At 49.5% G+C, this 70099-nt stretch overlaps 3 protein-coding genes and 1 non-coding gene across 5 annotated transcripts; 1 reads left to right on the plus strand and 3 right to left on the minus strand.

Moving 5' to 3' along the window:
- Positions 1-15924: 15924 nt before the first annotated feature.
- On the minus strand, positions 15925-37775 carry TEX33 (testis expressed 33). Its single transcript, XM_036867209.1, has 7 exons — positions 37664-37775; positions 37504-37590; positions 32506-32565; positions 27753-28204; positions 25765-25909; positions 16273-16383; positions 15925-16077 (listed from the first exon to the last, which is right to left on the minus strand). Exons 3-7 carry the CDS (start codon positions 32525-32527, stop codon positions 15986-15988), a joined length of 822 nt encoding a protein of 273 aa, XP_036723104.1. The 5' UTR covers positions 32528-32565; positions 37504-37590; positions 37664-37775; the 3' UTR covers positions 15925-15985.
- Positions 37776-41433: 3658 nt separating this feature from the next.
- On the minus strand, positions 41434-48962 carry TST (thiosulfate sulfurtransferase). The gene is given in 5 exon segments (XM_036865815.1): positions 41434-41793; positions 41795-41904; positions 47705-47828; positions 47831-48322; positions 48754-48962. Coding segments are annotated over 4 exon segments (894 nt in total). The 5' UTR covers positions 48302-48322; positions 48754-48962; the 3' UTR covers positions 41434-41604.
- A 79-nt stretch (positions 48963-49041) lies between these two features.
- Positions 49042-56525, plus strand: MPST (mercaptopyruvate sulfurtransferase). Of its 2 annotated transcripts, none has more exons than XM_036865813.1 (3): positions 49042-49447; positions 53051-53672; positions 55924-56525. In XM_036865813.1, exons 1-3 carry the CDS (start codon positions 49412-49414, stop codon positions 56220-56222), a joined length of 957 nt encoding a protein of 318 aa, XP_036721708.1. In that variant the 5' UTR covers positions 49042-49411; the 3' UTR covers positions 56223-56525. The 2 variants fall into 2 exon arrangements, with proteins under 2 accessions (XP_036721708.1, XP_036721709.1); XM_036865814.1 differs by having other exon boundaries at positions 49044-49351.
- An 8195-nt stretch (positions 56526-64720) lies between these two features.
- TRNAD-AUC lies at positions 64721-64792 on the minus strand. Its single transcript has one exon. It is a non-coding gene; the product is annotated as a tRNA-Asp (tRNA).
- Between the last annotated feature and the right edge of the window lie 5307 nt (positions 64793-70099).

The raw sequence follows: 70099 nt of genomic DNA on the forward strand, positions 1-70099 counted from the left end.
TGAGCCCTGGACCGGGAAGATCCCACATGCCACGGAGCAACTAGCCCATGCGCCACAACTACTGAGCCCACGTGCCACAATTACTGAAGCCCACATGCCACAACTACTGAAGCCCACATGCCTAGTGCCCGTGCACTGCAACGAAGAGTAGCCCCCGCTCGCCACAACTAGAGAAAGCCCGCACACAGCAACGAAGACCCAACACACCCAAAAATAAATAAATAAATAAATTTATGAAAAATAAATAAAACAATAGAATACCATAAAAATAGTAGAAGAAAATACAGGCAACTGTTTTTATGATCTGCAGATAGGAATGTCCTCTAAACCTGATTAGTGGGAACAATTCATGAGAGAAGGAAGTTCCCTAGCATTGTTATGATTGTTGTATTCCCAGGACGAGAAACTGTACCTGGCATGTTACAAATGCTTAAGTAATACTTGAAAAATGACTGAAGGAATGAAACCCAAAAGCCCTAACAGAAAATACTGACAGATTTGACTATATACAATTTTTAAAGGTGTATGTGGTGGTGAACACTAAAAGTAAAGTTAAAAACAAAACCATATGCAGTCACTATGGAAAGCAGTATGGAAGTTCCTTGAAAAACTAAAAATAGAGATGCCATATGGTCCAGCAATCCCACTGCTGGGCATATATCTGAAGAAGACTATAATTCAAAAAGATACATGCACCCCAACGTTCATTGCAGCACTATTTACAATAGCCAAGACATGGAAGCAACGTAAATGTCCACTGACAGATGAATGGGTAAGGAAGCTGTGGTATATATATATATATAATGGAATATTACTCAGCCATAAAAAAGAATGAAATAATGTCACTTGCAGCAACATGGATGGACCTAGAGATTGTCATAGTAAGTGAAGTAAGTCGGACAGAGGAAGACACACATCATGTGATATTGCTTATATGCAGAATCTAAAAAATGATGCGTATGAACTTACTGAATGTATTCCAAACCAAAGATGTCTCTGAGGAATTTCTTAAAAGACATTTATATCAATCAAGTGTCAGAGCACAGATAAAACTGACTTTAGTTTGTGGATGTTGAAGCTTCAGGGTACACTTAGCAATTCAATCACTAAATAATAAAATGAAGTATAGAGTTTTTTCTTTAAAAAAAAAAGAGGAGAAAAAACTGAATAGCACTTAACAGTGCTCATTTCTGCAACTGGCCACGTGGACATAACTAGTGTTAATAACTTTCCTTTCACCACCCATTCTGTGTTTTCCTTGCCCTCAACCAGCACTTCCAGACTCCTGGTTCTTTACCTGCTGGGGCAACTCACACCATCCTTGAAGGTGGTTCTGCCTCTCTTGGGTTGCTGTAGCTTTGTTCTAACTTTTACCATTGAGCATGTAATATTAAGAGGCATTGCAAAAAGGCCCTGGGTTCCAGAGGCGCTCTTCCTTCTGCATTGTGTAATAACAATCCTCTTCTCCCTTGAGAGTCACAACTAATCACCCCTACAGGACAGTGACGCCCTTCTTGCCTGTTGGTTTAGTGATGTGAGAAACCCCAACTGGCCAGGTGGCAGCCTCAGCTTCCAGAACAGCAGAACCCTTGTTTGATGTCCCCTGTTAGAAGCATTTCTCCCTTGGGAACTAAGCTCTCTAAACCACTAAAACCCAACGTTGCAGAGACAGGAACAAAATTTTTGCCAGTGGGCCATTAAGAAAGGCCAGTCCCAGTTCTGGCCCTTGTTCCTGGACCAGTATTTTCCAAAAGTCTGGATCTTTTCCTTTCCCTGATGCACAATCCCTTTGGAGAAGGCTAGAAGAAACATTTACTATATACATACTTGGCAGTGTAGCAGGGTCCTTCCTTGAGGGAACCCACCCTTCCCTTCAATCAAGGGGCTCCGGGTCTGTGAACTGGCCGAGTTCTAGGAACTGGACGAGGGGGTAAATCTCCCTAGTGTGGTGATTCAAATCACATCTCTGTCCATTAAGAGTGTTTTCACTTGTACAGATTAAAACTTTCATAGGCTGCCCCACTACATCAGTCCTAAGTACCCCGTGACCAATTAACTTCTGCTAAAGCCCTCTCAGGTCATACTATCCTTTGACTATTTCAGCTCTGCTTCCCATGAGGCCAAGCACACCCACCTTTCAAGTACTTCCTCCTAGGCTCCACTACACCTGGATCCCATCAAGCCCCACTGAATTCAGGGAACCCATTGCAAAGGTGGCATCTCCCACCATCGTCCCTGGTCTGCAAAGAAAAACCACTGCAGAGCCTTTTAAGAAGGCTTGTGTTCCTCTCACCACTGAAGCAGGGATTATCACACTTCCAAAGGTCTCTAGGAGCATGTGGTTTGTTTGATAGAAAGTGAAGCAAAGAGACTAAAGAGAAGAAGGTGTTATGGCGTTGCTAACAGTCCCTCAGTCAAGCATTTGGTTTCTCCTATCTTCCAACAGTAAATTCCACCTTCCCTTAGTGTCGCTACATAGGTTGCAGGGAGTGGGGAGATCACACCTGAAAGATCCAGCTAGTTTGATCAGTTGCCAAGTGCTTGCACATCACGAATTATGTCCTGCTATGAACTTGTCCTAACAACGAAGCATTCTGAGCAGACACTCTACACGCTCATTGGATATTTTTGTCTCGTGCAGCTGAACATCTGCACTGCGGTGCAGCTCCGTGTCCCTGGATGACTGACGGGAATGAGGCTTCCCCATCCTCAATAGGCTTTGCCACATCTTACCACCCCAAAGTGTTTTCCCCCAGCTTTATTGAAGTATGATTGACAAATAAAAGTTGTACATATTTAGGTGGTACAGTGTGCTTTTCTCATACAACGTGATGATTTAATATACGTACACATTGGGAAATGATCACCACAATCAAGTTAATTAATACATCCATCAGCTCACATGGTAACCATTTTTTGAGATCTACTCTCTTAGCAAGTTTCAAGCATACAATAAAGTATTAGTCACTACAGTCACCATGCTGTACATTACACCTCAGAACCTATTCATCTTAAAACTGAAAATTTGTACCCTTTGACCAGCCTCTCCCCATTTCCCCCACCCCTAGTTCCTGGCAACCCCTACTCTACTCTTCATTTCTATCAGTCCTACTTTTTAGATCCCACATATAAGTGAGATCATACATTATTTGTCTTTCTGTGTCTGGTTTATTTCACTTAGCATAACGTCCTCCAGATTCATCCATGTTGCCACTAATAGCAGGATTTCTTTCTTTTTATAGCTGAGTAATATTCCACTATGTATATATACTACATTTTCTTTATCCATTCATCCACTGATGGATGCTTGGGTTGTTTCCATATCTTTGCTATTGTGAATAATGCTACATTGAACATGGAAGGGCAATTACCTCTTCAAAATACTGATTTCGTTTCCTTTGGATATATACCCAGAAGTGGGCTTGCTAGATCATATGGTACCTCTACTTTTAATTTGAGGAAACTCCATACTATTTTCCATAGTGGCTGCAGCAATTTACATTCTCACCAACAGTGCACAAGGGGTCCCTTTAGCCCATACCTTCATTAACCCTTGTTAGCTCTTGTCCTTTTGAGAAAAGTTATCCTAACAAGTGTGAAGTAATATCTCACTGTGGTTTTGATTTGCATTCCTCTGATGATTAGTGATGTTGAGCACCTTTTTAGGTACTTGTTGGCCATTTGTATGTCTTCTTTGGAAAAATGTCTGTTCAGGTCCTTTGCCCTCTTTTTAATCAGGCTATTTGTTTTTTTGCTATTGAATTGTAAGATTCCCTTATATATTTCAGATACTAACCCCTCATCAGATATATGGTTTGCAAATATTTTCTCCGATTTGTAGGTGGCCTTTTCATACCTAATTTATGCAAAAACCAGAATTAGGAATATTAGATTCTGAATGTTTAAAAGCTGAGGCAGATCTATCTATACATGATGACTTGAAAACAGGACGAAGTCATATTATGTGAAAAAGTAAGTTGGAGAATGTGTATAGAATATGAGTGTATTTGGGGGGGTGGTGGAATAAAACACTTGTATGTGTGTTTACATGTGTACAGAAGAAATTGTGTTGAAGTAGAGAAAAATGTCTGGCAGAGTATGTCATTGGGGGAGGGGAGATACTGTCACTTTCTTTTACAGCCTTAAAAAAAATGCCAAGGACTTCCCTGGCGGTCCAGTGTTTAAGACTCTGTGCTTCCATTGCAGGGGGCACAGGTTCCATCCCTGGTTGGGGAATTAAGATCTTGCATGCCTCGCAGCGCGGCCAAAAAAAAAAAGTGTCAAGTTATGGATGATTTTTACTTCCTTTTGCGTGTGATTTTCTATAATAAAATGTGTTGAATTTGTAATCAGAAAATTTTAAGAAACAAAAAAAGAAAAATATTAAAAGTGAACGGGAGGGCTTCCCTGGTGGTACAGTGATTAAGAAACTCTCTGCCAATTCAGGAGACATGGGTTCGAGCCCTGGTCTGGGAAGATCCCACATGCCATGGAGCAACTAAGCCCATGCACTACAACTACCGAGCCCGCGCTCTAGAGCCCGCAAGCCACAACTACTGAGCCCGCGTGCCACAACTACTGAAGCCCACGCGCCTAGAGCCCGTGCTCCGCACCAAGAGAAGCCACTGCAATGAAAAGCCCGCGCACCCAACGAAGAGTAGCCCCCGCTCGAGGCAACTAAAGAAAGCCGGCGTGCAGCAACGAAGACCCAACGCAACCTAAATAAATAAATAAATATTTTTTAAAAAAATCTCTTTATTAAAAAAAAAAGTGAACAGGAAAAAATGAATTGGATGAAAATATAGGCACAGAAGAATGGAATGGATAAACCCTTGGAAGATCTGTTGCTTTGGGAAATCTCCAAACTTTCTGGAATAGGGTAGATGCCTGGTGGCTCTCGGGTCACCCACGTCCTCCGTCTGCCCCGCCCTTCTTCCTTCCCGGCCTGAGCTGAGGCTTGGCTCGGCTTACTGCTGCCACCTGGAGGTCAGCGTCAGACATAACTTCAACCGCTATCTGTAGGGGGGCAGCCCCTCCAGCGGGCAGTTTACAGTTTTCATTCTAAGTCCTTAGGTTTCAGAGCTGAAGATGGAGATATGTGGGAACTTCCAGTGTGAAGAGAAGACGGGAGGAAAGAGCAAGGCAGAATGAGATAGAGAACACCTGTGTGTGCGCATGTGTTCAAAAATTATTAAGCATTTCAAAAGCACGACAGTAGATCATTAAACCGAGCGTGGGGTCCCTGTGAGCGTGACGCCCTGTGCGACTGCATGAAGCCATCCCTGCTTGCACACTTGAGTCTGGATGTGTGCGTGTTTGCGATGCTTTTCTATGCCTCGTATATGTGTATGTGTGTACAAACACGTGTATTTGTGTGTAAGCGTCATGACCACGTTCAGCCATCCGTGAATACACATTTGCTCCGGTGACTGTGTATGTCCACGATGGTGTATTTGTGTGTGTTTGTGTGTGAGAGAGAGCAGGTTTCTGTATTGCAGGACACGAGAGCCTCAGGTCTCTGACTCGGGCTGCTGGGGAATGGTAAACGGGCTGGTTGGCTTCCTGGGTACCACATACAACAGGGCCAGCCGGGCTGCCGCTCAAAACTGCAGAACTCTTAGCGCATAAAGACTCGTGCAAACCCCTGCACTAAGAGAGCTGACCAAACTCTACCATGGCTTCTGGCAGAGTAAGGCTGTGCCCCTAGGATGACCCCAGGCCTCCCACTGAAAGGCCTGCCTGAGAAGTTTCACGCTGCCCGGAGAATGTACTGTCCTTTGCAGCCAACACCCAACCGTAGGTCCCTGTCCTCTGTTTCTTAGAGAGGTTGCCGGAAAGCACTCACCATGGCAAATCCCTCCTCTGTCCCTTTGAGATGTCTCTTTCTCCTACACCCCAGGAGTATCTTCCTCAAGGACCGGAATGAAAACCATCCCTTTGAAAAGCAATCACCAGGGAGGCCAGTCCTGTCTCCCAGTATCTGTGGGAGGACAGAATCTCAGCCTGTACGACTGCCCACCTCCAGGCACCCCCTGTCTCATTGCATTTACCTGATCCAAACCTTTGGAACTTTTCCCTTGAGCCCCATTTCCCCCCTCCGCACCCCCTCATTCTCCCTTTAAAACGCCCAGTTGCCTCTGCAGAAATCAGAAGGGACTCAGCTCTTTCCCTACTGTCAGTAGTCACTGCGTAAAATCTGTTTTCACCTCTTTAACTAATGTCAGGCTCTGTTTATCTTTGACGCCCCCCCCTCCCCTGCAACAGCTGCCCTAGGAGGTTTGTTTTCTGACTTTCCTGTTACAGATGAGGACCCCAGGGCTCAGAGCAGCCTTAAGTAACCTGCCCAGGGGCTCACACCTGTTTGGCGGCTGAGCTGGGCATCCCGAGGGAGAATCCTGAGACCCAAGTCCCAGCTCTGCCCGCCACCATGAGTTGAGTTAGCAAAGGTAAGGAAGGTCACTGAGAGGTCATCGAGAGGAGAAGTGAATCAAATTCACTTGATTTTGTGTGCCTCAGTTTCCCCATCTGTTAATTAAGGGGGTACAAGTGTTACCTAAAGTCCCTCCAGCCTGTGCCCTCATGCTCCTTTTTAGGGATGGAGCACATGGTCTGATGACCTCAGGCCACAGTCCAAGATGCCCTGCCTGCCTGGTAGCCTGTAAACATAACCCAGGTTAATTTTCTTTGTGGATGTTGTCTGGCTATCATTCAGATCAAATACGTTGTAGCTCTCCTCCTCCTTCACCCAGCTTTAAAAGATCACTGATCATTATCAGGAAGAATTTAAGGACTAGCAGCAAACACGATAATCTCTGTGTGAACTTCCTCCTCTGGACTCTGATACAAACATTCTAGAAGCCTCACTCCTGTCCACACTAATTCCTGAGAAAACCACCGTTTACATTTCCTCAGAGCAATGTAACCTGTGGTTAAGCATGAGGACTTCAGAGTTGGACCCTCGGAATTCAAATCCCAGCTCCATCACTTACTGGCTGTGTGACCTTGGACAAGTCACTGGACCTCTCTGTGCCTCCACTTCCAGATCTGTAAAATGGGGACAATAAGGAACCTACCTGGTAGGGGTGTTGTGATTGACTTGATGCACGTAAAGTTCTCAGTGCTATTTTCTAAATGGGGTCACCCTGGGTTTCTAGTCCCTTAAGTTTGAGGACATACAGGCTCTCCACAGTGACTCACCTTTTCTGTGGTAGACTTTTCCAAGGAGGTTGAGGAGTGGGGAGTTACCCTGGGCAAAGGGGTAAATAGAACTGAAAGGAAAGCAAAAACCTAGGGAATGAATATCTCTTAGGGGTCATGGGTTAAGATCTGTGAATGAAAAATGTTGCCTGCCGTATCAGTAAACAAAGGGTGTTGCAGCCATCACGCCACTACAGCCCCCCCACCCATGGTGAGCCCTGAGGGGACTCGGGATGGGAGAGAACGGGATACTGGCCCTAGATATCCAAGGTGCATATCAAAGGAATGATTTCAGTGAGCCCAGACTCTTGCATCTTCTCATACATAGAAAAATGCTAAATTCCTTAACTTGAGATGTCTTGTTTTCTTTCATTAATGCTAATCTTTCGATGTTCCGACTACCTGGTCTTCGTTGCAGAAACCCCTATGTATTCTGGCTCCTCCCTTACCTCTGGGGAGAAGTTCCTCAGAGCGATCTGAGAGTCTGTCCCCCCCCCACCCCCCCACCCCGGGCTTGAAGTCATCAGAAAATCTACCAAATAAAACACAACTCTCAACTTCTAGGTTGTGCTTTTTTTTTTTCCCAGTCAACAGGTCAACTGAAGGAAGAACCTTCTAATCACAGGGCTTGAGGGCTTAGAGACAGCCGAGGGGAAGGGCTGTGGAGACCAGTTGGGGAGCAAATAAGCAGCTGTGGAAGTCTTCACTTCTGACCTCCAAAAGATCTCACAGATTTCCTTCCCCCAGATCTGGAATGATCTACCCCACCGAGTCTCTACCAGGACCCTGGCCGGCTCCATCAGCATTCACCCTAAGTCTCCTGGGGCCGGGGCAGGGCTTCATGGCTCGTAATGCTCACCCTGGAGGCCCTAGGCAGTGAGCTTCCAGCCCCAGCGCCCTGCTGCACCATCTCCTGACCCTCTCACTCTGTTCTGTGCTGGTCTCAGCCAATCAGTAACCAGTACCGTGGTTGGACCCACCATTGTGGTTCTTATTATGTGATTCTTATTATGATTGCAAGATGCCCCTCAGCAATAACCATCAGGAAATGTTGAAGAAATAAAGATTTATTCCTTACAAGACCAGAAAATTACACAGTACACTGGGGCCATACAGCGAAGTCCTGGGGAGGAAGAGAGAGAGAAAACAGGAGGGCCTGGGGTCCTGCTTTTATTGGGGTCGAAAGTGGGGGCCTAAGGTTCGAGGACTCACTCTTTATTGGTGAATTTAAAATGCAAGAAGGGAAATTTTTTGTTTTAATTTTTTGGCCACACGGCATGTGGGATCTTAGTTCTCTGACCAGGGATCGAACCCATGCCCCCTGCATTAGAAGTGCAGAGACCCAACCACTGTATTGCCAGGGAAGTCCCCAAGAGGGGAAATTTAAAGCACGGGAACAAGTGACCCAAATGGTCAGTGATTGAAATCAATCAAGATCTCTAAGACCAGGAGCCTCAGTGGGGGAGGTGACCTCGCTCTTTATTTAGTTGTATGGCTGGCAATGTGTTTATTTGTTATCATCTTTGAAGTTGATGCCTCTGCAATCAAAGCTTAAATCAAGCCCTTGCATTACAAAGAATAAAAAACAGGGGCTTCCCTGGTGGCGCAGTGGTTGAGAATCCACCTGCCAATGAAGGGGACACGGGTTCCATCCCTCGTCCGGGAAGATCCCACATGCCACAGAGCAGCTAAGCCCGTGAGCCACAACTACTGAGCCCGCGTGCCGCAACTACTGAAGCCCGCACGCCTAGAGCCTGTGCTCCACAATGAGAGAAGCCACCGCAATGAGAAGCCCGCTCACTGCAACGAAGAGTAGCCCCGCTCTCCCCAACTAGAGAAAACCTGCGCGCAGCAATGAAGACCCAACGCAGCCAAAAATAAATAAATTAAATAAATAAATTAAAAAAAACAAACAACCTTCAGGGCTTACCCTCTACACTCCCTAGCATTCTGCTCACCTATGTCCTCCGTTATTATCACCCCAGCCTGGAAGCCCTCTGAGAACAAGGACTACTCATCCCTGTCTCCACCCACGGTGCCAAACACCAGCACATACTAGGTGCTCAGTAAATGCAAGCCCACTGGAGAGAGGTTAGAAATAGGAGAGACACAGGCCTGCCTCCTGGCCACTGCCTGGATCATGTCACCCTCTAGCTTGTAAACCAGGGAAGCCAGAGGTACAGGACTGGGAGCAGGAGGTTGGGCTAGCCCTCACTCAGCCTGATTCACATGGGACCAACATCAAACTCACCACCTTGTCCTGAGGACAGGCTCACACGCCTTCTCTTATTACTTATCTGCTCCCTAGGTGGAATGCCTGCAGGCTTGGCCAGAGGGAGGGGGCCAGGCCCTTAGGCTTTGATAATGAGCACCTTGGTTGACACATCAGTCCACCCACCACCCCCCAAAAAACAAGGCTCCTCTCCCCCAGATGACTTCCCAGGTTTCTGAACGTGCAATTTTAACAAAATCATTTTTATTGTCACAGCTCTTGGTGGCTTGCTCTGTCTGTACCAGCATAGTGGGGGACAGTGAACACTAGGCAATAATTTGGGGTGACACAACGAATCTTAGCATATTCCAGGTCCTAAGAAGTCTTGTACCAAAGAAAACTGTTCAGTGTTATTTAAATCAGCATCATCCATTTGACAATGGAACAATTTTTTACATCATACCCATTAACATGTCGCAGTGTTTCTTGAAACATAGTTGGGAAACCTAGGCCTGAAAGAAAAGAATAAGCACTTGTTACATGCCTGGAAGAGGGCTACACACTGTGCCTTGTCCTGGATGTGCATTTTCTCAGGCAAACCTGAGATTGATATTATTACCCCTGCTGTAAATGAGAATGAGCCTCTGACAAGCAAGTTGGTCTTCCCAGTGACTCGAGTCCAGGTAGAGAGTAACTTAGGGCTGCAGAGTCTCTGGTTGCCTCTTGGAGTTCCTCTGGACTTGCTGCAGCTCCTGCTAGCTCCCATTTACCACAGAGACCATGATTCCTGGAGGGAGAAGGGGGAAAGTCTCTGCCAGCCACACTGGACCATCACTGACAGATTGGATTTGCAAAGCTGACCACGTGGACTGTTCACTTCCAAATTAAACATAAATTCACTCAATTGGGCTTTAGTTTCCTCATCTGTAAAATGGAGATATGAGTGGGGAGCAGGAAAGGCATGGTTAGAAAGATGTAACTAAATGGTTTCTGGGTCCCCTCCTTAGCATGTACGTCCTGGATCTCTAAGGCCTAACTACTTTGCCTGCAATTTAGAGACACTGCCACCAGGGGGCAAGCTGGACCAGGATAACTGCCAGGTAAAGCAGGTCACCTGAAAACAATAAAAGTTGCTTTTTTTTCTTTTTTTCTTTTTTTGGCCGCGTTGGGTCTTTGTTGCGCACAGACTTTTCTCTAGTTTTGGCGAGCGGGGGCTACTCTTTGCTGTGGTGCATGGGCTTCTCATTGCGGTGGCTTGTTGTGGAGCGCAGGCTCTAGGCACACAGGCTTAAGTAGTTGCAGTGTGTAGGCCCTGGAGCACGAGGGCTGCAGTAATTGAAGTATGTGGGCTCCATAGTTGCAGCATGCAGGCCCTAGAGCGTGTGGGCTTCAGTAGTTGCAGTATGTGGGCTCAATAGTTGTGGTGCACAGGCTGTAAGGCACGCAGGCTTCAGTAGTTGTGGTGCCCGGACTCAGTAGTTGTGGCTCATGGGCTCTAGAGCGCAGGCTCAGTATGGCACACGGGCTTTGTTGCTCCACAGCACATGGGATCTTCCCGGACCAGGGCTTGAACCCGTGTCCCCTGCATTGGCAGGCAAATTCTTAACCACTGCACCACCAGGGAAGTTCCAGATCCGACTTCACATTTTCTATGATATCCAAGTACCACCTGAGGGAGGAACCTATAAAAGCAACTTCCGGGACTTCCCTAGTGGTGCCATGGTTAAGAATCTGCCTGCCAATGCAGGGGGACACGGGTTCAACCCCTGGTCCGGGAAGATCCCACATGCCACGGAGCAACTAAGCCCATGTGCCACAACTACTGAGCTCACGTGCCACAACTACTGAAGCCCACATACCTAGAGCCTGTGCTCCGCAACAAGAGAAGCCACCACAATGAGAAACCCGCGCACTGCAACAAAGAGTAACCCCCGCTCAAGACAACTAGAGAAAGCCCGTGCACAGCAACGAAGACCCAACGCAGCAAAAATAAAAAGAAAGAAAAGAAAATATGAAGACAGATCTGAATCACTATGAGTAAATGAGGCCCTGCATGAACTGAAGGATGAATAACTTTTCCACTATATGTGTTAATGCTGCTTAAAACCTGGTCCCTGTACCTCCTTGAAACTTAAGAATCACCATGAATTCTACCATCCAGTGACCTCAGGAACACAAAGAACAAGGAATGCTGCTGGAAACAGCACCAGTGAAATAAAGGTCTTATTTAAGTTTTAAAATCTATGCATGTTTTATTTTGCCAAGATTACAGCTTCTCTCTCTCCAAAATATTCAATGTTTAATTAAGAAGGGCTTCTTTTAATGTCCAGAGAGAGAATCTTTAACTGAGGCAAAGTCATAAAACGTACCACATTTGTTCATTTTGTCCAAATTGAAATTGCTCGTTTAACTTAAAATCAGTTCCCCTGCATTCTGTTACTCGGTCGCTCTTTCTAGCATCTGAGTTCTCTTGGAGGGCATTTTGCCAGCTCTCTCGTGCAGTTATAGGAAGCAAAGCTGTGTCTGAAAAGGGCTAAACTAAATATAATGTGAAGTTGAATTTCTGCAGTGTCCTTCCAACCCACCTTCCATACTCTGATGAGCGATGGAGAGGTTGGGTGTATGCTTTTTGAAGGTTACTTAAATGGCACGTTTCATACCGTAGGGCTCATTCTGCAGACTGTCATTTCCACCCACTATGATATATTGGGAGATCCTTCCATGCTGGTGTATGTAGATGTGGTATGGCCCTTTCCACTCATAAATTACTCCCCTTGTCCATTCTTCTCCTAACAGATGTGTGTGTTGTTTTGCTGTTGCAAAGAACGCTGCAATGACTATCTTTGCGTGAGGTTCCTTGTGTGCATGTTTCAGAGTTTCTCTAGGCTACGCAGCAGTGGAAGTGCTAGCTTGTAAAATTTAATTTCAGCGTTGCTAAATTCTTCCTTGCTGTTCTGTACTCCATGATTCATGGAGTGTATGAGAGTTCTCATTTCTCTCCTCACCTACACTTGCATTTTAATGTTTGCCAACCCGATGAATTTATTGTTTTAATTTGCATAATGATCTCTCTGATTATTGGGGATATTGAGCATCTTTTCAACTCGGCTGTGTGGTTTCTTCTGTCATTATTAACTCTTTGTGTTCCATCCAGTTCTCAGTTCCTGGAGGGAGGGCTGGGTCTCACATCCAAAACACAGCCCCATCCAGGTATAGTTTCTCTTTCTGTGAACCTTTCCCACCTGACCTATGTGCCCCACCTTGGAGCCCTACCCTCCAAGTTTAACAAGCCTCTTGCAGCTCCGCCACGCTGGGTTTGTGCTCACACAGCGCCTTCTGTCTGGAATGCTGTACCTCTTCCAGGCCACCTGAACGTACCTACTCACGTCCCAAGATTCATCTCCAGAGCTTCCTCCTCTATGAGGTCTTCTATGACCCCCAGCCCTCCCTCCCATCTCAGCATCACCTCTGTGCTTCCACTGGCCCCGTACGAACTTCTCACTGCATGTGTAAAACTTCTGAGCATCTAATGACTCATCTGTCTCCCCAGCAGACTCTGGACTCCTTGAGAACAGGTGCCATGTCTTAACCATCTCTGAACTCCTGGTTCATTGGTCAGGGCTGGACAGAGGGTAGATGCACAGTACATGTTCGTCGGATGGGTGGATGAGCCTTGAGGTCAGCTCCTTCCACATCAGTTCTCTGCAGACTGTGAAGTCCTTAAGGACAAGGACTGTATTGAATTCATACCACTGTCCCCCATGGTGGCTAATAGGGCCAAGTGTTTGTGGCACTCAGTACCTATTTGTTGACATGACAGTATGATTTCCTGGTAGATCAGAAAATGACTTTGGTCAGAAATTCCTGGACTTTCCATCCCAGCTTCCTGTTGGTAAAACCCAGGGCAATTTCTTTGGCCTCTCCAAGCCCCAGTTTCCTCATCTTCATGAAGAGGATGATAATAGCTTTGAGGACTGGCATAAGGATGAAATAAGGCTGTGCATGTAAAGCATTTGACACATAATCGTATGCATGTGGCATATTATAATTTCTACATCAGAACAGGGTGGGGTCTGCTTTAGCTACAATTCTCTAGATGGCTCATTTTTTTTTCAGTTGCCACATATGATGAGTAAATAATAGCTACTCAATAAAGATGGGACTTCCCTGGTGGCGCAGTGTATAAGACTCCACGCTCCCAATGCAGGGAGCCCAGGTTCGATCCCTGGTCAGGGAACTAGATCCCACATGCATGCCGCAACTAAGACTTTGCATGTCACAACTAGGGAGCCCGTGTGCCACAACTAAGGAGCCGGTGAGCCACAACTAAGGAGCCCGCCTGCCGCAACTAACACCCAACAACCAAATAAATAAATAAATATTTTTAAAATAAATAAATAAATAAAGATGAAGTCTGGTTTTTCCAGACAAGAACAGTGTCTTGCAGAAATCAGATACTCAATATTAAGAAGTGGAGCTGAGGGACTTCCCTGGTGGCACAATGGTTAGAAATCCGCCTGACAACGCAGGGGACACAGGTTCGATCTCTGGTCCGGGAAGATCTCACATGCCACAGAGCAACTAAGCCTGTGTGCCTGCTCACAGGCACAATTACTGAGCCTGCGCTCTAGAGCTTGCGAGCCACAACTACTAAGCCCATGTGCCACAACTACTGAAGCCCACGCACCTAGAGCCCGTGCTCCGCAACAGGAGAAGCCACCTCAATGAGAAGCCCACGCACCGCAGCAAAGAGTAGCTCCCCCGCTAGCAGCAACTAGAGAAAGCCCGCGCGCAGCTACGAAAACGCAACGCAGCCAAAAATAAATAAATTAAATATAAATAAATTTTTTAAAAATAGAAGTGGAGCTGAACTCAATGCTTTACACAGTTAGGTACTCAATAAATATTAAATCAAGCCAAATTCATCTCCCTGTACTGCATCCTGCTCCAATCCTACCTTAAAGAAGTCATTCCCTTTTGTGGGAGGAGGGGCAGTCCCCCTTTTTTCTGGCAGAGATGTGCTTTTGATTTTTCCGTAGAATGATGGTCGCTGTGGCGGACTGTTAGTGTGGTGAGTCCCCAGTGAACCACTCCTGCTGATAGGAATGCTCTGTGCAACCACCTCCCACCATGAGCCCGGTTTGACCCTGTGTCTCTTTGACCACAGGGAACTTAACAAGCCAGTGTTAAGACATGATAAGGTCTTACACATTGAGTCTTGTCTCCTTGAGAAGCTCCTTCTTGGAACGCAGTCACCATGCCAGGAAGAAGTCCAAGCTAGCCACAAGGAGAGGCGAGACCCGACGAAGACAAAGTGATGTCCAACCAGCCCCAAGCTGAGGCACCAGGCATGTGAGAAAAGCAGCCATCTTCACAGCAGGTGCCACATGGGGCAGAAATGAGCCATACCCACCGAGCCCTGCTCAAACTGCACAATCATAAGTAGGTAAATGATTATGCTCATTTTAAGCTACTAGGTTTTGGGTTGGTTTGGAACACAGCAAATGGTAAATAACCCACAAGCAGAGCATGTTCTGAGAGTGCAAGTCAGTGATCCGGGGGTGGGGTGTGCTGTGGCTTGGAGACCCACCAGGTAATAAGCTTCAGGTTCAGATGGTAGGCATGACTGTCTAACCTGGAACCCCTTCTCTGGGGGATTCTTCCTTGGGGCCCCAATTCCCAGATCCCTCCCCTGTTGTTACCAGGGGCCCTTATCGGTTCAAGGTAAGTTTGTCTTAAACAGTAGGAAGATGCCCAGGTGCACATTATAAGAAGTCCAGGGTGGGCGGTGGTGGGCACTTCTGGCCAGGAGGGTGGAGCAGTTCAGTGAGGTCACGGGGGACCCAGATTGTGCTGCAGTGTCTGCAGTTCCTCCAGTCACAGGGTGTCTGCCAGGAGCAGTCTGCACTGCACGGTTCTTCACTCACTACAACAGCAGCAGGGAAGGCTCCCAAGCTTTCCCAGTAGAGAAAAGAGTTTCCCAGAACGCTTCATATGCGCGCACCTTTCCTTGCATCTTACTGGTCCAAGCTGCGTCATATGCCCCTTTCTGAACCAATCACTTTGTGTGTAGGGGGAAGGGTTAGAATTCCCTGAGACCAATCAAAACTACTCCTGGATTGGAGGGGGCGTGGCTAGTTCTTCTGAAGTCCATTGGGTCTTGGGGAAGGAATGGATGTCTGGAAATGATTGGGGTTCTGCTAGGGAGGTCATGCAGGGTTAAGATCCAGCAGTGTCCACTATAGGAGCCCTCCACACAGGGCAAGGCACCCTGGGCTTGAGCAAAGTTCTACTCAGGTCTCACATCCTTTCCTGGAATTACGGGGGAAAGGTGTGTGTGTGTGTGTGTGTGTGTGTGTGTATGTATGTGTGTGTGTGTGTGTGTGTCCCCAGGAGGGAGAGCTAGGGGGTAGTTTGGGTTAGAGCGTCTATCCTTCCTCAGTAGGTCTCTCCAGCACTGCACATTGCCCCCTCTCCCAGCCTGAAGAGCGGCGCCAAGCAGAGACGAAGGTTCAGATGTGTGCTTTTCTTTATTAGCACTTTCTCTGAGTGGAGAGCACCTCTTCTGGGTTGTATCTAGAACTTCGAGTTCTTGCTTTTGCTCTTTTCTTTCTCATCCAGTGCTTTCTGCAAGTTCATGTTCACCGCATTCTTCTGGTGCCACCGTCCTGCAGAGAGCAGGGAAGGAACCAGCACAAATCACCCAGAGGACCTCTGGAGTGTCCAGGCCCCAGTGGTAACCCATATGTCTTCTGGACCCACCCCAGAGTTCTAGCTGCTGCTGTGGTTTCTCTCTGGACCTTGGGGCCAACACACCCTGCCCAGGGAGTGCCCCCCTCCCACGCCCCCAGCTCCCCACCTACCCAGATCATCCGTCTTCCTGCCATGCCAGTGCTCTAAGTCCCTCATTGATTTCTCAGTCACCTCAGGGGTGTAGGAGGCCTTCATCAGGCTCTTCATCTCCTGTGGGGCCCCTGTGGAACCCCATGAAGAAAGCCCCAGAAGCCCCAAGTCAACAGAGTTCAGGTACTCCAGGGTTCATATGTCAGTTTCCCCTATGGATGGTGGATTGCGGAAGGGCGGGGTGTGGGGAGAGTTAGGCAAGGGGAGGCCGGCCTAGGCTCAAATGCCAGCTCCATCATTTATGAACAGTGTGGCCTCAGACAAGATTTTAACGTCTCAGAGCTTTGGTCTCTTAATCTATTCAAAGGAATAAAATGTTCTCACAAGATTGGGAAGATTACATTCATTGGAGCAGCTGGCATGTGGCAGTTGATACCTGTATTTTCAGAAAATGTTTATGTCTGTGTGTAAAGTTAAAACACACACACAAGAAAATAAGTTACCATGATCAAAAGTCAGAAAAATCATCAAACAGAGAACCAAATTCCAAAAGATAACAAGGATTTGAATGATCCATTACAGAATATAAAATAAGTATCATTTAATGTGTGAAGTTGTGAAAAAGAGAATAAAAGTATAAACAAAGAATAAGAAACTAACACAACATTGTAAAGCAACTATACTCCAATAAAAAAAAATTAACACAATATTGTAAAGCAACTATACTCCAATAAAAATTAATTTTAATTAAATAAATAAATAAAAGTGTGAGAAAAGAATAAGAAACTACCCAGAAAGAACAGACAGATTAGTAAAAGAAGCAAATGGAATTTCAGAAATGAAACATAATAGTTGAAAGGTAATGGATGGTAAGAGGCCTGGGATTTGCTTCAAATTAAACGGGTGGGAATGAATGGGTGGGTGGGAAAAAAGATGAAACAAGATTAGTCATATATTGATAATTGTTGAAGCTGTATGATAAGTGCACCATGTATTTATTAAACTATTCTAAGTTTGAAAATTGACATCATAATGTTTAAAAACAAATTCAATGAACAGGTAAAAGAGCTGATTAGATACAGCTGAGAAAAAATGGTAAACTGGTAGATATATCTAAAGAAATTAACTAGAATGCAGCACAGAGTGGGGAAATAATGATGTGGAAAATATGAAAAAGCTGTTAAATGAAGATTAAATGAGAAGGCCTAACATTTGTCTAATTGTAATTCTGAAGGAGAGAGAGTGGAGAAAACAGGGAGGGGCAATATTTGGAAAGCTAGTGGCTGGAATTTTTCCAGAATTGATGAAATATATGAATCCTTAGATTCAAGAATAAAAATTCCCCAGTGAGTGTAAATGAAAAGAATTCCTTACCTAGGTACAACCAAGTAAAATTTAGAACACCAGAGACAAAGAAATCTTAGAAGTAGCCATAGAGAAAAGACAGATTAGTTACAAAGGATAACAATGAGTTTGATTAACCATCAAAGCCAGAGGAAATGAATTAACATCATCAAAGTGCTTACAAAAAGAAATCAACAATCTAGAACTGTTTACAATAACTGTCTTCCAAGAATAGGATGAAATAAAACTTTTCTGAGCTTAAAATTTACCAACAACAGAATCTCACCCCAAATATCTTCTAAACAACATACTTCAGAAAGAAAAAAATAATCCCAGAAGGAAAATCTGAGATAAAAGAAGGAATAGTAGGCAAAGAAAGTGGAAACCTTGAATAAATCTAAATACACATCAATTATGATAACAGTACCAATGTTGAATATATGGGGTAAAATGACTGTGATAGATAAGATAGATGTTTGAAGATTTAACATATGCTAAGCACAGTTTTCATTCAAAACTTTACAGAACTTACTCACTGAATCAGCCCTAAGGAGATGGGGGTGATTACTACCCCCATCTTGCTGTTGAAGTCACTGAAGCACAGAAAGGCTAAATCACTTGTCTAACGTGACACAGCTGGTAAGTGAAAGATGGAGGACTCAAACCGGACCTGTGGCTCCAGAATCCACAGTTTAAACTACTTTGCTTATGTATAGTAAAAAAAAAACCTGTAAAATAATATGTTAGCTGATATGGGGGGTGGAGAGAATAAATGTGAAGCTGTCTAACATCCTTATATTGTTCAGAAAAGCTGAAATACCTCGATTAACTTTAGGATTTGCTAACTATGCATGTAAAAATGTCAAAGATAGGGAATTCCCTGGCAGTCCAGTGGTTAGGAGTCCACGCTTCCATGGTAGGGGAACTAAGATCCTGCAAGCCACACGGCGTGGCCAAAAAAAAAAAAAAAAAAAAGTCGGGGCTTCCCTGGTGGCGCAGTGGTTGAGAGTCTGCCTGCCTATACAGGGGACACGGGTTCGAGCCCTGGTCTGGGACGATCCCACATGCCGCGGGGCAACTAGGCCCGTGAGCCACAACTACTGAGCCTGCGCGTCTGGAGCCTGTGCTCCGCAACAAGAGAGGCCACGACAGTGAGAGGCCCGCGCACTGCGATGAAGAGTGGCCCCCGCTCACCGCAACTAGAGAAAGCCCTCGCACAGAAACGAAGACCCAACACAGCCAAAAATAAAAAAATAATAATTAATAAATAAAATAAAATAAAAATAAAGAAAAAAAAGATAGGCCTAAAAAAACAAACAAACAAACAAACAAAAAAGTCAAAGATAACCACTGAGAGAATAGGAAAAGTAAGGACAAAAATTGGATTGGGGAAAAAGGGAAGCTCACTCAAATCCAAAACAAGGGAAGGAGAAAGAAAGCAGCATAGAAAAATTAGGACAAATGGAAGATACAAAATAAGATCATAAAAATAAATCCGAATATATCAGTAATTAAAATAAATATAAATGGAGTAGGCCAACTGATCAAAAAACAGATGCTCAGGCTACAGAAAATATTTTCCAGATATATATTATTTAAAGCATATTTAAAGCAAAAGGACAGAAAGAGGATAAACGTAGAAATACAGAAAAAGATTAATACCACAAAAATACAAATCAAAGCAATCTGGTCATACTATACTAATATCAGACAAAATAGACTGTAAAGCAAAAGCACTATAAGAAATAAAAACAACTCCAGTTCATTCAGGTGATATAATAATTCTAAACTAGCTGCACTGGAATAATCTTAAAATAGGTAAAGCAAAATTGACAGAGAAATCGACAAGTCTGCTATCATAGGGAAAGACTTAAAGGTACATCTTTTAGTAATTAATAGATCAAGCAAAGAATATTAACAAGGAATTAAAAGATTTGTATAGAAATAATTAGCAAGCCTGCTCTATTGGACAAATACAGAATCCTGAACTCAAGAGAGAATTTTCAAATGCATATTGATTATCTATCTATAAAAATTGACCACCTGCTGTGTTATAAAGCTCCACAATTTCAAAGGACTGAAATCATTACAGGTCGTGTTCTCTAAAGATGATGCTATCAAGAAAGAAATCCCCTTTTTTTAAAGCAATTTTTATGGTGTTTCGTATTTATGGCTTTAAATGCTTACATAACAGAATGTTAAGTTAAAAACTTGGACTGAAGCCCTAAGGATGGTAGAGATCAGATATTAAAGTGAGCTGTGAATCAGACTCCTTCAGTGGGGTCACTTGGGGAGCTTGATACATAGCTCGAGAGTTTGGGGGACACCAAGGCTTGGAACAAGAGGCATTGGCCTGAGAGAGTGGGACAGAGAGAGCACCAGGGCCAGGCATACTTCCTCAAGTGCAAGGATGTACAACTGTTTCCGTGGACCAGCTGTGGGCTAGTGGAGAGAAGACCAGCCTGGAGCCATTTTCTTTTCTTTTTTTTTCCTGGCTTTTTTTTTTTTTTTAACTTTTTTTTTTTAAATTTTATTTATTTTTGGCTGTGGTGGGTCTTTGTTGCTGCACGCAGGCTTTCTCTAGTTGCAGCGAGCGGGGGCTACTCTTCATTGCAGTGCACGGGCTTCTCATTGCGGTGGCTTCTCTTGTTGCGGAGCACGGGCTCTAGGCGCGCGGGCTTCAGTAGTTGCGGCACGCGGGCTCGGTAGTTGTGGTTCAGGGGCTTCTAGAGCACAGGCTCAGTAGTTGTGGTGCACAAGCTTAGTTGCTCCGCGGCATGTGGGATCTTCCCAGACCAGGGCTTGAACCCGTGTCCCCTGCATTGGCAGGCGGAGTCTTAACCACTGCGCCACCAGGGAAGCCCTGGAGCCATTTTCAGTCCTACCCCTGATCTGATCCTCCTCAGTGGTCCCCCTGATTCTACTCCTGCCCCACTGGCAGTTCTGTCCTGTCTCAACACAGCAGCCAGATGGATCGTTGGAAACATAAGTCACTCCTCAGTACAAAATCCTACAATGGTTCCCAATAAAAAGGCCAGGAAGAGCCTACATCCTCAACATGGTACTTGTGCCCGACTACTCTTCCCCAGCAAGCCACAGGCTGAGCCCCCATCCTTCTGGTCTGTTCTCAAAGGTCACCTGCCCACAGAGGTCTGACACTATAAAGAAAAGCAAAGGGATCATGAACAAGAGTCAAACAAAAGTCAGGTGACACAGCTGGGAGAAATACAGGAGAGGCTTCTGAGGTCCCTGTAACACCCTCTGTTGACCTGGGAGGTGGCACATGGCTATTTATTATTATTCTTTATACTGCACACAGAGGTTTTATACACTCTTCTCCATGGCAGTTTTCACAATTAAAAAAGATAATGCATCTACACTGGTTTAAATGCAGGAATACAAGTTTGGTTTAATATTTAAAAATCAGTTACTATAATTTACCACATCAACAGATCAAAGGAAAAATCATATGATCATCTAAATTACAGCTATATGAATAGTTAATACAACTCAACACTCATTCATGATTTTTTTAAAAACTAAAGTGGTAACTAGAAATAAAGGGGGCCCTCAATCTGATAAACGGTGTCTTCAAATTCTTTTTAAAATATTACATTTATTGGTAAAATGTTAGAATCAAGAAGGAGAGGAGGACTTCCCTGGTGGTCCAGTGGTTAAGACTCTGTGATTCCAATGCAGGGGGCCCAGGTTTGATCTCTGGTTGGGGAACTAAGATCCTGCATGCTGCATGGCTTGGACCAAAAAAAAGTATTCTATCGTACTTTCCTGGTGGTCCAGTGTTTAAGACTCTTAGTGTGGCAATAACATCCTGCATGCAAAAAAAAAAAAAAATTGGAGAGGAGGATGCCTGCTTCCCCTGCTTATTTGCACCATTGTCCTTGACAAGCCAACCAGAACAGATGGTATAAAGGTGGCGAGAAGCCTCCTGGTGGGCTTCCCTGGTGGGGCAGTGGCTAAGAATCTGCTTGCCAATGCAGGGCACATGGGCTCGATCCCTTGTCTGGGAAGATCCCACATGCCGTGGAGCAACTAAGCCCGTGCGCCACAACTACTGAGCCTGCGCTCTAGAGCCTGCGAGCCACAACTACTGAAGCCCACGCGCCTAGAGCCTGTGCTCTGCAACAAGAGAAGCCCCTGCTCGCCACAACTAGAGAAAGCCTGCGCGCAGCAACAAAGACCCAACACACCCCAAAATAAATAAATTTATTTAAAAAAAAAATGCCTCCTGGTAATAATGTGAACTCTGGCCCCAGACTGCCAGAGTTCAAATCCCAGTCCCAACTCTGACTATTCCTAGCTGTGTGCCCTTAAGGGCAAGTTATTTAACCTTTCCATGCCTCATTTTTTCTTTCTTTAAAAAAAAGTGGGGGGGGGGTAATTATACCACTATAGCGTTCACTGTATAAGATTCTTGTGAGAATTAAAATGTACATGAAGTACTTAGAGCAGGGCTTGGTGAATGTTACATGCAATGCATAAATGTAGCCATTATTATTATTTAAAAATAGCTCCAAAGAATCTACAAACAAATTACTGGAATTAATAGGTGAGCTGAGTCAGGCTTCTGGATATAAGATTAAAGAACAAAAATTAAAATTGCCTCCATGTATACAAGCAGCAAAGTTAGAAATGGATTTTAAAAAGATACTATTTGCAATAAGCAGCAAAAAAAATAGATAAATAAGAGATTCTTCAAAACAAGTCTAAAAAAAGCTGTGTAATCTTTATAGGAAAAAATTACAAAATGTTATTGATGGATATTGAAGGAAGATTTAAATTAATGGAGTTGTAGACCATACTCATCGATTGGAAAATTCATTATCATAAAGCTGACAACTGCCCCTAAACTGAGCTGCAGGTTCAATGTTCTTCCAATCAAAATACCAACAGGGTTTTTCATGGAAATTGACAAGCTGATTCTAGAATTTATATGGAAGAGCAAAGAACCTAGAATAGCTAAGACATTAGATGCTCCTGCTGCTGGTGATGGAGGGGTGGGGAGTGGGGACAGCCCAACCAGATATCAGACTACTTATAATACCTTGATAATTAAAAGGGTAATATTAAACCAGTGGGCAGAATAGAGAGCCTGGAAACTGATCCATGCACATAGGGAAACTTGATGGGTACCAGCGGTACCACTGCAGGTCACTGGGGGGAAAGATGAGATTATTCAATAGAAGGTACTGAGACAATTGCTAATCCACATAAAGGAGGAATTAACAATGAATCCCTGCTTCACACTGAAAAGAGAAATCAACTCCAGATGGATTAAAGACTTAAATGTGAAAAGCAAAACTAAATATTTTAGAAGACTATGTAAAAGATTATCTTTATGACTCAGCATGGCATAGGATTTCTTCAACCCACTCCTCCTGGAACCTTCTCTATCTCAGTAAATAACAATTCCATCCTTTCACTTGCTCAGGTCAAAAACCTTGACATCTGGACTTCCCCGGTGGCACAGTGGTTAAGAATCCGCCCACCAATGCAGGGGACACGGGTTCGAGCCCTGGTCTGGGAAGATCCCACATGCCGCGGAGCAACTAAACCTGTGCACCACAACTACTGAGCCTGCGCTCTAGAGCCCGCGAGCCACAACTACGGAGCCCGCGTGCAGCAACTACTGAAGCCCACGCGCCTAGAGCCCATGCTCCACAATGAGAAGCCCACGCACCACAAGGAAAAGTAGCCCCCACTCGCCGCAACTAGAGAAAGCCCATGCGCAGCAACGAAGACCCAACGCAGCCAAAAAAATAAGTTAATTAATTAATGAAAAAAAAGAAAAACCTTGACATCAACCTTAATTCCTCTCTCACACACCCCAAATCCACTGATTAGCCCATTCTGTTTGCTCTGCCTTACACACATAGCCAGACTCCTCCTGCATCAGGTCACCTTTACCATTATCTCCCTGTGCCACCATATTGCACAACAGTATCCACTAGAGTCGTGCAACGCACCAACCCTGCTCTCGAGACCAAGCCTCCATCATTAACCCCACCTGGATTTTTGCAATCACCTCCTCACTGGTTTCCCTGTTTCTGCCCAGCTCCCTTACTTTTCTTCTCAGCATATCAACAGTAGTGATCCTTTAACCTAAGTCAAACAATGCCCTTCTCTGCTTAAGACCTTCCTGTGGCCTTCCCCACCTAGCCCGTTTCCTCTCTGATTTCCCCTCCCTCACTCCTGTCTAGCCACAAGTGCCTCCCCAACCCGGAGCAGCAAATGCCAAGATCAGCCTGGGCGGATGGAAACGGAGGGGGACACATGGGTGAGGCACACTGGCAGTTGGGTGCAGAAAGCAACGCCCTAATTTGTAGCACTCGCCAATTTGTGGAGTGTCAATGCAGTTGACCCTTGAACCACATGGGTTTGAACTGCTCGGGTCCACCTATGTGTGTATTTTTTTTCAATAAATATAGTACCTGTATTTTCCTTTTACAGATCTTTAAAAATTAACTAGGCATGGGGAAAGTTTGTGTTTGGTAGGAAGTCACAATACATGGGATCAAAAGAACTAGGGTTTGAGTCCTGATTCTATCCAAACTATCTCAGCTTCCTGGCCTTGGATGAGTCATTTATCAGTTCTTTTGTTTTTGAGTCAGAGATATCAGTACTTGGATTTTTGGCTGTGGGGCAGTGGAGGCGGGGATAGCTGGCACCCCTGACTCTCCCGTTGTTCAAAGGTCCATTTCACGACCACGGTCAATTTTAAGATCTCTCATGATGCCAACAGTTCAGTAAAATTTAACAATTGACTCTTAGAAGCTGGAGCAAGCTGGTTTGCACTGGTTCCAAGGGTTTGCCCCCTTGACACAGCTGTGCTTCTCAGGCTGGGTGAGGGGTACACAGACGCTTTCTATATCATTCTTTTAAATGTATGTAGACATCACCATATAAAGGCCTACGTAAGAACTACTGAGTGATCATTGTTAAAGACAAGTGGAAGGCCGACTCCTGAGGCCCAGAACAGGACAATCTGAGCTGTATTCTCTCTTCTCTCCCCAAGCACCACCCCTTCTTCAAGCTCAAAGAAAAACCCAGAAAGGCTTCCAGTGGCTGTCTGGTTCCTCGGGTGATGGGGATCTGAGCCAGGTAGGAGGTTTAACAGGCCCTGGGGACACTGGAGAAGGCATGGAGTAAGGATGGAGGAAAGAAGCGGGCCAGAAAGACTTGACCTTTTGCAATGAGGTCAAACTAGAACGTGGGGCCGGAGAGAAGCCACCCCTTGCTGACCGAGGACCGGCATCCAAGTAATCGGTTAAACGCTTGGAAACAGGGTCCTAGCTCGGGAGGTGACCCAGTGCCGGGAAAAGACTCTGGGACTTTGGAGGCAGAAGAAAAACCTGGATTTGAGTTTCAGATCCACCTCCTACTACTCTGGGCAAATTGTTTCCCATCTGCCTGTGATATGGAGCTAGAAGCACTCCCCTGACAAACAGGACCGAGGGGGACCCACAAGACACATTGCAGATGTCCGGGCCTCTGACCCACACTTTGGCCCAGAGGTGCCACCAGTGGGATCCGAGAAAGAAAAGTGCTGGCCTGTCAGCTACTAAGCACTCACTGTGGGAATTCCCTGGCGATCCAGTGGAATTCCATTGCAGGGAGCACAGGTTTGATCCCAAGCCTCAAGGCACAGCCAAAAAAAAAAAAAGAGGACTCACTGGGGGCTGCAGGCCAAGCTCCTCCATAGAGTCCTGCCATGTTATTAGCCCCATTGTACCAAGAAGATTGGCTGAGACTCAGAGGTTAAGGATCCTGCCCGAGGCCACACCCATCGGCTGAGCTGACCTTTGAACACAGGAAGCCTGATACTGTCACTGTAACCAAAGGTGGCCAGCCCAGGGGTGCCCCAGCCTCCTCTTGGCAGATTAAGACACCAGAGGTACAGGGAGAGTAAGGGCTGACTGCCAATTGGGAGGGACCATCTGTACAGTGAGGACAGACTCGCCAGGGGACTGGACATTCCCAGCACTCGGCACAGAGCCTGGCACAGAGGAGGCCCTTGGTGGCCGTGAAATGAGTGTCCCTGGAGATGTATCCTGGGGTCTTAGATTCCTTTGCAGGTCCAAGTCCTTCCTTGCCCAGTGCCTTGGGGACTATGGGTGTTCACAGCCCCCACTCTTGCCCTTCAGCCTGACCTTGAAACAAGTTTGACCGCATGTTGTAGCCCAGATCATAGTAGTCTGAAAAGATGGAGGTGATTTCAGCGGGCCTCTGGATCCTGCTGGGCCATGAGCTTGCCCTTTTCTGGCCCTCCAAGGCTTCACCAATGGCCCTTCGAGCCTGAGTAGGGAGGGAGGGAGGGAGGAGAGACAAGGGGTAGAGAAGCAGAGTCAAGTCCCGTATCTCCCCTCTAATTTCTCCTCCCTCTGAACCTGCCTCCACCACCCTCACCCCACCCTTAGCCTGCAGCCTTCAACCAACTCCCAGGCCTGGGAGCTGGCATAGCTGAAGTCCTTCCACCCTCCCACACCACCCCACCTCCCACATGGGCCTCGGGCATCAAGGATGAGAATGATCATGAAAGCTTCTCCCTACATTGGGTACATACTGTAGAACATCACCAGGGGACATCTTTATAAGATGATATTATTCCTACATTTTATAAACAAGGAAACTGTGCCTCAGGGCAGGGACTTGCCCATCACACAGCTGGTGAACGAAGCCCTGGCTTGCCTGCTACAATGGAAGCATCACACAAGTCAACTCTAGGTGGCTCCTTATATTTCACCAGGGGCAGCTCCTTCCTTGTACCAATGGGGAAACTGAGGCCCGGAGTGGTTGAGCTCAGGTCTAGGAGCAATTAAACCTGGGTTTGGGTCCTAACTCTGCTATATACCAGCTGCTGATTTGGGCAAGTCTTTGCTCCCCTCTGGGCCTCAGTTCCCCTACTCATAAAATGAGGGTGGGGGCAGAACTGGGTGGCCTTTGAAGTAGCTTCCAGTTCTGATATTTGCTGGCCTGATGACACTTGTGATTTGGGTCACAGCTGGATTAAAAAAAAAAAAAACAGATCTCTTGATTTAAGCCCAGGACCACGATGGCCAGAGAGAGAAATGGCACCTTCCCAAAGCCAGGAGGTGCAGTGAGAGATAGTGACCATACAGCCAACCTCAAGTTGGGACAAGATCCTCCAAGTGGGGCAGGGAATTTAGGATTGTGACCTCCCAGACTAGCAGGTTGGTGTGGGGGGGGGGGGAGTATCCCCACCTTAAGATGACAAAATGGAAAGGGGTCCCACCCATAGCCTTTGTGACCCTGGCTCTCCTGCTTGCTCAGTGTGACCCTGGGCAGATCATATCATCTCTCTGAGCCTCAGATTTACCATCTGTTAAAAAACGAAACAATGACTCCTGCCTGGCCTGCTGCTCAATGTAGTCACCATGAGGGTTGAGACGGTGGCTTTGAAAATATGACTCAAGATGCCAGAGCAGGTGACCATTTGACCAGAAATGGCAGATAAGTTTCATCTCAACTTTCAGTGGATCAGCATTGAGTTCCTAGAATGATGTACCAAGTAGGAAAAAGTGCCAGAATCGATTAGTGATGTCTGCCATGAATGCAGGCTAGGACAGTTATGGAATGCATGCTGTGTATTTGCCAGCCTGATCTAGTCTAACTGCCTCACTTTACAGATGTAGAGACTAGAGCCCAGAGAGGAGAAGTAACTTATCCAAAGTCTTTCAGTATTCTGGGGCAGAGCCAGGATTCAAACCCAAGTCTTCTGATTCCCAATCAATCCTGTCCCCTTTAGGAGACGAGTTAAAAGCATCTAATTCAAACACAAGACTTCTAACTGCAAAGTCATTATGGGCCAAGGCTCCAGAATCTGCTAGCCAGTTTGGATCCTGTTTAAGTTTGGTTAATTTACTTAAGCCTTGGGCTTCTGATCTGTAAAATGAGGATAATTATAGTACCTCCCTCACTGGGAAGATTGAACGGTTAGATGGGAAGACTAAACAGTGCACAGGAGCTGGCACAGAGCAAGTGCTCAGTAAACACTACTTTCTGATGATATTGTTACAAGGACTCTGTACTCAAGAGCAGCTTCCTTAGGGCTTCTCACTGTCAGTCTCCATGCTTGACCCTCCTGCCGCCCTTAGCCTCCTGTGCCCCATTCTGACACCTGCTCTTCGGAGATCAGCTGGTCCACCACGTTGCTCCCAAACTTGTGACGAATGTTATTGGGAATACTGCTGTTACTCTGGCCCTGTGCCCCCAAGTTGGGGTCTTCCTCCAGCCCCTGGCACGGCTGAGCCCCCTCTTGGAAGGAGGCCCTGCTCTCCCTCGACGAGGGTCTGTAGCTCTCCTTCTTCAGGGACCCCGGCTGTGAGTTCCTCTGGGGAGAGTCCCGGCTGACAGCCTTCAGGGGTGGAGGCTGGATCTCCTCCAGGGAGGCCTGCCCGAGGGAGCTGCCTCGGGGGCTGTCTCCTCGGTACATGGACGGCTGAGGGGAGACTGGGAGCTGGTACTTGAACTTGGAGGTATCCAGTGGGCTACGGGCAGTTCTCCAGGGGTCCGTGTCCTGCTGGCCTTCCTTGCTGTTGTTCAGATGGGCCCTGGTCAAAGTGGTTGTACCTAAAAAGGGAGGAGAGAGGGAAGGAAGCAGAGGAGACAGACAGATGCAGAGAGTGGAGGGCAGGAAGGAAGACGGGGATGGGGGTGGGGAGGGAGAACAGACAGACACGGAGCCCCAGAGATCCAGAGCAGGAAAAAAGACAGGGACAGAAAGAAGTCACGGGGGCCAGAAGCATGGGTGAGAAATCAGGAGAGAGACCGAGGGAGAGGGTAGTTCAGCCTGCCAAGCCTCCCACTGGACAGGGCAGCCCTCATTGTTTCTGCCAATAGGGACTGCAGCCCAAGCCTGACCAGCCTTGAGGCTAACTGTGTGACCTTCAGCAAGGGCTGTGACCTCTCTGTGCTTTAGTGAACCTGGCTCCATTTGGTTAGTTCCCTTCCCCACCTTGAATCCCCCCAGCAATCCAGTCAGGAAAACCAGCAGCTGTGGAAGCTGGCAGAGGGCATCCCTCAGCTTGGCCAAGTCGCACGGCTGGAAAAGTACTAGAGCTGGATTGAGCTGGCCTTTGCTCCCCACTTAGAGCTGCTCCCCAACCCCACTTGCCTCCTCTGTTCTCCAGCTAATGGAGCAGTGTCACCGCAGCTGCTTCCGGCCTCTCACACCTCGACCGCTCCCCTCCCCTCCCCCCACCCCACTCCTGCCCTGACTCCCAGTTCCGAGGATCTCCTGCTCCCAGCTTCCAGGTCTCTTCCTCATACTCTTCCCCCATCCCCGGCTCCAGCCAAAGAGACCGCCACTTCTTCCCCACCACACCCTGCGATGTCCAACCTCCCAGGGTCTCCTCAGCCTAGTTCGCTGCCTGGAAGGCCCGCCCCTCTTTTTCCCTAAGTCAAAATCCTACTGCTTCCTTCCAATGCAGTCCCACCAGGAAGTCCTCCCTGACACCCACCCCAAGCTGCCAGGGCCATCGCCTCCTCTCAGCTCCACAACTCTGTCCCCAGCACGCTCCACTCTCTGGATTTTCCCATTCTCCATCCTTGTGAACTACAAACCCTCTCATTTTCTCTCCTCCATGCAGGAGGGGAGTCACTGAGGCAGGTGCACAGGTGAGTCAGTCCTGGGCCTCCCTCAACACCCCCCAGAGCCCTGTGTACCGGAGATGTTGGTGACACCCATCAGTGAGCGAGTGAATCAATAGATGGCTGCAGGGGTGTCACACCCAGGGTCACCCTGCACCCCATCAGTTCTAAAATGTCCTTTCTTCTCATGTTAGCATCGCTGACATCAGGCTGTGTCTGACAATCGATGGACCCTGGTCTAACCTGCGATGTTTTCTTTCTTAGTGACAGGTAAGTAATGGTGCATCTTACAACCCACTGGATGGAGACTTAAAATACACATTTTGAATAATATTTTACACGTTATAATACCCAAGTAATATGTAAACTCTTTCTTACTGGGCAAAATATAGAAAACGAGTCAGTCCCCACCCTCTCCCCACTTCCAGCTGTCCCCACAATCCTCAATCCCAGGTTGTAACTGTAAGCTTGTCTGATGAGCTTCCCTCCAAAACGTTCTAGATGGGTCCTAGCGCTCTTGAAAGATGCATAGTTTGATTTCACTTTGGTTTATAAATGCGATCAGATTCCATGTATTGCTTTGTAACTTGCTGTTTAAAAATTTAACACTGTGCCTTGGGGATCTATTCTTGGCCACAAACACAGACCTAACTTTCCTTTCAAACCGTGCAGGCTTTAGCCACTGCCCTGCGGGTGGATGTTCAGATGTTTCCAGGTTTCTTTTTCAGAGAAAGCTGCTGGAAATGGCAGGTTTTGCCGGCCACTGAGGTTTCTATTTCAAGCCCCCCTTGCCCACCCGTGGGGGCTGCAGACCCTTCCCCAGGGCAGTAGAGACAGAGAAAGCTGAGGTCCAGGCCTGCCCGCTTCCTCCTTGCCCTTCTCCTCCCCACCATCCTCACCCCACGGAGCTGAAGTCAGAGTATCCTGTTCCTGCCCTTTCGTCATCTACACAAAAGAGGAAAAACCTGTTCCCCAGAGACCAGACTGCCTACCCTCCCTCCCGTCCTGGGTTCTGCCCCAACAAGCAGAGAGCCAAGCAAAGGGGCGCTTCTGGGGACAACTAAGGCTTCCAGGATGCGGACAGTGACCCTTCTCAAAAGAATGGAGACAGAGAGCCTTAAGAGCACTCAGCACCAGCCTGATCAACCACGGCCCCTCCCTGTACTCGTGGGGAGACTGAAGCCCAGCGCAAGGCTGGGCTCCTGAGCCCATAGGTCTCAGGTCTCAGGGCTCAGGTCTCCAGGATCTGTGCTCCCGTTTCTCCCAGGCTGTGCTCCTGCCCGCCTCTAAACACAGTGTATGTAATTGTCGGCTCACCTTCCACCTGGCCTTTGGGCTTAGGAGCGCTGTAATGGCCAGGACCGTGTCTTGTGTCCCCTGGCTCAGAGAGCCAATACCTTCACCAATTCAGCCATCAGGCGAGCACCTACTGTGTGTCAGTGCTGTGCTAGGCACTGGGGCCCCAACAGTGAGCTAAGTGGGTCAACCCCCGTCCTCTTGGGCTTACATGTCTGTTGAATGAATGAATGAATGTCTGTAGCTGGCATTCCAAGAATCTCAGTGCAATTCCATGCTTCCTCCACTCCCTTCCCCTGTACAACGGGCAGAGTTCATCCTACTTTACTTGCTGTTGTGAGGATCAAGCGATCAGTCATCAGAGGTCTCCAAGCTGGGTCATTTATCAGAATCCCCTGCAGGCACTCATTAGAAATACAGATTCCTGGGCCCCTCCTAGAGCTGCTGCATCAGAATCTTCTTGGGAGAGGCTGGGATCTGAGTGTTTAACTAGGCCTCCAGGTCATTCGGGTCTTTGGAGAGAGCTTCCAGCAGGAGCCCTGCCCCAGCGTCCCTGGATGAGCCTCTCTCCACATCCCACCCGCCAGCCCCAGACGCCAGCCCCTCACCGGTGCGGACCTTTCTCAGAGCTGACCTGACCCAGTCATTCCTACATGGAAACCCTTCCCCTCATCCTCAGGGCAGAGGCCCTGCCCTTGGGATCGGTCCCAGGACCCCAGCCCAGCCTCCTCACCCACCTCCCTTCTCCAGCCTTCAATCCATATTGAATTTCATTCAGCTTCACCAAAGCACCAGCCCACTCTCACTTCCAGACCTTTGCCCGCACTATTCCCCAGGCCTGGGACATGCTTTTCTCCCTTCCTTGGGCCATACCACTCCCTGCGTTTGGCTCCCTTCCTTGGGCCATACCACTCCCTGCGTTTGGTTCACTCAGGACCTACATGGACCTTCCACTCCTAGAGACCAGGCCCCTGCTGTGTTCTCCCATATCCTGCCTTTCTGGTGCACAAAGCGTTGCTGCTTTGCCTCTGAGCCTTGAGAGTGAAGCCGAGCAGGACCCTGTAGGGCCTTCCTGGGCATAAAAGCCTTTCCGGTTTCCCCATTTCTTATTTGCAAGTTAAAGGCTTCAGTCTCCCTAGACCTTCCCTGAGTTCCTAAGGGCAGATTCAAACAGCTGCTACTCAGGGACAGGAAGGAATGCAGAAACAAAAGAGGAACAATCAAGAAACAATAGTGCAGGGAATTCCCTAGCGGTCCAGTGGTTAGGACTCTGCACCCTTGCACGGGTTCAATCCCTGGTCCGGAAATAAAATCCCACAAGCCACGTGGTGCGGCCAAAAAAAAGAAAAAAGCAATAGTGCAGTGATTAAAGCAGGGTCCTGGTTCCTTCTCAAGGGATATACATAACAATATCTTCCAGTTCTTCTTCAGGAACTAAGGTGCCCACGCAGGTGGAGGACGGTAATTTCAGGCCAAGCACAAGACTCCTGGAGCACTGCCCTGTTACCTCACCACCAACCAATCAGAAGGAAGCCACACACCCTGCAGCCCTCACCCTAAATTATGCCTATAAAAACTTCTCCCCAAAAACCATCAATGAATTTGGGGGTTTTGAACATGAGCCACCCATTCTCCTTGCTTGGCCCTGCAATAAAACTTTCTCTGCTCCAAACTCCGATGTTTCGGTTTGTTTGGCCTCACTGTGCCTCAGGCACATGAACTTGTGTTCAGTTACAAGAGGGGACACTGCAGTGGGGTCATAATCCCCAGGCCTGGCAGATGGGAGAGGCTCAGCAATACTCCATACCCTCCCTTTTCCTTCTGTCTTCAAACAGAAGCCCCGAGGAAGTTAGGGCCACATAGTGGGTCTGGAGGCCAAAGCAAGACTGAGGGAGAGGGGGAGGGGGCTAGTCTCTGCTGTCCCCAAGGGGTCCCTCCAGAAGTCCTGCATGTGCATTCAGCATGTCCCTGGTCACCTGTCCTACCTGCTCGGTGGTCCAGCTCCATCCGCTCTTGCTCCGGGACAGGTAATTCCAAGCTTAGTTCTGCAGACAAAGAAATACACACGGTCATCTCAAATGACAGAGAGGGCTGAACAGGGCGGTCAGTGACCATCTGCCCAGCCCCTGACCAGAGGTCCCTCCGTGCTGCTTCCAGTGCTCTCAGGAACCAAGGAGCCCCCACCCCATCCACCCACCACCCCTGGCACTGGGCCTGCTTCCTGGACCCTTGCAGGCTGTGCTGTCTGTGGAAAGCCCTGGTCACCCCCATCACCTGTGCCTCAAAGGCCCTTCTCAAACAGACTGGGGGCCTGGGACTCCTCTTCTTCCTTTGCAATCCTTTTCTTCTATAATATTTTCTTCTCCATCTGTACCACCCAACACTCCCCTAGGAGCCCCCAGCAGACCCCTTGCTGGGAGGGGCATTGCCCCAAGCCCCCCATCCTGGTGACTGTTTGCCTCTCTGCAAATAGGATTTTGCCCATTCTTTTACCAGCTGGTCATTCAAGGAAAGGAACCAGCTTGGCCAATGTGGAGGAGAGCCAACAGCAGGAACCGACTCTGGGATAATCTCAGTCTTTCCTCCGAAGAACAGGCCTTTGGGGCAAATTAGAATGTCAGCTCTGGCATCTTCAAAAGCCTCTGCAGCTTTCAAGTTTGGGTTCCTTTTTCCTAGGTGATCTTTTTCTTATCCATATTCTCTTATTTTGTTGCATGTGTTTTTTAAAGGCTTCTGTGAATTTTGTAATACAACTAGGATAAAACAATTTATTGTATAATTGGATAAGGAAAGCATAGAAGCAGCAAGTCAGAGCTGGAAGGGATCTTTGAGATTAGCTAATCCAGTCCCTTCGTTTTATTTATTTATTTATTTATTTTTAAAATTTATTTATCTATTTTATTTTTGGCTGCGTTCGGTCTTTGCTGCTGTGCAAGGGCTTTCTCTAGTTGCAGCAAGCGGGGGCTACTCTTCGTTGCAGTGCGTGGGCTTCTCATTATGGTGGCTTCTCTTGTTGCAGAGCAAGGGCTCTAGGCACGTGGGCTTCAGTAGTTGTGGCGCGTGGGCTTAGTTGCTCAGCAGCATGTGTGATCTTCCTGGACCAGGGCTCGAACCCGTGTCCCCTGCATTGGCAGGCAGATTCTTAACCACTGCGCCACCAGGGAAGCCCCAGTCCCTTCATTTTACAGGTAAAGAAACTGAGGTCCCAGGGAGAAGGAGTGACTTGCCTGAGGTCACCCAGCAAGTTGGTCTGCTGGTAAACTCAGAGCAGGTTAAGAATCAGATGAATTTTGAAAAATCACCAGGCAAAACACCCTATTAATTCTGACTTGTTTGGTGATTGTGCAGCTTCTGATATGACTTTTCATGATCCTTATCCCCCTGGTATTCATACACTATGTTCCCCACCTAACACTTGAGTGTGGGCTGGACCTAGTGACTTGCTTCTGATCAAAAGAATACGACAAATGTGAGAGGATGTCACATCCAGGATTAGGTTAGTGACTTCTGTCTTGTTCACACTCTTTCTCTGGCTCTCCTTGCCTTGTTCGCTCTGATGGAAGCAGTACCATGTTTTGAGCTGCCCTACAAAGAGACTCATGTGGCAAGAACTGAGGGTGGCCTTTGGCCAAAGCTAGTAAGGAACAGAGACCCTTATTCCAATAGTCTTCAAAGAACTGAATGAGGGACTTCCCTGGTGGCGCAGTGGTTAAGAATCTGCCTGCCAATTCAGGTGACACGGGTTCGAGCCCTGGTCCGGGAGGATCCCACATGCCGTGGAGCAACTAAGCCAGTGCGCCACAATGACTGAGCCTGCACTCTACAGCCCGCGAGCCACAACTACTGAAGCCCACGCACCTAGAGCCCGTGCTCCGCAACAAGAGAAGCCACCGCAATGAGAAGCCCGCGCACGGTAACGAAGAGTAACCCCTGCTCGCTGCAACTAGAGAAAGCCTGCACACAGCAACGAAGACCCAATGCAGCCAATAAATAAATAAATAAATGAATAAAAATTAAAAAAAAAAAAAAAAAAAGAACTGAATGAATCCTACCACCTGAATGGTTCCTCCCCAGTTGAACCTCGATGTGAGAATACAGCCCACCTGATGCATTAATTGTAGCCTGTGGTAGACCCTGAGCCAGAGGACCTAGTCAAACCACACCCAGGATCCTGATCCACAGAAACTGTCAGATAATAAATTTGTATATTCTTTTAAGCACACCATTTTAAGCCACTAAGCTTTCTGGTGATTTTTTTTTTTTTTTTTTTAAACCCAGTGCCTGGGCCTCATGCCTAGAAATTCTGTTTTAATTGGTGTGAAGTGGGGTTGGGATCAGCAGTATTTTTGGTTTTTGCTTTTTTTTCACTGCACATTTATTATTATTTTTTTTTTAATTAATTAATTTATTTTTGGCTGTGTTGGGTCTTCGTTTCTGGGCGAGGGCTTTCTCTAGTTGTGGCAAGCGGGGGCCACTCTTCATTGCGGTGCGTGGGCCTCTCACTATTGCGGCCTCTCTTGTTGCGGAGCACAGGCTCCAGATGCACAGGCTCAGTAGTTGTGGCTCACGGGCCCAGTTGCCCCGCGGCATGTGGGATCTTCCCAGACCAGGGCTCGAACCCATGTCCCCTGCATTGGCAGGCAGATTCTCAACCACTGCGCTACCAGGGAAGCCCCTCTGGTGATTTTTTAAATGCAGCAATAGATAATATGTATTTTGGTGCCAAGAGTGGGATGCTGCTGTAACAAACACCTAAAAATGTGGGAGTGGCTTTGGAACCAAGCAGTCGGTGGAGCCTGGAAGGATTTTGAGCAACATGATAGAAAAAGCCTAAATTGCCTTAAACAGACTACTAGTAGAAGTCTGGTCTTAGAGGATGCTGCCAGTGAAGGCACAAAAGGAAGTGAGGAAGATGTTCTTAGATCCTGGAGGAGGACTGGTCCCTGTTATGTAGTGGCAGAAACATAGTGACCCTGTCATCAGCAGTTATGTGGAAAGCAGAATAAGTGACTAATGAACTGGGTGATCCAGTGAAGAAGATTTCCAAGCAAAGTATTGAAGGTGCCTCCTGGTTTCTTCTTGATGCTTGTAGTGAAATGTGAGAAGAGAGAGAGAAATTTGAAGGAAGGACTGTTAAATAAAAATGAAGCAGGACTTAGTCATTTTGGAAACTCTCATCCTCTCCAGATGTCAAAAGATGCTAAAATTAAGAAATAGCTTCAGAGGACTGTTGGTAAAATGTAGCCAAGGCTGTGACTGTTTGTTATATCCTTCGAAAGATGAAAGATCAGAGTATTATTCAGTCCCACAAAAGGCCCTTTAAAGAGATAAGGACATGCCTCACAAATCCTCTTAATGGAACAATAGGGCCTCTCAGAAGCTTAAGGATGCTACCCCTCAACAGAAGCCCCAGTGGAAAAGAATGTGACTTTTGTCTAATGGAGAGAATCCCTATAAGGTTCACAGCTTTTGAGAAAAGTATGTTGGTGAAAATACTGCCAGCATGGAGTGAAAGGGACAGAGATAGTACAAAAGGAAAAGAGATCAGTGAACTCCCAAATTCTACTGGCAGAAAGCAGTCTGAGAAAACTACTCAGCTGCAAACATGTGTTCCCTTAAAAAAAAAAGAAAGAAAGAAAGAAAGAAAAAAAAAAGATATTGTATCAAGTAAAAGCAAGAGTCCATACATATGGCAGAGCAGAGAGCCATAGACAATTATCTCCAAACCTTGAAACCAAATCAAGGAAAGTCCAACATTTGCCTGACTGGATTTCAAAATTGCTATGAACCAGTGAATACTTCATGTCTGAATTTTCCTCATTTTTGAACAGGAATATCTATAGCTCTTATCCTATATCTGCCACACCATTGTACATTGGGTGTGTTCAGGCAGATAGCTTAGTTTCACAGATCTACTGATAGAGAATAATGACACTCAAGGAGCCTCATCCACACCTGGACCTGATTTATAGGACCAGATTCTAAAATTGAAGCTGATGCTGTAATAGGATGAGATTTTTGGAGCTCTTGGTAGGGGATGAATGTATTTTGCATGTGGAAGGGATATTTATCATCGAAGGCTAGAGGGTGGACTGAGGTGGGCAGTAACATGGCTCCCAATGACCCCTATTCCTCAGTATTTACACACCTGTGTAATTCCATCACTTTAAATATGGGCTGAACCTACTGACTTGCTTCTAACCAGTAGAATATGGTGAAAATGATGGGATGCCACTTCCAAGATGAGGTTATAAGATTGTGACTTCTGTCTTGTTCATACTCTCTCTGGCTCTTCTCGGCTCTTCTTGCACTGATGGAGGCAGTTTCTTTGTTGTGAGCTGCCTTCTGGAGAGGCCCACATGGCAAGGAACTGAGGACCTCTTGCCACCAACTCAAGAGGAACTGAGGCCCTCAGTTCAACAATCTGAGGAACTGAATCCTGGCCATGGAAAGGGTCCTTCTCTAGTTGAGCTTTGAGATGAGACTGAAGCCCTGGCGAATATTTTGATCACAGGCTGTGAGAGATCCTGAGACAGATGGCCCATTGAAGCTAGATCTGTATTCCTGACCCACAGAAACGATGAGATAATGAATGTTGTCTTAAGTCACTAAGTTTGGGGTGATTTGTTATACAGCAGGAGATGACAAATACAGCTCATGTGTTAAGTATTCTCACATCTAGTAGATTAGTCTCTCTTCACAAGGACTCAGTGAGGTGTTTGGAGAAAGTATTAACTCACCCTCTTTCACAGCTGGAGAAAATGAGGCTCAGAAAAGAAATAGGACCTCACCCAGGTGGTGCTGAAACCCAGCCCCAATTCTATCTCCTTCAAGTTCTCTTTCTGCTCCTGTCCCCATTCCCCATCCCCAGCCACCCACCTGATGCGTCCACAGGAGCTGCCCCTCTGCCCCAATAGCACCCTCAGTCCAGAGTGGCCTGGACTGGCTTGAAGAGAAGTGTAGACTCACTGTCAGTTTCTGACCTGGAGAGAAAATCCCAAGAGACGTCAGGCAAAGAAGGAGGGAAAGTAGATCCTGTTACGGTCTGAGCATTCCACTCACAAGCAACTCTGAATAGAGAGAAGAAAGATGAAGCCCCATGTCCTGGCAGACCCCTGGCCCACCTCAAGGTCCCTGCCTCACCTCTCCACTCTCTCTCATAATGTCAGAAAACCGTGAACCACCCTGGTGTGTGCTGAAGCCCAGGAGTGCAGATCTGCGCAGCACAACTGCTGCTGGAGACCAGTGGATGGTTGCTGGGGGGCAGCCCCCCATGTCCATTGGAGTTGCCATGGCAATCACTGTACACAGGGCTCTGTTACCTCATAGGAATGATAGACCCACCCTGGGGAACAGAGGCCAGGGAGACCCAGTACTAAGTGGGCAACAGGGGCCTTCAGGTGTTGTTTACTCTCTCATCCACTAAAAATGTCCCCTGAGTATTCACCACAGGCCAGGTTCCGTGCCAGGCAGAGAGGGCTCAGATGCCATCAAGTGTGAAGGATGTTCTTGGGATTACCAAGCATTAAGTAGAGAAGGTGATTAGTCATTTCTGTGAAATGCCCAGCACATTGCCTGGCACAGAGTGAGGTGTCACGTGTAATTCTAAGCCAACTCCATAAGGGATTCATCAGCAAGTCCTGTAAAATACACCAGACTCAGACCCCTTTACCCACCTCCACATCCCCCCTGGCCCCTGGTAGAAGCCAGCACCACCCCTTGCCTGGGTTAACACATTTGCCTCCTCCCTGGTCTCCTTCTTTTGCTCTTGTGCCCTGCATTGATTATCTACTGCTCCATAACAGCATTACCACAGGCTCAGCAGCCTAACATACTTTATCACAGTTTCTGTGAGTCAGGGTCTGGGCATGGCTTAACTGGATTCTCTGCTTTGGAGCCTCAGAAGGCTGCAGTCAAGGTGTTGGCTGGGGCTGTGCTCTCATCTGAGGCTCGACTGGGGAAGGATCTGCTTCCAAGACCATGTGGTTGTTGGCAGGACACAGTTTCTCATGGTTTGTTGGACTGAGGGCCTCAGCCAGAGGCCATCCTCGGTTCCTTGCTATGTGGGCCTCCAACACGTCACTCACTTCATCCAAGTCAGCAAAGGAAAATGCCCAGCACAAGATGGGCATTATAATCTCATGTACTATAATCACAGAAGTGTCAACTATTATAGACTAAATGTTTGTGTCCCCCCTAAATTCATATGTTGCAGCCCTAACTCCCAATGTGATGGTATTTGGAGGTAGGGTCTTTGGGAAGTAATTAGGTTTGGATGAGGTCATGAGGGGTCCCCACGATGGAATTGGTGTCCTTAGAAGAAGAGAAAGAGGGACCAGAGCACTGCTCTCCCCCTCTTCCCCTCTCTCTCTCCAACATGTGAGGACACAATCAATGAGAAGCCAGGAAGAGAGTTCTCACCAGGAACCAAATCCACTGGCACCTTGATTTTGGACCTCTAGCCTCCAGAACTGTGAGAAATAAACCTCTGTTGTTTACGCCAGCCAGTCCTGTTATAGCAGCTCAAGATAAGACAGCATCCCACACCATTGCTATATTTTGTTGGTTAAAAGCAAGTTGCAGTTTCCACCCACACTCAAGGGAGGGGATTGCACAGGGGGTGGACATCAGGAGGCGGAGATTATGGGGACAACCCTAGAGTCTATCCACCAAGTCTCTTTCCCACCTCAGCAGCCAAGTGATCTTGTTAGAACTTATTTGGATCATGTCACCCCTCTAATCAAAACCTTCCAGTAGCTTCCCATCTCAACCAGAGTAAAACCTGTAGTCCTTTCATTGATTTGCAAGGCCCTACCATAGATGTCCACCCCCTTCTCTGACCTCATCTCCTCCCCCTCTCCTGGTCACTGCCTTGGCCCCAGCCATGCTGGTCTCCTCAGTTTCTTGAACACACCAAGCCCAGTCCTGCCTCAGGGTCTTTGCACTGGCCATTCCCTTTGCTTCAACTTTCTTTCCCTAGATATCTACGTGACTTACTCTTCCAACCTCCTTTGGGACTCTGCTCACCTTCCCAGACCACCCTTTAAAAAAAACAAATCTTAACCCACCCCACACTCCCCATTCCCCTTACTCTTTTTTCCCACAGCACTTGTGTCACCATCTTACACCATATATATATATGTACATTTGTTCTTTTCCCCAGGTAGGATGTGAAGCACACATGAGGAGGGAGATTGTGTTCACTGCCATGTCACCAGCACCTGGACCAGTGCCCACCTCACAGTAGGTGCTCAGTAAACATGTTGATGGAATGAGCTCTGGGACTGGAGAAGGAGGAGGGAGAGGAGGGAGAGTCTTCATCACCTGAGATTGGCTCTTTGGCCCCTAAAGGCTCCAATAAGGGACCTAAAGCTGGTAGGAGAAGGATGGCATGGAGGCAAGAGGGGTCAGCTGTCCAGACTGCCCTAGCCCTCTTCCACTGCAGACGCCATGGGCCCTCAGCCCCCTGCCACTAACCCAACACCCTCAGCAGTAACAGAGCACCTGATGGCCCCAATGCTGGGTTAGGGGCTGGGGTCCGTCACTGACAGCCTTGGTCCCTGGCCCTACTCCTCCTGTCCAAACTTAACCCAGGAAGACTGGACAGCTGGGATCAGAGAATCCCCATTAGGTGGGGCCTGGAATCATCTCGAAGCCCCAAAGGAGGGTTTAGACAGCCTGTTTCTGGGAAACTTCAAATCCAGTCACATAGGTCCCAGTCTACCAGGTTACTTTCTTCTCCTGTAGCTTCCTGATTCCACTGCCAGAGCTCGAAGACCTTCTCCCAGGGGCTGAAGCTGCTTCTCCAGCCCCTCCCCCCATCGCTCCCCAAAGGGTCTTATTCTGATCCAGGAAGGGCACCTAAGGTAGAGACCACCTTCCTCTGGCCTACTTTTTTTTTTTTTAATTTTATTGGCATACAGTTGATTTACAATGTTGTGTCTTTTTTTTAAATTAAATTTTTATTTTATTTTGGGGTATAGGTGATTTACAATGTGTTAGTTTCAGGTGTACAGCAAAGTGATTCAGTTACACATATACATATATCCATTCTTTTTCAGATTCTTTTCCCATATAGGTTATTACAGAATGTTGAGTAGAGTTCCCTGTGCTATACAGTAGGTCCTTGTTGATTATCTCTTTTACACATAATAGTGTGTATATGTTAATCTCAAACTCCTAAATTATCCCCCCGCCACCTTCCCCCTTCGGTAACCATAAATTTGTTTTCGAAGACTGTGAGTCTGTTTCTATTTTGTAAATAAGTTCATGTGTATCGTATTTTAGATTCCATATATAAGTGATATATGATATTTGTCTTTGTCTGACTTACTTCACTCAGTATGATAAACTCCAGGTCATCCATGTTGCTGCAAATGGCATTATTTCATGCTTTTTTATGGCTGAGTAATATTCCGTTGTATATATGTACCACATCTTCTTTATCCATTCCTCTGTTGATGGACACTTAGGCTGCCTCCGTGTCTTGGCTATTGTGAATAGTGCTGCAGTGAACACTGAGTTGACCTGCTTCTGAGCGTCGCCTCTTTTGAAAGTCCCCAGGGCCTGCGGGACACCTCTTTGAACACTCATTTCAAGTGAAGACCAGCTGTCTCCCCTCCCACCCCCTCCTCCTAGAGGGCTGGGCGCACAGCAGGAAGGGGTGGTGCGCCGGCTAGCCTAGGTTTCACTCTCTGTCTGGCTTCCTGGTACCCCTTCCAGGAAAGGTCCCAGCGTGCTCCATCTGACAGGTGGCAACAGGCGGCTTCCTTTGCCAAAACTAAATAATAAAGCGGTGTCCCCAGCGTGTGGGTGGGTGTGGAGGTTCCCTTCCTCGGTGGATTCTAAGGAAACTGAAGGAGAAGGAAACATGGGGTAAGGAGGGAACCAAGGGAGAAACGGGCTCACACAGCTACTCGGAAAAGGCCAGGTTTATTCCAGTGTTGTTGGGAAAAGGAGCGCTCTACACATTAACTCTAAAAACTTGTTCATCTCCTTAGCCGATGAGGCATGGACCAGCTGCGGGCCACGCTGGGGTCACTCCACTGGCAGGAGTTGTGGGCGAGGGTAGGAGAGGCCACTGCTCACTCCTTCCCGCCCTTCCCCTGGGACACCCGGGTCTCCGGGGGGGCCCGGTGGAACCACTCAAACCAGGAGCCGTCATAGATGGCCACATCGGGCTTGCCGCAGAGGTAGGCGGCCAGGGCGATGTGGCAGGCAGTGACACCCTTTCGGCACGTGGCGATGATGGGCTTCGCGAGGTCCACCTTCTTTGGCCTCGAACATGGCACGGAGCTCCTCCGGGCTCTTCTCAAAGCCATCCTCCATCAGGAAGTCCATGAAGGGCATGTTGACTGAGCCTCGGATGTGGCCCGAGTCCAGTCCTGGGCAGGGGTAGAGGACAAAGGGAAGGACAGGGTTAGGAGTGACACAGTGGTTGGGGGTAAGTGGGGCCTGGAGATCACAATCAACCGTGGCTATAAGGAGAGGGAGCTTTGCAAATAAAAATAACAGCTTTGCCCTTCTCAGAGTTCAATTTATTCCAGCCCTACCTACATCCAGTGCTCATGACACCACCTCCCTACGCCAAAATCTGCCTTGAAGTAGGAATGTCCTACCTGCTTGAGAGGACAGGGAGGAGTCTTGGCTCTACCATCTACTAACCTTTACCTTGGGCAAATTGCTTCACTTCTCTGAACCTCAGTTTTCTCATCTGTAAAATGGGCTCAGTGGTACGTACCTATCTCATAGGGTTGTGGAGAACAGCAAATGGGACGATGACTGCAAATGCTATGGGCTATTGCTGAGAACACGGTGGTGAAGGGGAGACACAGCCCAGGCTCTCAGGGAGGTTACAGTCTAGCAAGGAAGATAGAGGTTAAACACATAAGCACATAATTCACTAAATATAATGTCACTCCCTTTTACAGATGAGTACACTGAGGCTTGGCAAAGTGAAAAGGCTAGCCTGAGGCCACACAGAGAGGTAAAGGCAGACCCAGAATTACACCGAGTCCCGTGGTTTTCCTGTCAAGCACACAGTGTGGAAAGAGCCTGTGACTTGGTTTTAGACTAAGTTCAAATCCCAGCTCTGCCACTTACTGGCAAGGTGACCTCAAGCAAGTCACATAACCTCTCTGAGCCTCAGTGTCCCTGTGGGTTAAGTGGGAATGCGTGTTTGCATGTGTAAGGGCTGTTGTATAGGGTAAAGCACCGACATACTACAGCTGGCCGAGCCACCCTCAGACGCTGCTGCTTCTCTACCACTTCCCCACCTACGATGGGGGACAGGTGATAATGGGGGCAGTGTGGTCCCTTCAGGACCTTCCTAGCAGCCCTGAGAGGCTTTGACGGAAGCAGAATGGGGGTCTAGGCTAGCTCCAGGGTCCATTCCAGAACCTTCTCTGCACCCAGTAAGGCCCCCTGCCAAATCTGGCTTCAGAATAGCCAGCATGTGGGGCAAATGGGGCTGGGCCATGGCCAGAGCTGGTGCCACGTGCAGACCCAAGGCCTAGGTCACTCCTTGTCCTCAAGCGCCCTACACCCTGGCAGACTGGGCACTGGGAGTGGGGCCCGAGGAAGGTTGGGGTGTCTCTTTGGGCTCCCCTTCCTCCAAAATTCCCCACTTAACCCAGACTGTGGGGCAGGACAGGACCAGACTGGGCAGCAGTGGGAGGGAAAGGACCTGACCGGGGGTAATCAGGGCACCAGCGTGCAGCCAGGCATGCCCTGCACGTCTGAGCCTCAGTTCCCCACCTTTGAAATGGGGAGATAACCCCACCTTCCTCACAGGCTTGTTGGGAAGTCAACTTCTGCAGATAAAAACCCCTAATGACTGTGGGCACCCAGGAGGTGAGCAATCATGCCAGCAAAGTCCCATTCTCCTCACCCTGAGGCCAAAGAGGATTCAAAATTTGCTGGCACGAATCAAGAGTTCCTTTGATTGACTACATGTCCTGACTTACAAAAATTTTTTTTAAAAGGATTTCCTTTTTTTTTTTAAGTTTTTCCCTTTTTTTGCCTGCATTGGGTCTTCGTTGCTGCGCACGGGCTTTCTCTAGTTGCTGCAAGCGGGGCTACTCTTCATTGCGGTGCGCGGGCTTCTCATTGCAGTGGCTTCCCTTTGTTGCAGAGCACGGGCTCTAGGCGCGCGGGCTTCAGCAGTTGTGGCACGCAGGCTCAGTAGTTGTGGCTCACGGGCTCTAGAGCACAGGCTCAGTAGTTGTGGCGCACGGGCTTAGTTGCTCCGCAGCACGTGGGATCTTCCCAGACCAGGGATCGAACCCATGTCCCCTGCATTGGCAGGCAGATTCTTAACCACTGCGCCACCAGGGAAGTCCCCTGACTTATAAAATTATAGTGATTTCTTCCTGTTGTGATTTCACTTTTTGCCTGGAAACTTTGGTCTAAGATCAGATGTGTACTGACCCTACCGATGAAGGACAATTGGTCTGTTGGCTTCAAAGGTGTTCTTTTCCAAGAAACCCAACTTTAAAATGTTTCAAGGAGTTCCCTGGTGGCCTAGTGATTGATTAGGATTCCATGCTTTCACTGCTGGGGCCCAGGTCAATCCCTGGTCGGGGAACTGAAATCCCGCAAAAAAAAAAAAATTTTCCGTACCCAGGCCATGGGCTGGATTTAAGTGCATTGAAGAGCACTAGTGTTTGTTGAGTCCTAAACGCTGTTTTGTTTCTTTCCACCCATCCCTGATGAAACAGCTTTATTGTTTTCTTTGAATGAATAAAAGGCACCTCTCTGAGTAAAGAAGTTGGGGGTAGGGCGTTCTGCCGACTCCAGCCCCCCACACTGGGCCAGCATTGGGAGGTGGGAGCCTTCCCTTTCTGACAGCGAAGGCTCAGGGCCTGTCTGAGGAATTTAAATGAGCAGGAACTGGCCGCCTTCATGGGGGGAGGGCTGAGATGAACTTGGCCAGAGAACCTCGGAGAACAGGCAACAGTCGACGAGGGGAAAGGCGCTCGGCACCCAGGGCTCCTCCTGCTCCAAGTCCAGCTTCGGTTGCAGGCTTGTGGCTCTCCCTGGCCCCAGCAGGCGTGCCACCAAGCTCAAAACCTCCTATGGGCTATCTCAAGAACTTTATCTTCCTCAATCCTCACAGAGCTGGGGAGAGAGATGAGCCTCCTGCCACGAATGGGGGGGCCCAGGCCCAGAGAGGTGAGGTAACTTGCCCCATGACACACAGCACAGGTGTGATGTGCAGTCAGGTGTGCCCAACCCCAAAGCCTGTGTACTTTGACTACCCTGAGCCTTCCTGGCAAGAGTGGCTGAAGCAGGGGAATGGCTGAGATGACCTCTCCTGACGCCTGCTCAGAGGTCTGGGACTTGACGTGATGCTCCAGCTTTGGCCAAGGAGATGCTAGTCGAGTTGGTGAGCTAGCATCCCTCAGGTCACTGACAGGTATGGGTTTTCAAGGCCAGGAAAACCTGTGTAGCTCTTTCTTGCTTTCGTCCTAAAGACACTAAGGCAGCCCCAGTGGGCGGCCCCCAACCCTGGCGGCTGGGAGGTTGCTCAGTACTCCCCCTGACCCCCACCCCAGTCCCCACCCCTGGGAGGAGACAAAGGCAGGAGCCATACAACCCCATGATGCAATGTGAAGCAACACCTCGAAGCTATGACCTTTCCCCAACCCCCCCAACCCCATCCCCGTGTTTGCTTACACAGCAGTGGCCTTGGGAAATAACGCCACTTTGATCCTGCGACTGGGGTCAAGTCTTGGCCTCTGTGTCTGGATAGAGAAGTTTCTGCTCCCTTTCCCCACCTGCAAAGTGGGACCACTTTGAACCCCCGCCTGCCTCCCCTGTCGGGCTGCTGTAGGTACCCGGGGGAGAATGTACATAAAGTGTCCTGCAAATAATAGTATGCATTAGGGGGTCAATATCCTCCCTCTTCACCCTCATGGACCCCCCCACCTGGGGTGGGCGGTGGGGAGGAAAAGAGAATAAGGTTTATAAAGACACTGAGCTGGATCAACTCCCACCTCTGTTCTCTCCCTTTCCCCAAGGCTTCTACAAGGTAAGCGGTGTTCCTTTCATTAGGAGGAGGGTTCAGAGGTGAAGGGAACTGCCCGAGGCCACACCAGGATGTAAACTCAGGTCTGTCTGACTCTCACCTTTTGCCCCTTACAAACAGGACTGAAGGCACTGGGGGCACAAAACTGAGGCCAGAGGGGAAGTTACTCGCCTGAAAGGGGCAGGAAGTGGCTGTCGGGTTTCTAAGGCCGTGTTTCCAGCTCCTCTTGAGGGTCATTCCTTCCAGGGACACCCACACTCCCCTGGGTGTTACATCTGGACAGTTGAGCCCACGGGGTGCCTCTGTGATCCCACCACAAGCGGGGGACTGTGAACTCAGCAGAGCCTCACGTGCCCTAATATTCCCCAAATGTCTTGTACGGGAGGCTTTCCAGGTGGCCCGGCCTTTGCACAGTTCCTCACCCTTCTCAAAATACCTTTCCAGCCACTGCTGCATTTAATAGATACACAGCCAGGTGGGTAGGGCTGGCATTACTCTTTTCATTTTATAAGGGAACCCAAAGAGGCCAAGCAATTAACTGATTGAGGTCCCAGCACAAAGGAGGAGCAGGGCTCAAACTGGGGTCCATGCTCCCTGGTCTCCAAATGGGAACTGGAGGAGGGGGGAAGCGGACCACAGAGAGGGGGAGGGACTTTAGAATTCGGGGCTTCCAGGAGGTCTTGCCTGCAGCTGCAGGCTTTTCCCCTCTCTGAGCCTCAGTTTCCTCATCTCTAAAATGGGAGTAAGGAGATGGGATCTGGCATCTCTAAACTCTCCCTTTACTGATTCTGTCTGCTTCAGAGCAAGCTGGGGAGCAGCTAGAGAAACAATTCCACGTCTCCTCCCTCCAGCGGCAGCTGAAGTCCCAAGGAGAGAAGGTGCCTTGAACCAAGGCCAGGAGGAGGCTGCAGGAGCTCCGTGCCAGGAGTCTCTGGAAGGTGCTAAACAAACTTGAATCTTCAACTCCAGAACTTCAGAGAGCAAGCTGGGCAGGAAGAACACGGGGCTCGGAGAAAGCCACGATGGGGAGGGCAGAGCCCTGCGCTTTCCACCAACTACCCAAGTGGCCTTGACCTACTCCTTCCTCTGTGCACCACAGCCTCTCTTCTGACTGATGAGGTGACCTTTCAGGCCCTCCAGCTCTAAGAGTGTCGGAAGCAGCTTTCACAGTGCTCTCTCCTCAGAGGCGCAGAAAGGAAGGGATTTTTCAACAAGTTGGTCCAAACGTTGCACAGCAGCTGGATTCCACAGAGGCGCCCTGACTGAGGACAGAGCCGCAGCCCCTCCAGCCATCCTGAAGACTCAGCCAGCCTGGGCCCCGAGACGCCCTGAGCGCAGTGAGGTCCTGGCCACCAGAGGTGTCCAGGCAGGGGCTGGAGGGCGCCCAGAAGGGGTGATGGCATTACCTCTGTGGTCCTCTCTGTTAGGAGTTTCTAGCTAGAATGCAGCATTTCCTCTCCTGAGACTCCCCCCACCTCCAGCAGTGTAGAACCCTCCCCCCCCACACACACCCTTTGTCCAAAGGAGAGAACTCATGAGCCATCTCCCTAAAGATGTCTAGCGGAGGGGCTCCCTGCTGGCCCTGGGAGGTGGGGAGTGGGCAGAATGATGGTGCATCCTGGTTTAGAGCACTGGTTTGAAACTAGGCAGCACTGGGTTCCAATCCTAACTCTGCCACTTAACTGAGCAAGTAACTTAAGGAAGGTCAGGGGGTCCAGGAGAGCTGGAGGGAGGGATGGGATGCTGGGGAAGAGCATTGTTCTCTAAGAATTTCTGAAGAACTAGAGAGGTCCTGAGGAAGCTTCTGTTCAGCGACGCATGTGTGGCTCACGGACACTTTTGGGCATGTGGTGGAGCTAGTGCCTGGGCATGGATGTGGGTGGATATGTCATCAGTCACCTCTGCTGATGCCACTCCATACAGATGCTAGGTTGCGCCTTAGCATGTGGCTACGGGAACACATGTGTACGTCCTCATGCATCAGAGCTTGAAAAGCCTTTAGGTTGGGCTCTACCCTTTCATTTTACAGATGGAAAGACTGAGGCCCGCATGGGGGTACTGAGGGCAAAACCTGGAGAGGGTCTCAGACATCCTACTCCCCATCTCTCCATTGGGCATTGCTCCCCAGGGACCATCCCCACCACGGGGACACCTACCTACTGCATCTGGCTCCGGCTGCGTGCCCAGGTACCGCCCTTGGGCCCGTGAATCCACCAGCTGGAACCTCTTTGATTCGAGGTTCTCCAGCACCTGCTCGTAGGTCTTGAGCAGGGAGCGGGTCCAGTGTTGGCTTTGAAGACAGCTGGCTCTGGGCGTGAGGGCTCAGATGTCACCGGGTGGCCCTCCTTCAGCCAGTTCCGGAAGCCACCATTGAGCACGGATACGGTGCGGTGGCCAAACACACGGAACATCCACCAGACCCGCGGCGCATAGAAGCTGCCCAAGTTGTCACCATCGTACACCACCACATGCGTGTCGTTGCTGATGCCCAGGCTGCCCACGTAGTCGGCGAAGCCCGCCTTGCTGGGCAGCATCATCTCGTAGGGCGACGCTCTGTTCCGGCACTCCTCTATGTCAAAGAAGGAGGCGCCGGGCACATGGCGCTCTAGGTATTCCTTGCGGGCCTCGCGGGTGCCCGGCGAGTACCAGGAGGCGTCCAGCACTCGAAGGCCAGGGCCCAGCTTGCCAGCCCGGACGGACTCCGCCAGCCACTTGGTGGAGACCAGCGCCCGGTACAGCACCTGCTGAACCATGGTTTCAGCTCTCCGTATCACCTGGCGCGGGTGGGAACCAGGAAAGAGACCGGCATGAGGACTGTGGGTGCAGTGGGGTGGGGCCTGGGAGGAGGAGCTTTTTGCCCACTGCACTCCCCCACGGGTGTCGTGTTTACAGCAATCAGGCAGTGGGGTTAGGTTTGCAGATTCCCTAAGGAAAGCCTGCTTCCGCCGCTCCCTGCGCCCCCCTCCCGCGCAGAAGGGGGTGGGGCAAGCGGGCTCCAGGTGGGGGAGCTGGCGGGGAGGGTGTCTGGCCCCAGAAGCTACAATACTCGCCCTCAGGATCCTGCCAGAAAGTGCGGCGAAAAGATGTCCAAGATGGGGGAAGAAGGCATCTTGGGCTTAGAGCCCCCTTTCCTGGGAGGGTAGGGGAGTGGGCGCATGGGGAAGGGTTCGCACACGCCCTCGCCCCCGCCTCTCGTCTAGCAAACCTTCCTGCGGCCTCTCAGCAACCTGGGCTCGCCCGCCTCCTGAATGCCTGAGTCCGGCCCGGTCCAGTGCCCTCTGCCCCAGTTGGGTCCAGGGTTCCCGGGGCACCCCGCCCCGCTCTCGCCACCGGGACCCTCCCCTGGGTGGCAGGTGGTCCGGTCGGCGGCCCAATCCCGAGCGGCCCGGGCGCCTGCCTCCGCCCCACGCCGCCGCACTCACTCGCCCTCGCCGCCGCCCCGGCGCTCGCCCCTGCCGGCTGGAGAAGTTGGCAGGTTCAAACCCTGAGCCCGCAACTCCCTGGCCGGCCCACACCATCGCGCCGCCGCCCGGGGGTGGATCGCGCGCAGCCCGCCCTGCCCCGCGCCCCCGACGCCGCGCCGCGCCCACCCCCGGCCACCCCCCCAGGCTCGTGGCGCCTCTCGGACCCCCGAGGACGCGCCGGGGGCGCCGGGCGGTGCGGGGACGGCGCGGAGCGGGGTTGGTCGGCGCGGGCATCTCCCCCCCGCCACGGCCTGGCCAGTGGAAGGCGCCGGCAGCTGAGGTTCCGAGTGGCCTCGGCGGTGGGCTGTGCCGGAGTCTCCTCCCTTTGGCCGGCCGCAGGTTGGTGGCGGGAGCGGGGGACAGCTGAGAGCGCGGGGAGGGGGCGCTCTGCGCGGGGCCATGGCCGAACCCGGAAGCCGGGAGCCCGAGACTGGGGTAACTGCTGCGGCGCTGCGCTTGCCTTTCTTTAGGGGGAGGTCGATCGTCGGGGTGCGCGGCGCCGGGGTCCCCCGCGGGGCCTGAGTGGCGCAGGGGGCCGCAGTCTCGGAGGGAAGGCACACCCCTGGCTTCACCCTAAGGATGGCTGTCCGCGGCAGCTGGGGGCGGCCCCCAGGGTGGGGTCGGGGTGAGTGGCAGGGGGAGGGGGACCTGGGGGGGGCGGGATCACCTGGTGCCAGCAGAGAGGGTAGGAGGGAGGAGGACTAATAAAGCCTGACGGAGAAGCCAGGGAGGCCAGCTGACCCAGAGGCTCCAGGAGGACAAACTGGCAAAGAACTTGCTAGAGTGAAACGAAACTAACATTTGTCAAGGCCTGCTTGGCGAGGCACTTTACTGGGTACTCCCACGGGGGTCACTTACTTCCCACGACAACCCTGCGGAGTAGGCCAGAAACTTATTTAAAGACCGGAGAGAGAGGCCCAGCGAGTTGCCTAGCGGCCTGCGGTGGCATTGAGGCCAGGCTGTTTGTTAATCCCGGATCGGAAACCCACCTGGCAGGGGCTGCTTTTGTTTACCTTGCTCATCCCAGAAGCCACAGACTTTTAAAAAACTGCCTTTGTCCTTAATTTAACCTATTTCATTGTAAATGTATATAATTTAATTTTTAACAGTGGCTGTGTTTAACAACCAGTTGGCCTAATTCCTGAAAATCTAACAACTGGTTCTTGCGAGCTGGCGGGGACACCACTGCCCCTACTCAGCTTTTACATGTGCTGTTATACATGCCCGGAATGCTCTTCTCATCCCCCTTTAAAAAATTCTTTTTATTCTGAAACAATTATATTCTCACCGAAAGTTGCAAAAATTCATACTTTGTTAAGCGTTTACCCAGGGAATCCTCTGAGCTTTGTGCTTTGCAGTCAAGGGAGAGAGGGTGCCAGGAAGGACAAGACTGGGGAAGGCCTTGCAGAATGCCCTGTCTGACTGGAGCCCTCTTATTCCAGGGCCCACCCCAGATGGCAGCCTGGGACTCACCCTTCCCCTAGCACAGTTGTGTACACTCTGGAGATGGGCCTGGGGCTGTCCTGCTTGTCTTGGGGTCCTCGACTCCCGGAGCAGTCCCACCTACAGCCATCCAGGCCTGCCAAGTGCATGGGGACCTGGTCCACACCCTTCAGTGACACACACAGCCTGCTCTTCCGGAACCTCCTCTACCTCCCACGGTCCTTTCTGAGAACTGCCAATCCAGCATAGGGGGCAGTGTGTGTGTGTGTGTGTGTGTGTGTGTGTGTGTGTGTGTGTGTGTGTGTGTGTGTGTGTGTGTGTGTGTGTGGCAGGATGACCTCAGACCTCTGAAGTCCCACTCAATCCTGAAACTCTAAGATTCTAGACTTGCTGCTGATGGTTCAAAGGCCACCTATGAAGTTAACTTTGAAGAAATAATGGGATTTTTATGAAGCTGTTTTTAATGATGATTAAAACCAGCCATTTGCAGGGCATTATGGTGGTGCCTCAACGTTCATTATTTAACCTTCACTGTAAGAGGTGAAGGTTGGAAGCTCCACTATAAGAAATGGAAATGGCACAGGGACCCTCACATGCCCGCTTTCACACTCCTAGTTAAGCTGGGGAGTGGGATTTGCACTGATTTGGAGGAGCTCTGGCTCCAAAATCAGGGTTCTTTCCACTCTATATGGATCCTTGGGGAAAACACCAAGGAGCCTCAAGAATGGGGAGGAGGCAGGGGCCACTGTGGTTCACAATGGAGTCTTCAAGTAGGGGCCCGCTGTATCCCCCAAAATTGTCTAGCTGCGGCGGAATCCACAGGCACTGGGACCGCCCCTTAGCCAAAGCCTCTTTGGCAGCCTCACCCTGAAGGTCAAACTGTGCTTTCCAGTTTGAGCGCATCAAATCAGTTTGGACTTCCCTTCCTCCCACCTTCCCCAGCCTTCCCACCCCAGGCTGAGCTAGCGGCCCCCCTGTGCTCCCACTGAACTCCAGAAATTCTGCAATTACGTTGTCTCTTGAGCAGGCCTGTGGCTGCCTTAACTCCCAGGGCCAGACAAAGGCAAGAGTTTCTCAGTGTCCAGCATAGGGCCTGGCCACGTGGAAAACATGGTTCCTAAAAGCCAGGCTGCAGCGAGACTGCAGGAGGGCGCTGGGCACCAGGTAATCCCTCCGTGGACTCCTTAGGCCCTGGTCGTCCTTGACCCGGGGCTGGGGAAGAAGTCTAGCCTGAGAAGTTGCAACCTGGCTGCAAATCCTGAGGCTGCCCCTGACCAGCTCTGTGACCGAGGGCAAGGCATTTTTATCTCTAGCCACCAGTGGTCTTATTCAGAAAGAGGCAACCCCACATAGTCACTACTGAAGGCTGTGGTGCTCGTTAGTATATGGCCCGCAGGGGCACTCCACAACACGCTCCGTTCTCTGCCCACCCCCTTCCCGTTGGCGGCAGGGCTGCCTGGTATGAATGCAAGGTTGCGCCCTGCACGGGGGGTGGGTGGGGGGGGGGTGGTGCACAGCTGGGGGGTAAGTGGAGCTGACCTGCAGCTTACACTCCACTCACCTAGCCCCATGCCCTGGTGAGGCTCTGCCTCTGCCTGGCTGAAGGGGCACCTTTCTCTACCCTGCCCAAAGGCACCTAATGGACAGGGCGGACGGTGGGCGGGGTGGGGGGGTCGGGGGAGGGGCTTGCCTAGGCGCTCCGCACATTTGGAGCATCTCTGGAGCATCTCTGCCCTGGAAGGCCGTGAGTTGACTTGTCACGGTGCGCTGGTGAACTGCTGTACTCTGAGCTACTGGCCCGCAAGGGAGAGGAGAGGGGGAGGGAGTGAGGCCCTAAGTCACTATTTCCAGAGAGGAAACTCCAGGGGCAAAACCTGACCTTGCTGGACTGCCTGGTGTGAAGCCTGGCACCGCCACTACTTCTTAGCTGTTGACCTTGGTCAAGTTAGTGCACTTCTGTGAACTTCAGTGTCCCCTCTGTGAAACAGTGAGGAGAAAAGCAACCTTCTCGAGGCTACTCATGCAGCAAATAATTGAGAGCCTACCCTGTGTCCTGCAGTGGTGTAAGGTGTGAGAATTAAAGGGCACATAGGGAGGACTCACTAAATTCCAGCTGCTATTCCTCTGAGGCTGCTTATATAAATGATTGATGAATGAGTGAATTCCACCAGGGACCTTGGTTGATTGCAAGCAAAGCTGAGCTACATCTTAGGGAGGGACTTTGCCCCTACTTGCCTTAAAGTGCCAGCGGGGCCTTCCCCTGCTTGGGCCCTCTCCCTATCCACCCCACAGCAAGTACCTGTGAGGGCCCCCGCCTGGCCCCCTCCAAGGGGTCACGGTCATTCGGTTACTGCTCTGTGTATATATCCAAGGCTTAGCAGGAAAACGGAGGGGAGGTCCCGGTGACCGACGTCTGCTTCTGGCTTCACCACCGCTGGTTTTCCGCGTTCCCTGGACTCTGACCTCCCTGGGCTCCACCGCCCCTTCCGGCCCTGGCCCCAGCTCCGCCCCAGTCCCAGCGGCACAGGCGTTTCCCACCCCCGGCCCGGCCGGCCTCTCCCTCGATTCCCTCCTGACATCCTCCTTGTCGCCCAGGCCTGCAGCCCCAGTGTCGCCGCCGCCATGGCCTCGCAGCAGCTCTTCCGCGCGCTCGTGTCGGCGCAGTGGGTGGCCGAAGCGCTCCGAGCCCCGCGGGCCGGGCAGCCCCTGCAGCTGCTCGACGCCTCCTGGTACCTGCCCAAGCTGGGCCGCGACGCGCACCGCGAGTTCGAGGAGCGCCACATCCCGGGCGCCGCCTTCTTTGACATCGACCAGTGCAGCGACCGCACGTCGCCCTACGACCACATGCTGCCCAGGGCTGCGCACTTCGCCGAGTACGCGGGCCGCCTGGGCGTGAGCGCCTCTACCCACGTCGTGGTCTACGACGCCAGCGATCAGGGCCTCTACGCGGCGCCGCGCGTCTGGTGGATGTTCCGCGCCTTCGGCCACCGCACCGTGTCGCTTCTCGACGGCGGCCTCCGCAACTGGTTGCGCCAGGGCCTCCCGCTGAGCGCGGGCAAGAGCCGCCCGGAGCCCGCAGAGTTCCACGCGGTGCTGGACCCCGCCTACGTCAAGGCGTACGAGGACATCAAGGAGAACCTCGAATCCCGGCGCTTCCAGGTGGTGGACGCCCGCGCCGCTGGCCGCTTCCGGGGCACCGAGCCCGAGCCCCGAGAAGGTAACCTATGTGCGAGGAGCCCGGGAGGTCCCTGGGGTGCGGGGTCAGGCGTACCCTGAGCACTGCCCTCGCCTCGCCCTTGCCTTTAAAGGCCACTGCGTGGGGTGGGGGCCGAGAATTGGTTTCTAGTCGCCTCACTGGCTTTATTCTAAAGTGGGGGCAATAATACTTGTCCCACCTCCACGCCAAACTAGTTGGGAACCTAGGGGGCCCAGTATAAGTATGAGAACCCAAACAGCCCCACCCCAGTACTATGGATGTAGGGGTCACTGCCAAATAGGAGGGGTGGGCAGGCCCAGTTGGGGAAGAGCCCCAAAGAGAGGGGGCTTGATCAGGTCTAGGACCATCTCTGAGGAGGATGAAGCCGGGGAAGAGGAGTCTGGGGTGGAGAGTGAAAGGCCCTCAGAGGGACCAAAGTCTTGCAGAGGGCAGGATAGGGGGGTGCTAAGTAGAGAGGGAGGTAGCTGCCCCAGGTTGGAGCAGAAACTGAATAGAGTGTAGCTGCCTGCCTGGGTTGGGGCAGGGCCTTCTGCCCCTGGGCTGGGTTCCCTGGGCAAGGAGCAGAGGTGGGGAGGGGTCCCCACAACGCAGGTGGGTCAGTGGCCACTTTGGTGTGAGCTTTTTAATGATGGGTACCACAAGATGGGTACTGTTATCATACCGAAGGGGAAATGGAACCTTAGAATGGCTACCTTGCCCCAGATCTCAGGAAGCAGCCAGGCATTGAATTCCAGTACCTTTAACTGCAGTGAACAGCCAGTAATCCCCCAGCCATTTGTCTCGTGTCTGCTTCGAGGAGGGCGCAAGGATCTTGCCATTTCCTCTGGGAAGCTCTCCCTGAAGGGCATCCCCCGTTCCCCTGCGTCAGGGTTGCATGGAGCTTCTGTTTTGTTTCTAGAGTAGCTTGGGTTCACCCTGTCCTGGCACCGTTTGGGGTGACCTGAGGGCAAGGACCATCCACGCTCCCAGCACACCCTGAAGACTAACCCGGTAGCTGGACGGAGTCAATACCCCAGAGACGTTTGGTGATTTTACAAGGTCCCTGCTACAGGGAACCCTGCAGAGCTGTTGACATAAGGTCAAACGGCAGGAAACTGCTGATAGCCAACCTTTTTTTTTTTTTTTTTAACATCTTTATTGGAGTATAATTGCTTTACAATGGTGTGTTAGTTTCTGCTTTATAACAAAGTGAATCAGCTATACATATACATATATCCCCATATCTCTTCCCTCTTGTGTCTCCCTCCCACCTTCCCTATCCCACCCCTCTAGGTGGTCACAAAGCACCGAGCTGATCTCCCTGTGCTATGCTAGCCAACCATTTTTGAACCTACATCGTTTTGAACCATTTGAACCATTTAAGATGGTTTAGCCTAATAGGGATGCCGCCTTGAACCTGTGGGGCACTTCAGCTCAGCCCCCTGGGTGGTGGAGCAACATAGGGCAGCGAGCCAGAGCCACACCTGGCTTCAGAGCCCTGCCCCAGGTTGCACCGGCTGTGTGACATCTGGCAGGTCACCTAATCTCTGAACTGCAGCTTCTGCATGTCAATGTCAGGGCAGAACACAGAGCTTAAAGGATGCGATGAGGGTCAAATGAGAGCAAGTGTGTAAAGCACTTAGCTCCGTGTTTGCACACACAGGATGCACTCAAGAAACGGGAAGTGATAAAATTAACATGTGCTTCCCTGGCTGTGTCTCTTTACAGGGGTGCTTAATGCTTACCTCAAGCGTGCTTGCTCATTCGTAAAATGGGAGGTAACAGTAAACACCCAGCAGGCCTGTTGTCAAGGTGGCTGAACTGATTTGGGTACAGGCTCCGTCTAAATCAGTGGAGAATATCACCGTCCCCATCGTCCCCACTCCAAAGCCTCAGACCTGGCAAAGCGCTCCTCTAATGTGCCACATCGGTCCGGCAGGGAGGGGAAGCGTGCTTTGCTTGGTGGGGTTCGAGGTATGGGGACAGCCCTCCTCTGACAGTAGCCACCCTGGGTTGAGAGCTGAGGCCTGGGTTCAAACTCCAGGCAGCAGTTTGCTAGATGCGTGACTTTGGACAGTTGCGAACTTCAGCATCTCCGCCTGTAAAACGGGGATTCCTCTAAACAGTGCCCGGGTTTCCTGGCGGTGAGGACTGCATGAGACGATGCTTATAGAGGGTTTAGCACCGTGGCTGCGTGGAAGGCTCTCAGTACTGCAGGGGCCATTCATACTGCCCTTGTATTTGTTCCCTGCATCTTGCTCTCCCGCTGCAGGCATCGAACCCGGCCACATCCCCGGCACTATCAACATCCCCTTCACGGAATTCCTGACCAAGGAGGGCTTGGAGAAGAGCCCCGAGGAGATCCGCCTCCTCTTCCAGGACAAGAAGGTGGACCTGTCCCAGCCCCTGGTGGCCACGTGCGGCTCCGGCGTCACAGCCTGTCATGTGGCACTGGCGGCCTACCTCTGTGGCAAGCCCAATGTGCCCCTCTATGACGGCTCGTGGGTGGAGTGGTACATGCGTGCCCAGCCCGAAGATGTCATCTCCGAGGGCCGGGGGAAGACCCACTGAGGTGTGGCGGGACACAGGAAGCTCGGGTGACACCCAGCCACCAGCAGTGCCCAGCCTGGTGGTTCTGACTCTGCTTTGACCAGTATAGGGTTTCTTCCTCCAACCCAGGTGGCGCTTAGGGTGACATCCCAGAGGCCAGCAATTCCACTGCCTCGCGGGCTCTCAGTGGAGGCGGCAGAGAAGGTGGTGGCAGAGAAGGTGGTGGCGGGAGCAGGGGGAGGGGAGCTGCCCACGTGGTGCTGAGCTGGAGCCCCACCTCCCCTCTGTTGAGAAATAAAACAGTCAAGTGCTAAATCCTTCTAACTGAGGCTGCCTCAGCTCTCCTCGGCTCCTTAGCCAGTGGTTCCAACATGCCCAGCGAGGGAGCTTCGTGGAGCCGGAGGGTCTTGAGGACGCTGTCCCTGCCTTCTGAGCGGTGCTGGGGTCCCAGAGCCCTTCCAGTCCTGTGACTGAATGTCTCCCAGCGAACTGTCTTCTACTTCTACTTCTATGGCTGGGGTCTCCCTTCTGGCTTTTGGGCTATTTAAGGTGAATCTGCTGTGCTCTGTCTAGAATCACACCCAAACCCCCCACTGCAGGTAAGCCATACATCTCATTTCAAGACAGAGATGGTGGGGCTTCCCTGGTGGCGCAGTGGTTAAGAATCCGCCTGCCAATGCAGGGGACACGGGTTCGAGCCCTGGTCCCGGAAGATCCCACATGCCGCGGAGCAGCTGGGCCCATGAGCCACAATTACTGAGCCTGCGCGTCTGGAGCCTGTGCTCCGCAACAAGAGAGGCTGCGATAGTGAGAGGCCCGCGCACTGCGATGAAGAGTGGCCCCCACTTGCCACAACTGTAGAGAGCCCTCACACAGAAACGAAGACCCAACACAGCCAAAAATAAATAAATAAATAAAATTTAAAAGAGATAAGCAAAAAAAAAATTCTAAAAAAAAAAGACAGAGATGGTTCCAGAACTTAATGGGAAGCTATCCCACGCTGTGGAGTACTGTGTCAGCCCAGCCAGGATGTTCTGGAGAAGGGCAGAGTTTAGCCAAATTGGAGGAGAATCTAGCTCTCGACTCTGAGAGTCACACTTGGAGACTAACCTCTGGGAGCTACCTGGGGGTGGGCAATCTGGGGGTTTGATCCTTTCTGCTCAAGGAGAACCCTTCCCCCAAGGCTTCCCCAGTAGGGCCTCTGTTCTCCTCCCTCTGCGTTTGTCTTTGTGCAGACGTAGACATGGGTGTCTGAGAAGGCCCCAGGCTCCCCCTGTCAGAACCTGGGTTACCCCTCCCCATCTTCCAGCTCCCGGGGCACCTCTTGGTAGCAAAGGGCCAGGTGTCAGCCAGTATTGGGGGGAACCCTACAAGGAAAAAAAAACCAGAGGGGGCAGTGACTTACCCAAGGTCAAGTGATGTGTTCACAACGGAGCTGGAACCAGACCCAGATTTCTCAGAATTGACTCTTTCTCACCTGCAGTCCCCATCACATTTCCTCTGAGGCTGAGTTGTGTCTCCCAAGACCACAGGATTTGTGGGGGACCAACAGGACAGAATCCTGGTTTTCTGAATAAGCGGTCTAAAGTAGGCCCCACCTCTCTGAGCCTCAGCTTTCTTATCTATAAAATGGGAATAATACGTACTTCAGAAGAAGGGATTTCAGACAAGGACTTGGCCAAGAGCCCCGTGCTGAGCCCCATCTTTCCAGCTCAGGGTTTCTCAACCTCAGGACGACTGACATTTGGACTGGATCATTCTTTGTTGTTGTAGGGACTGTCCTGTGCATTGGAGGATGTTTAGCAGCGTTTCTGGCCTCTACCCACTAGATGCCAGCAGCACCAACCAGTTGTGAGAACCAAAAATGTCTCCAGATATGACCAGATATCCCCCGAGAGGCAAAAATCACCCCCCAGTTAAGCACCAATGCTGTAGGAGCAGTGGCCACACTTGACCACAGCAGTCAGGACCAGTGTAGACAGGGATCCCCACGTGGAGGGGACCCCTGTCTGCCCGTCATAAACCCCTTCCCCTGGGGGCTGAATTTAACAGTTTAGAAACTTCCTTCCTTTCGTGCTGGTTTCAGACAGACCTCATTTTCTCTGCTGGAAATGTCTCTGCCTCTTCGAGGAGCTTGGTTTGTCAGCAAACACATGTGAGGCTCTGATCTGGCTTCTGGCTCTGTTGCCCCATGCAAGGCTGCCTGACTTTGGACACATGGCTGAGCCTCTTTGAGCCTCAGTTTCTTCACCTTTAAAATGGGAGTTATCGTACCTTCCTTGAGCAATATGGGGGTTCAGTGAGAGAATCCATAGAAACTGTTTAGCTTGGTGGCAGGCACAGGGTCAATATCAAGTGTTCTTGTTATTTTTTAAAGGGCTTTTACTTATTCATCATGTTCAGTGCCTCCTGTACCTCCAGCATTGTGGCGGGGAGTGGGGGGGTGGGGGGGGGTGGAGGGCGGGGCGGGGAACATGAGTATGAGAATTGTGTCCCTGCCCTGGAAAAGCCTCCCAGCCAGGAAGGAGAAACTGGCCCGTGGTATATTTTTAGAGAGAAATAGTGAAATGATCTATTTTACAACAGACTCAGAGATGTTGAGTGATTTGCCTAAGGGCACACAGCTATTTTGAGAGAGGAGCCTAACTGGAGTTAGAATTCTCAGGGTAGGAGCCTCTCCAGTGGGTTAGGAAAACATGAGTTGGTTTTCCCAATTTCAGGATCAAGGGGAGAAGGGAGTGGAACTCAGGGTTTGGAAACACACATGGCAAGCTCATGGAAGGTGGCCAAGTGTCTCCCCGGCTCCACAAGGGGACACCTTGAGCTGAGTCGTGAGATTTAAGCAAGGAGATTTGGTTAGGCTCCCACCCCCCTCCCCAGACCCACCATCCCTACCCTGCTAGCAAGGAACCCCAGCTGATTTGAGCTGGGGCTTTTTCCTCCTGGGAAGGTTCTCCATGGATCTGGACAGGTTCAGAAGCGGGAGAAGGGAGATGGAGGCGTGCCTTTCTAGGTTTCTCGGAGCTGTGGTTGGTTTAACTTTGCAGGAGTTGGCTAGGAAAGACCCAGGGCCGCCCTGAGCCCTGCCCTGCCTCCTGCATGTCTGAGCTCCCAGAATAATTAATTAACCACTCCCTGAAGAGTCCAGGCCTCTGCCAGCGCCTGTCCCACCCGCCCCATGTGTTCCAGGCAGGAACTTGCAACATCGGACAACGGGGATGATGAAATTTTTGTCTACTTGGCAAATATTTGCCGAGCACCCCCTCTGTGTCGGGAACAGTTGGAAGATTGCCAACCTTGTCTCACCAGCTGCACTGGATTATGTCCACTCCCTGGCTCGTTGCCTCCAGGGATCATGGCCCGAAGAAGCCCCCACCGCACGCAGTGGGCTGAACAACAAAGCCATGTGCTTATTTGGTCCTGGCACTTCTCAAGGCCCCAGAAGGTCTGCCTTCCAGACCCTTCCTCAGTCATCGCATCTGGAAAACGGGAGCAAACTGCCCTGTCACACACAGGGTGGGTGTGATGTCAGATAAGGGAAAGCTCTAAGGCGTTTTCTATTGTAGGTCATTCCTACTGGAAATAACCCCAACTAGTCATTATATAAGCAGCATGGAGCTTTATTATCCTTAACACATGGAGAATGAGTCATTCGGGAGAAGATGAAATTTTCAGGTTAACTGAAGCTTTATAATTTTAAGCACCCCCAAATTTAACAGAGGGTGGGGCACAGTGTACTGAGGGTACCCGAACTCTCTGTAGCTCTGTTTCATCACTTTATTGTGGGGGCAGTTTGCCCCTAAGCTAAATGGCCCCCATTGCTGTGACTTTCCAGTCCTCGAATCCTTGCAACTCCAAATCATCCTTGCCAACTGTCCTTCCCAGTTACTATCTGTGTTCTGCAGAGTCTCCACCTGCTTCTAGGTGGGCCCATTCTCTCTGGATAATGCCCCCTATTCTAGGCCTTAAAACACTGTGTTGAACCAGGGCTTCCAGCAGCCCGCTGGGCTCAGATCCCGGTGTCCGCTGCCTGCTGGGCCCCTCACTCTGGTCCTCTGTCCATGTCCCCTGTCTCGGTGTGCATGGCCACCACACAGGGGTCACCTGTGCCCAGACCCGGCAGCCAGTTCTCCAGATTTGGCCTCCCTTCCCCATAGCCAATCAACTCCCAGGCCCGTGATTTCTGCCTCTATTCCCACTGCCTTGGTCCGAGTCACCGCCACCCCGTCCCCCGGCCCTGTGCCCAAGACACATAGATGCAACCTGTCCAGTCGTTAATTCCAGCACACACCCTCAGGGACAGGCCTTGTACCAGGATCTGGGGCATGGAGGATAAAGACAGACTCTGAGAGGGGGAATTGTCCTAGTGGAGAGGGGCGGACAGACAGACAGACCATGGCAGGTGTGGCGAGGGGTATCAGAGATGAAACGGAACAGGAGAGGGTGGAGTCGGTGGTTCTGGGTGTGAGAAGCAGCTCTGCACAGGCCAGTAACCCCTTTCTGAATCCCCTGGACCGTTCCCCCTCGCTCCATGTAGAGAAGCAGCAGGGGATAGGGTTTAAAGCCCAGCCTCTGGAGGCATCTGGACCTCCAGGTCCCTGGCTGTGAGTGTGCTTTGATTTCCTCATGTGTAATGGAATAATCCAGTACCCACCTTACAGGATCAGATTCATACAAGCACTGAGAACAGACCCTGCACAGTAAGCCCTACATACATGCATTATTCATTACTAAGATTCTGTCCTACTCAGGTCGCTCCTGCCTCCCTGTGCTGGCCTGGACGCCCTTGAGAGTAACATATTTTATTCATGGTTCTCTTCCTGGCCCAGCACAGTGACAGGTCAGGGCTTCACAGATGTTTGACGTATATGTATTCATTTATTTATTTTTTGGCTGCGCCGCATGGCATGTGGGATCTTAGTTCCCTGTGCCCCCTGCAGTGGAAGCGCAGAGTCTTAACCACTGGGCCTCCAGGGAAGTCCCTGTTTGACATATACATAAATATCCCAGCCAGGCTAAGAAAGACCCTAATAATCCCTCTTTACCTAGCACTTTCCATGTCCAGGGAGGATGCTAAGTGTTTTGTACCCACTTAATCCAACAACCCTGAGAAATAGGTGTTATTATATCCCCTATTTTACAGGTAAGGAAGGTGGTGGCTTAGAGAGGTCAGGTGACTCGCCTGAGGTCCCAGGAAGGGTAGGGCTGGGATTGGAATTCTGGATGGCATGATTTCAACATTGTGAGACAGAACTGGGGAGGGGGTCATAGATGCGGGAGTGGGGGTTCTGTCTGGGGTGGGGGGTTTCAGAAGCCCCGTACAAACGCACTCACACATGCACACATGCTCACACCTCTGCTCACAGGTGAGGAATAATGGAACCAGAGCCTAACTGGCTTGCCAGGCTACATGTGCACTCTGATACGTTTCTCCAGGACTCTATAAAAGATGTACTTCCCTGGCAGTCCAGTGGTTAAGACTCCACGCTCCCAATGCAGGGGGACCAGGTTCGATCCCTGGTCAGGGAACTAGATCCTGCATGCCACAACTAAGAGCCCTCATGCCGCAACTAAAGATCCTGCAGACCACAATGAAGATCTCACGTGTTGTAACTAAGACCTGGCGCAGCCAAATAAATAAATAATTTTTTTTTTAAAAGATGTACTTCCTCTCTTTAAAGAACATAATAGCTGTTGGCAGAGAAGAATGCAAGGAAGGAGGCAATCACTGAGTGCTAAAAACCATGCACAATAATTAGGTGCAAGCATGTGATAAACTGCAGAATTTTGTGGCCCAGAATGAGGTGGGAGGGGCTTCCAGAAGTTCCTAGGTGAGCTGGGTACCAGGGAGGCTTCTGGGAGCCAGTGCAATGGTGCAGCCCCTAGGGAGGCTGGTTCCTGTCCATTCTTTCTTCTCCCCTTCTTCCCCTGTCAGCCTCCACTCCCTCTCACTCCTGCCTCTTGCGGCTTTTCCCCAATTCTGAACCATGAAAGGCTTGAAAAGTCACATAGATACTAAATGAAACTGTATATGCCTTTACCTTGTGAACCAGCCATCCCACTTCCAGGAACTTTCCCTGAAGATACACCTCCAACAATATGAAAACACATGCATAATTGGGTTACTTATTACAGCAGTACAGTATTTGTCATTGTAAAATATTGGAAACAACCTAAATATACGTGTATAGGAGAATGGTTGAATAAACTCTGGTACATCCATACAATGGAGAGCTGTACAGATGTGAGAAGAGTGAGGAAGATCTCTACAAAATGATGTGGCCTGATTTCTAGGCTGTATTGTTAAGTGCAAAAAAGCAGTGGAAAAGATGCTACTTTTTGTGTAAGAAAGAAGGGGCAATAAGAAAATATGCATGTATCTGTAATTCCTGCAAAAAGAATACAGGAAGAATAAACCAGAAACTTTATTTAATGAGACTGACTACCTATGGGGATGGGTGGGAACAGTGTGGCACAGATGGGGGGGACACTTTCTACTTTTCTGTATATGATTTCTTTATTTTTTTTTTAATTAATTAATTTTTTTGGCTGTGTTGGGTCTTCGTTTCTGTGCGAGGGCTTTCTCTAGTTGTGGCAAGCGGGGGCCACTCTTCATCGCGTCGCGCGGGCCTCTCACTATCGCGGCCTCTCTTGTTGCGGCCCCTGTATATGATTTCTTGCATTGTTTTGACCTTAAGAACTATGTTATGTTTTGCACACTCAAAAATTAATTTGGGGGCTTCCGTGGTGGCGCAGTGGTTGAGAATCTGCCTGCCAATGCAGGGGACACGGGTTCGAGCCCTGGTCTGGGAAGATCCCACATGCCGCGGAGCAACTAGGCCCGTGAGCCACAGTTACTGAGCCTGCGCGTCTGGAGCCTGTGCTCCGCAACAGGAGAGGCCGCGATAATGAGAGGCCCGCGCACCGCGATGAAGAGTGGCCCCCACTTGCCGCAACTAGAGAAAGCCCTCGCACAGAAACGAAGACCCAACACAGCCATAAATAAATAAATAAATAAATAAATAAATAAATAAACCCAAAGTTAAAAAAAAAGGTGTCAACTCAATCCACTAGGTAAAAAAATAGACCTTTAAATAATTAGTACTGGGACACTGGATAGTGATTTGGAAAAATAATGAAATTGAATTTATAAAAAAAAAATTAATTTGATTAACAAGTATGGGTGGAATAAAATGTTAATACCAATAGAACAAGTAAACCTACCTCTACTTCAAATGGATAATATAACCACACTGAATAGGGGAAGAGAACTAGCCCAGTAACTCCCCCCACCCTCCAAGTAACTCTTGAACATGGCTTTTTTTTTTTTTTGGCCGTGCCACGTGGCTTGTGGGACCTTAGTTCCCCGACCAGGGATTGAACATGAGCCACTGCAGTGAAAGCACCGAAACCTAACCACTGGACCGTCAGGGAATTCCCTGAATGTGGTATTTTGGCTATTTCGACTATATATATCCTCTCAGTCAAAAGACAGAAGAAAAAAAAAACCTGAAAATAAATATTGAACTTTTGTTAGTAAGTTTGTTTTTCACAACGTTATGGGTTACCAGTTATGAAACTATTACAACTGAGCAAATAAGTAAATATATTGCAGATACGGGGAACTGACATTTTCCCTATTGGAGAGAGGAAAACAAACATGGAAAGTCTGAAGGCTAGAATGAAATCCGTGGTGCTGGATTGGAATTGGAGGTATCAGTGTGAACTCAGGATTTCTGAGATAGAGATACAAATAGACATGTGTGCACGCGTGCACGCATGCGCACGTGTTTCCTAACTGGAACTATTCCATGAGACAGCCTGGAAGCAATGACACCCTAGTCCAAAGAGCCTAGCTAGTGCTTACCTTGGTTCTAAATACTGTTACCATAGAAAGGAACTGGAGGTGCTAGGGTGGGGAAAGTCCAATATGAGCCTGGATCATTTTGCTGTGCCAGAAGCTAAGGAAGTTCTGGCACAGCAAAAGTGAAGGGCAGGTGTCAAAAGGATACAGAAAAGGTGGGGGGGAGTTATTGTTTAATGCAGGGGTCGCCAACCCCTGGGCCGTAGTTAGGACCTGGGCGGCACAGCAGGAGGTGAGCGGCGGACGAGCCAGTGAAGCTTCATCTGCCTCTTCCCATCGCTCCCCATCACTCGCATTACCGCCTGAACCATCTCACCAACCCCACCCCACCCCGTCAGTGGAAAAATTGTCTTCCAGGAAACCAGTCCCTGGTGCCAAAAAGGTTGGGAACCGCTAGTTTAATGGATACAGATTTAAGTTTTTCAAGATGAAAAAGGATGGTGGTGATGATATGGCTATAATGTGGATATACTTAATGCCACTGAACTATACACTTCAAAATGGTGAAGATGGTACCAAGGAAATACTTGTCCTCTACCCTCTCAGGTTTGTGTTTTGGGGGCCAAGACAGATTAGCAAGAGAGAAGAGAAGAGAGTTTTGGTTGTTTTTTTTTTTTTTTTTTTTTTTTTTGCTTCGTGGCTTGCAGGATCTTAGTTCCCAGACCAGGGATTGAACCCAGGCCCTGGCAGTGATAGTGCCAAATCCTAACCTCTGGACCACCAGGGAATTCCTGAAAGAAGACAGATTTTAATCAGAGACATACATATGGGAGTTCACAGAGAAGTATGACTCAAGGAGGGAATTTGGGGCTTAAATACTATTTTAGTAAGGGAAAGAGAAGGGAAAACAAATTACTTTTTTTTTTTTTTTTAATAAAGACAGTGAAATAGAGAGAAAGTCTTATTTATTTATTTATGGCTGTGTTGGGTCTCCGTTTCTGTGCGAGGGCTTTCTCTAGTTGCGGCAAGTGGGGGCCACTCTTCATCGCGGTGCGCGGGCCTCTCACCATCGCGGCCTCTCTTGTTGCGGAGCACAGGCTCCAGACGCGTAGGCTCAGTAATTGTGGCTCACGGGCCTAGTTGCTCCGCAGCATGTGGGATCTTCCCAGACCAGGGCTCGAACCCGTGTTCCCTGCATTGGCAGGCAGACTCTCAACCACTGCACCACCAGGGAAGCCCACAAATTACTTTTAGGAAAGATAAATGGGTCCTTAGTTTTGAGACAATGTCTGTTTAAGGGGTGGTTTGGACTTGCAGTCTGCAAGGATAAGAGTCAATTTTCCCTGGTTGCTCCTGGAGAGGGGATTTACGACAAGTTCTTTTGAGATTTTGGGGAGTCTCTGCTTTTAGGCTGATAAAGTAGTTCAGGAAAAAAGCCTACTCTCAAATGCCTTCAGCTCAAAATAATTTTTCTCCCACAGTGGCATATTCTGGACCACGTCAATGGTCAGTTTTATGTTAAGTGTATTTTACCACAATTTTTTTAAAAGGTGAAGCATTTTATTTAATAAAGTATTTTTAAAAAAAGGATACAGGAGCCAGCTTAGAGGAGTTCCTATTGACCAACTCTTAGACTTTCAGCATCAAAATACAGAATAATAGTAACAGTGCTAGGGCCCCCAAGGACCCGGGCAGACTGGTGTGCCCCCTGCCGGTGAAGCCGAATCGCCGGCCACAGTCCCGCAGGGTCGAGACCGGCCGGGAGCCCACTGAGCCCCCGCCCGCTGGTGGAAGAGAGCAGCGCGCAGGCTGAGGGCTTCCAGCCGGGCCCCAGGCTGGGAAAGCGGCACGTTCAAACCCAGCTGCACTTTTGTGCAAAATGGAGAAAGGCATACCTCCCTCCAGACCCTTGGCTGCCCTTCCGCGATGCGAATGGCGCCCCCTGGAGTCTGCAGACATTACAGGCCCACAGTACGGGCTCTTCAAGGGGAGTAGGGTCCGCATCTCCATTTTGGAAACGCTAAAATCGAGCACTTGGGGCAGGCTCTGTGAATATTTGTTGACAAATTAGAGGAAGTTCCAGGTAAATGCATTGTGGCATACTTGTTATCTTATAGATATTCAAGTCTGTGGACCAGTTATCTCTGAGCCCCGTCTGTAAAATGGGTATAATAATACCCATCTGGGCTGGAATACTTCTAGCCCAGGTGTGGCACATAGTAGGTGCTCAGTCATAATAGCTAACATTTACTGCATGTAATAACACTAAGAAGTATGAATAATATTATGATGTAAATATTGCAAATTGTGTAAAGTGAGAGTTGAAGAGGTTACATAACTAATTAGGGAGGTCTCACAGCCAGGGAACCATGGAGCAGAGATGCAAACTCTGGACCATGGGCCTCTGGAAGCGTGTTTGAATACTTCTGGCTGGTCAGGACACACTCTCTTTCACTGGATATGCTGTTCTTCTGCTCAGGTGACCTGAAAAGGTGCTGACTCAGAACCAACAACCTCCACTCCAAGATAAGAGGCAGAACTGTCAGCCAAGGCAGTGATAGGACTGGATTTGATGTAAAAGAAAAACCACACACAAAAAAGGAAGAGTTGAGACTAATCAGAATGTTCTGACATTCTGAACGTGGGGAAGAGGAGTACCGGAATCCAAAAAACCCAGCAGGGATGAATGACATCTTAGTCATGGAACTGACAGCAGATGTGAACAAAACCCTCAGATGTGGGGGACGCTGATTAGAAGATGAAAATGTTCAAAATAGGACACAGTGATGTGCTCAGGTGAGAACTTCAGGATGCATTTTCTGTTCCTTCAGCTCTATCTGGCAGTAGAGAGTTTCCCAGGTCCGTTTAGGTCTTGGGGGTTTAGCAGGAGGAAATGGCAGCCGATCTGCTCTGGAAGTTGGGTGATTTGGGGTGGCCTTTCTCTCTGCCTCTCCCTCCGACCCCAGCAGGGAAGTGTTTGTTGGGTTGGTTCATCCCTGGCCGATGGGAAATGGATCTTAAGGGGCAGCCTTTGGCTCAGTCTCTGATCTTTGGCCCAAACGACCATAGACAGAGTGGCGGGATTGGTTTCACGAAAGCCAGTATTTACTGAGGCTTTGCCCGGACAGTGTGCTGAGTGCTCTTCATGTGGCTTCACATGTTAGCTTATTGAATCCTCACAACAACTGCATGCGCTAGGTACTATTATTCCCAATTGAGATATGGGGAACTGAGGTTCAGAGAGGTTAAGTAATTTTCCCAAGGTCACCCAGCTAGCAAGCCACAAAGCCTGGTCTGGCATCCTTATCTGGGAGCTTTGTGCCCCGTAATCACCTCTCTGTCTGGTCTCACTTTCAAGCTCTCTTCAGAGCCATGTTAAAAAATTACCACTGGCATTTTTCACAGAACTAGAACAAAAAATTTCACAATTTGTATGGAAACACAAAAGACCCCGAATAGCCAAAGCAATCTTGAGAACGAAAAATGGAGCTAGAGGAATCAGGCTCCCTGACTTCAGACTATACTACAAAGCTACAGTAATCAAGACAGTATGGTACTGGCACAAAAACAGAAATATAGATCAATGGAACAGGATAGAAAGCCCAGAGATAAACCCACGCACATATGGACACCTTATCTTTGATAAAGGAGGCAAGAATGTACAGTGGAGAAAAGACAACCTCTTCAATAAGTGGTGCTGGGAAAACTGGACAGGTACATGTAGAAGTATGAAATTAGAACACTCCCTAACACCATACACAAAAATAAACTCAAAATGGATTAAAGACCTAGATGTAAGGCCAGACACTGTCAAACTCTTAGAGGAAAACATAAGCAGAACACTCTATGACATAAATCACAGCAAGATCCTTTTTGACCCACCTCCTAGAGAAATGGAAATAAAAACAAAAATAAACAAATGGGACCTAATGAAACTTAAAAGCTTTTGCACAGCAAAGGAAACCATAAACAAGACCAAAAGACAACCCTTAGAATGGGAGAAAATATTTGCAAATGAAACAACTGACAAAGGATTAATCTCCAAAATTTACAAGCAGCTCATGCAGCTCAATAACAAAAGAACAAATAACCCAATCCAAAAATGGGCAGAAGACCTAAATAGACATTTCTCCAAAGAAGATATACAGATTGCCAACAAACACATGAAAGAATGCTCAACATCATTGATCATTAGAGAAACGCAAATCAAAACTACAATGAAATATCATCTCACACCGGTCAGAATGGCCATCATCAAAAAATCTAGAAACAATAAATGCTGGAGAGGGTGTGGAGAAAAGGGAACACTCTTGCACTGTTGGTGGGAATGCAAATTGATACAGCCACTATGGAGAACAGTATGGAGGTTCCTTAAAAAACTAAAAATAGAACTACCATACGACCCAGCAATCCCACTACTGGGCATATACCCTGAGAAAACCATAATTCAAAAAGAGTCATGTACCACAATGTTCATTGCAGCTCTATTTACAATAGCCAGGACATGGAAGCAACCTAAGTGTCCATCAACAGATGATTGGATAAAGATGTGGCACATATATACAATGGAATATTCCTCAGCCATAAAAAGAAACGAAACTGAGTTATTTGTAGTGAGGTGGATGGACCTAGAGTCTGTCATACAGAGTGAAGTAAGTCAGAAAGAGAAAAACAAATACCGTATGCTAACACATATATATGGAATCTAAGAAAAAAAAAATGGTCATGAAGCACCTAGGGGCAAGACGGGAATAAAGACACAGACCTACTTACTAGAGAATGCACTTGAGGATATGGGGAGGGGGAAGGGTAAGCTGTGACAAAGTGAGAGAGTGGCATGGACATATATACACTACCAAACGTAAAATAGCTAGCTAGTGGGAAGCAGCCGCATAGCACAGGGAGATCAGCTCGGTGCTCTGTGACCACCTAGAGGGGTGGGATAGGGAGGGTGGGAGGGAGGGAGATGCAAGAGGGAAGAGAAATGGGAACATATGTATACGTATAACTGATTCACTTTGTTATAAAGCAGAAGCTAACACACCGTTGTAAAGCAATTATACTCCAATAAAGATGTTAAAAAAAATAAATTAATTTAAAACAAAAACAAAAACAGAAAACCATCTGAGAGAGCTGCTCTTCCCGGAAGCGGACAGCGGCGGGCAGTGCGAGCAGCCAGCGTCTGAAGTTCGGCTGTCCTCCCGGGTAACCAATCTCCAGAGAAAGTGTCTAAGGGATGTTTGCTTTTATCCTCTAAATGGAGAATACGTGCATAAAACTATGAAGAGTACCAGTCTGTGATTACAAGCAGAACAGTCTGGGACTCCATGTTTTGTCAAAACCTCTCAGACTCACCTCCCCCAAACCGAAGCCCCGTCTAGGGCAGGGACCGCCTCTGGCGCCTTCATCTCTTGTGTTTTGATGTCTGTCACCTAGTTGGTGCTCAACAGACAGTCATGGCACTGAAAGATGGTTGGTGGGAGGGAGGGTGTTGCTTCAGGTGGGAACATTTTAGATGCTTACTGAGGGGATGCTGGTGTCTAGGGATAGCTGGGGGTCTCTGAGGCAGGAGGTGGGTACGACTGGCTCATCCAAAGCCTTCCCCTCCACCCTGGGACCAAAAGTGCTGGCCTAGCCTCCCCGACACTTTCAGGACCCCAGCCCACGATGGTGATGAGCCCTGGCACTGGGCTAAGAGGGTCTGCCCTGGACCAGCCACGTGAGTGCGGTTTCCTCATCTGTACCTGGCGAGGCTAAGAACGCCTGTGCAAGGGTGCATCGGGACTCCATGTTGGCTTGGACTTCAGAGTCAATGAGACAGGCTCGGAGGCCGGCTCTGCCCTTGGTAGCCATTCCCAGCATCACTTAGGGAGGCCCATGGTCTTGTAGCCTCCGTCTCATCTTCTGTAAGATGGAGGCGGGAACAGGATCGACTGCATGGGGCTCTTGTGAGAATTATGCACGGGCTTGGCCTGGTCCAGAGTAAACCCTCCATCGGTGACAGCTGCTGCTGCTGTTACAGAATGCCTGGGACACGGTCTCTGGCATGTTAGATGAGTAAAGGGTAGCTCCTGCTATCACCTGTCTCCCTGAG

This window comes from Balaenoptera musculus, chromosome 10, assembly GCF_009873245.2.
Source record: "Balaenoptera musculus isolate JJ_BM4_2016_0621 chromosome 10, mBalMus1.pri.v3, whole genome shotgun sequence".
Classification (NCBI taxonomy): Eukaryota; Metazoa; Chordata; class Mammalia; order Artiodactyla; family Balaenopteridae; genus Balaenoptera; species Balaenoptera musculus.

What these genes read in the sequence shown, in the direction of transcription:
- TEX33 (XM_036867209.1), bottom strand. Translation starts at nt 32,527, where the DNA reads ATGGAGCTGGACCACCGAGCAG. An exon ending in GGAGCTGGACCACCGAGCAG is followed by an intron (nt 28,205 to 32,505) that starts GTAGGACAGGTG and finishes CTCCCTTTTTAG; the next exon opens with GTACAACCACTTTGACCAGG. An exon ending in GCGGTCAAACTTGTTTCAAG is followed by an intron (nt 16,384 to 25,764) that starts GTCAGGCTGAAG and finishes GGGGTTCCACAG; the next exon opens with GGGCCCCACAGGAGATGAAG.
- MPST (XM_036865813.1), top strand. Translation starts at nt 49,412, where the DNA reads ATGGCCGAACCCGGAAGCCGGGAGCCCGAGACTGGG. An exon ending in GCCGGGAGCCCGAGACTGGG is followed by an intron (nt 49,448 to 53,050) that starts GTAACTGCTGCG and finishes CTTGTCGCCCAG; the next exon opens with GCCTGCAGCCCCAGTGTCGC. An exon ending in CGAGCCCGAGCCCCGAGAAG is followed by an intron (nt 53,673 to 55,923) that starts GTAACCTATGTG and finishes CTCCCGCTGCAG; the next exon opens with GCATCGAACCCGGCCACATC.